This window comes from Aphelocoma coerulescens, chromosome 9 (genome assembly GCF_041296385.1).
Source record: "Aphelocoma coerulescens isolate FSJ_1873_10779 chromosome 9, UR_Acoe_1.0, whole genome shotgun sequence".
NCBI lineage: Eukaryota > Metazoa > Chordata > Aves > Passeriformes > Corvidae > Aphelocoma > Aphelocoma coerulescens.
Genome location: NC_091023.1, coordinates 19561993 through 19633819, shown reverse-complemented (window position 1 = coordinate 19633819; position 71827 = coordinate 19561993). Strand labels below are relative to the sequence as shown.

The 71827-nt window shown below is 39.9% G+C and overlaps 2 protein-coding genes across 3 annotated transcripts; one reads left to right on the top strand and one right to left on the bottom strand.

The window, feature by feature from the left end:
• The first annotated feature begins 32116 nt into the window (after positions 1 to 32116).
• On the top strand, positions 32117 to 65633 carry FXR1 (FMR1 autosomal homolog 1). Of its 2 annotated transcripts, XM_069024162.1 has the most exons (17): positions 32117 to 32248; positions 41574 to 41626; positions 45674 to 45767; positions 46364 to 46435; positions 48660 to 48808; positions 49257 to 49350; positions 50194 to 50310; positions 50412 to 50582; positions 53749 to 53827; positions 56016 to 56125; positions 56776 to 56862; positions 57592 to 57799; positions 59349 to 59552; positions 60233 to 60433; positions 61177 to 61257; positions 63648 to 63739; positions 64615 to 65633. In XM_069024162.1, the coding sequence occupies exons 1-17, from the start codon at positions 32198 to 32200 to the stop codon at positions 64783 to 64785; spliced, it is 2034 nt and encodes a 677-aa protein (XP_068880263.1). In that variant the 5' UTR covers positions 32117 to 32197; the 3' UTR covers positions 64786 to 65633. The 2 variants fall into 2 exon arrangements, with proteins under 2 accessions (XP_068880263.1, XP_068880264.1); XM_069024163.1 differs by lacking the exon at positions 61177 to 61257 and having other exon boundaries at positions 32120 to 32248.
• A 1790-nt stretch (positions 65634 to 67423) lies between these two features.
• Positions 67424 to 71128, bottom strand: DNAJC19 (DnaJ heat shock protein family (Hsp40) member C19). The gene is made up of 6 exons (XM_069024164.1): positions 71041 to 71128; positions 70610 to 70661; positions 70265 to 70338; positions 69841 to 69917; positions 68893 to 68963; positions 67424 to 67637 (listed from the first exon to the last, which is right to left on the bottom strand). Exons 1-6 carry the CDS (start codon positions 71041 to 71043, stop codon positions 67567 to 67569), a joined length of 348 nt encoding a protein of 115 aa, XP_068880265.1. The 5' UTR covers positions 71044 to 71128; the 3' UTR covers positions 67424 to 67566.
• Positions 71129 to 71827: the final 699 nt, after the last annotated feature.

Below are 71827 nucleotides of genomic sequence, written 5' to 3'. Positions count from 1 at the left end.
TTTTTCTAGCCCGTGCTCAGAATTACTTGAAAATTAATGAAGTTAGATTATTGACTGGTGCAAATTGAACCTCCTTTTGCTGGTGTGCACAGAGATCTATTGATTTATCTTAGTGAGGATATAGTTCATTGTCTCTCAGGACCGTTTATGCAGCAGGGCCATTGTATTCCTCAGTAGGAATTCTGATAAAAACATCTGCTCTCCTGCAGTCAGTTGTATTTATATATGTAAGTAGGAAAACACTAGCTAATCCAAATTTTTATCTTTTTTTAAGTGGAGATGACAGCAATTGGAATAGGGAAGAAATGGGATCCTGCACCTAGCACAGGCAGTGCTGGTTTTTTTAAATTTTGGATCATGCTTGCTTAGGATCAGAACATTTCTTTGTGTAATGTGGCAACCTTGATTTTTGTACTGGCTATCAAAACTGTTGAGTTTGTAATTTTAGTCTCTGCAAATCGTCATCATTATTTACTCTTAGATGAATAATTTAGATATGTTACTTTTACGAAGACAGGAAGGAAAATTGAGTCTGTATCTCCAACACCAGCAGAGAGTTTGTAAATTGTATTAGGATGGAGTTTCTGAAATCCGGTCAGTGCTGTAGATTATTTTATATATGAGTGGGAAAAGGTGAAGTATATATATTGCAAGGTGCATTTAAATTTTCAAACCTGTAGGTAAACTAACTTCTTAATATTAATAATATTGCATTGGTAGGAAAACAAACTTGCTCACCTTGTGTTTTTATATTTTCTTTAATTTTGGATATTACAAACAACATAGGCATGTAAAGCTGTAATAGCCCATGATTTCTAATATTGGGTAAAGCACAAATATAAAATATACTTGAAGCTCAGCTCTAAGTAGATTATAAACATTTAATATAGAATGTTATCATAATATTCAGAGCACCAAATTGCAGACTTCTGTCACCCACTTTCAGGCATGCTTCTGAAGATCATAGTTAATTCTGCTGATTTATGGTAATGCTGTAGCACTATCATATGCAGCATCAGAAACCACTAACAAGCTTAGTATAAGCTTGGACTGAAATGGTTTGAGGTTTAAATTTCTGTAACGATTATAAACTAGAGGGAGTGAAATCCCACTTCAGCAAAAAAATAAAAGTGTCTTGTTACAATTCAATATTGCATCCTCTCTCTCTCCCTCTCTCATTCCTACCCCCCTTACTTTCTCTTCTCTCTTTAGCTTCTCTGAGGAGCCATATTTGAGAAAAGTAATTTTAAATTGTGACTGGCATTTTTAAATTTAAAAATAATCCTTTTTGTATGGTAATGCGCTTTATAATTAGGAGACACAATGCTAGCATTTATTAGAAGTAGAAAAAAAGCTCAGCTGAAAAGTATTAAAATCAACTAGATTTTTTTTGCCCATTTCATTTGAAATGATAGCTATTTATAAAACAAATCTGATGAGTTTGCCAACCCTTTCCATAAACATTTTAATAACGTGTCATATTTGACTGTCTCAGGGATACTGTGGAGTGTAATTATCATAAATCTGTTTCAAAACTCACTCTGAACATAGGGTTAATAGGAAGGTGTGCAAAGAGAAAACATTATGAACCAGAACTTTAAAGAATGTAAATCACAGTGCTGTTGCTCCAAAATCCAACCAAGGGAACTGCATTAACTTGGAGTTGTTGGGAATCTCCCTTTGGTTGTTCTCTGCACACACACTGGGCTCCTTTCTTGTGTGCCTTTGTGAGATCTGTGCTCATGAGCCATTTCTGGCAAAGAGCTGATGCTCTACTGCAAATACAGAACTTCAGGAACCTTGTCACTGGTTTAGACAACATACTGCCATTTTCAAATTCCAGATTCCCCACTCCCATCACCCAAAATTGATTTTTCTCTCTCTAGCTGTATGACAATGTAAAAATTGCCCAAGGTTTTGAAAGAATTTGAAATATTTATGTTGTAATTTGATAGCAACAATCAAATCATGATTTCTGAGTATCAAATCTTAAAGAAAGATGGGTTTAGGTTATCTCAGTTTGGGCAGGTAAAAATATTACAAACCACCACCGCCCTCCCTCCCACCCCCCCAGTGCTGTCATTCATCAAATTTAAGGTCAAGTAAAAACATGGCAAGGAAAACCAGCTACATTTCTCCCTTTTTTTGTGAAACTTGTATAGAACTGATTGTGCTACCTTGGTGCAACCTATTTGATTTTGTAGAATTCTGTTAATTGTTTCCTATCTATTGGAAAACAAATCATTAGGAAACATCAGTGATAACTTTACTATATCGGGTCAAATTCAGGTATAACTCTTGATGTCAATGGGAAATTTGTGAAGGCAATGAAAAAATCAGTATCAGTTCTTTGTAATTTATGGGAGCTGAGCCATATCTTGTTTATAGCAATCCTAATTGTATTTCCATATTGCCTTTCTCATGCCAAATGCTGAAAAAGAGGTATCATAATTTAAACAAAACTCCTAATCATTTTCACTAGCACCTTTTCCAAGTAAATTCTGTAGAATTTTTCATCTGAATCCAACAGCAGCTGACTGTGTGGCAATGAGTTTTGCCTTCATCATGGGGAAATTAGTGCAGCCACCAAACATGTCGTATGTTCAGAGTCCACAAGAATCATGGGCTCACACACTTCAGCACATCTCCTGTTTAAAGAGGCACGTGGAGTCCACCGTCTGTCTGTTGTACAGGTGAGAAAGGGAATCAGCTCTTCTGGGATCTGAACCTGTGTCTCCAAGTTGTTCAGTTGCTTTGCACTTCCTGCCACGGCTACTAATGCATCCAATGGTCAAAGATTTTGCTGTAAGATCTGATCTAACTGCTCCTGTTTCTTCTTCTCCACCAGCCTAGCAGACATGTGAGAAGGAAGCCACCAGGTTCTGTAAGATTTGGGAGGGTTCATCATCCGGTGCTGAAATACTGACTCCACACGCTACAGCTTTCTTTTCAGGATGTCACTCTCCCGCCTCCACACTCACCACCAAACAAACATAGAAATCTACTACTGTTCTCCCCATGCACTCCATTTTCTTCCAATCTGAGAGCCATTTGTGTGTATAATTGAAAATTAGCAGTGCAGCTGTTTGAAGAGAGTAATTTATCACAGCACATTGTTCGCTCCTGACACTTTAGACCTGGCTCTAACAAGGCAGTGGTTGCTGGGGGTTGAGCTGCAGAAAGTGATTCGGCTGTAATGCCGCGTTTCCCCTGCTTTGTTGCTAATTGTAGCCTCTTTTTCTCCATTGAATTGGGAGTTGAGTAAAAGAGCTTGTTTGCTCTGTGCGACGAGGCTGCCAGGGCCGCTTGGGCTATTATCACAAGATACTCTTGATCTTTTGAAAAGCAGGAAATAGAATTTTTCTCCAACAGGGAAAGTAATTTGCGATGCGTCCATTAGTTCTTCATTAAAGCAAGATTAAATTGCACGGCAAATCACATCTGTGTTTGGATGATTAAAGGGTGGCATTTTAGAGGCCAAAACTAATTACTAGCCAAAATGAATGGGAGTGAAAAAACAGTCATGTTTTTACATTAGATAGTGTGGCTTGTAATTAGATTCAAGCTAATTCCACTATTTCTTCTCATTTAATGAGATGAGCCTGTCCTCATCTTTTTCTAGGCCATGCTAACAGCCCCAAATGTATAATTTTGATAATACTGAGAGTTTACTTTATTGAAATTTCTTAGCTACCTGCCACAAGTGACTGTTCTGTCTAGTGGTGCTTCATTATACACCAACACAAGCTACTGTGCATGGCCCAGGCAGTATCTCAAGCAATCTCGGTACATTTATATGCATGTACATTTACGTAGCTATGAGTTTGTGTGTCTGTATATGCACACACATATAAATATAATTCCCATGGTATGTGCATGTATTTTTGTTAGATGAATACAGAAATGTTTGAATGAGTATGGAAGGAAGGAAGGTAGGCATTTCTGTATCTGGAAAGTACAAACCTCCACATAAAATTCCTTTAATTATGGAGGTTTGTGGAGGTAGTCTTCCTTTAGGCATGGGAAGAAGGAGGTAAATAGGGGCATCAAGTGGTGAGTGATTGAAATAACACAGTTATTTCCTAAATTTAGGACAAAATAAGGTTTTGCTCATTATTACAGCAATAACTCTCAGTAGACCATTGGAACAGGTAGCTAATTCTAAATGGCCAAGTAATTCATTGACTTGGGGATATATTGTGTTCCTAAGATCAACATTTCTTGTTTCTCATAAAGAGAGGCTGCCAGTGAAATGTGGTGGTATTTCTCCTCTTCTTGGGTTCCTGTATTGAGAAGGAAGGAGGTGTAAAGGGCCAAAGATTGGATGAATATGAAGCCCAGAGTACAGATATTGTCCCTTGATTCTTCTCCTTGGGGATTCTCTAGAAAACAATAGGTTTTTAACAACAGGTTTTTTAACAATAGTTACCTGTTCCATACAAGGTCATTGCAGTTACTTCCTGAGAAAAACCAACACATGGCCAAGTGTCTGTTCATAGACCCCAGGTAAACACACTGCTGGGGGTGTCGAGAGGTATCTGGAGCAGGGCAGAGAGGGAGGAGAAGTTCAGAGACTACTCAATAGTTAGGCCTGTTCTGCAAAGTCTTCTGGCTGTTGGTTTATTTTTGTGAGCTAATTATGGGTATGTTAATACCTTTAGTGCAAGTGTATAATCAGTCAATTGCAGGGACTTAAGCACCCTCTTTTGAGCATACTTTTGATGAATAAGTGGAGTGCGTATTTCCTTTTTCTTCCAGTTCCCAAATTCGTTTTTTTTAGAGATCACCAATGTCATCCTAAAGGGAATTTGCCTTTGTCTATCCTTACTATTCCCTGAACCTTTGCTGCTGGCCACAGTCAAGAGACAGAACTACAAAAGGACCTTTACTTGAGTCCGGGAAGTCAATTCTGATGTTCTTGGCACTCTCTGGTGGATTAGTCACTGCAGGATGTTCCAAATATACCATCATGGCAGACTTGTGTAAAGGCTATAAACTAATTCGTAATGTAGAGCTGTACTTTGATAAGCTACTCACTTGAGAAATATCAAAGGGTTCCCACTACCTTCAAAATTCTCTTCATTCTCAGTAATTTATTAAGGCATTTTTTCCTAATTTTCCTTTCCCTGCTTTATTGTCTCCTGTGAAACTTAGAAGAGCCAATTGTGGTCCACTTTTTTGCTGCATTATTTTCACTGGATCATTGATTTATATTCACTATATCGGATTTCCATTAAAGAAGATATTTGTAAGTAAGAGCCATGAAACTTCCTCCTGGCAGAATACCACAGAGGCCATTAAGCTCACTTCTGATTAGTTTTTAGAGATCTGGGGTTTCTTATAGAGAAGCAAAAATGAATTCCAAGATTGCCAGTTTCATCTGAATTTACTATGGACATTATGCAAAACAAATTGTGAAAGTAATGCAGAAGTTCCAGCAAAGGAGAAGGTGAGCTTCTTGACTGCAGATTGAAAATACAGTTACAGAGAAGTCAAGTTCCCCTCGACCATTGTGTCCTTTCCCTCTTCTCACTTAGGAATTTTCCAACAGCTTATCCACAGGGACTGGCATCGTGTTTTGCCCCATGACAGTTCTTTTCAGAGATTACTTGTAGTTGCTTCCCTAGTCTGCTAGTTGTTCCTTTTGTCTCATGAGATTTCCAACATGAATTTGGGTTATTTTCTTAATTTTTTTTTTTTCTTTTTTTTTTTGTTTGATTTTAGTCTGATAAGAATGAGATTTCAGTGACTCAGGTCTCCACTATGTATTATTTCTGTTTCCCTAGAGATTGGTTTCGTGTTCTTGACTAATGAACATGAAATTCATAGCTTAGTTTTAAAGATTATTTCATATCAATGCAATAATCAGGAGTTGTACTTGGCACAATTTTAAACAGCATTTTGAAGTTATAGTACTATTTTATTACATGTGTAACATAATATCCACATTACATCTTTTTGCTGCAATCCACATAGATCAATAACAGAGATGGAAAGCTTTGTATTTTGAGTGTTTCATCTAAAATACTTTTCTCTATTCTTTATAAGTTTTAGGGACCAATGCCATAGCACCTGCATTTGAATTCTCCTAATTATAGGGAACCTTGCTTGCTAAAACAATGAGAGAAATGTATCCATTTATCATTGCTTGTACCCAGAAGAACTATGGCTGACATTTCTGCAGGTATTCTGGCAAGCTAAAAGGCTTCTTACAGCTAATAGGAGTGACTAAGATTCATTTGAAGACAGAAGGGTTCAATTTTGCTCTAAAGACAACTTATATTTTCTAAATTGGGGATTCCAGATTTCAAAACTTTTCTGAGCCCTCTGCTGACCTGGAACACTTCCTGCAATAATGGAACCGAAGTCTGCAATAACAAGCCTTACATGCTGCTTCAAAATCACTTACATCTCCTGTACTTTTGGCTTCCCAACATATTCCTTTAAAACAATACATGCAGCTGTTGTGGTTTAACCCCAGCCAGAAACTCAGCCCCACACAGGTGCTCATTCACTCCCCCACTGTGTGATGGAGGAGAGCATCAGAGGGTAAAGGTGACATAAACCCATGGGTTGAGATAAAGACAATTTAAAAGATAAAGCAAAAGCTGCATTCTAAAGCAAAGCAGAACAAGGAATTCATTCCTCATTTCCCATGGCCACGTGTTCAGCCATGCCCAGGAGAGCAGGGCTCCATCATTCCTAACAGTGCCTCGGGAAGACAAACACCACCACTCTGAACATCCCCTGTTCCTCCTTCTTCCCCCAGTTTTATGTGATGAGCATGATGCCACATGGGCTGGGATTTCCCTTGGGTCAGTTGGGATCAGCTGGCCCAGCTTTGTGCCCTCCCAACCTCTTGTGCCCCCCCAAACCCTGGCTGCCGGGATGGGGTGAGGAGCAGGAAGAGCCTTGGCTCTGTGCAAGCCCTGCCCAGCCAGAGCTGAAACATCCCTGCATTACCAACACTCATTCCAGCACAAAGCCCAAACACAGCCCCATACTAACTGTAAGTTTTGCTTATCAATCATCTAACTCTATGCATGGAAATAATTGTCCAAATAACTTCACTACAGAGGCTGAAAAGAGGATAAAATGCAAGTAAAATTTCTTTATCTGTAAACAGAAGGTCCATAAAAAGTTACCATTAAAGTAATAGTAAAAGGCCAGATTATCTTCCATCTCCTTGCATATAAAGGTCAATCATTCAAAGTCTCCAGTTGTTTCTGATTGTTTTCCAGAGAAAGAAGCATAACTGTTGAGATGCTAACACCACTACATATCACTGTATGTATACACATATAATTACAGAAATCTAAGGGAGGGTAAATATATGCAAGCTTAGTAAACCACTAGATTTATTCAAAGGATTATCAATTCACACAAAGTTACCACATTTCTGATGGGAGGAATAATAGAATCATAGAATATACTGAGTTGGAAGGGTGAGAGCCAACAGAGGAATTGGTAACAGTGACTTCTTCATTATCTCATTCATTAAGTATTTGTATGATTGTGTCTGTAGGATGGTGAGAAGTTTGGTGAGAAGAAATAGTGTAAGGTGAGAAGAGGAATCTGTAAGAAAAGCAGTTTTATGGCCTGCAGCAGAAGGAAAGGCTCTCTGGGCAAAGACACCAGGAGAGGTAAGAAGAGTAGAATAGATCATGAGGACAGCAGCTTTAGCAAGACAGAGACAAGATTTAGCTGGAAGCAAGGAGGGGGAGCCAGCACCACATGACTCTCCAGTCAGTGTCTGCTGCCACTGGTATTGCAAAAGAAACCTCAAGAATAAAATTTTATTTGAGGCAGAATCATTTATCTAAGTCATGATCTTGGCATTTGGTGGAGATACTGTAATTATAAAAACTTGATCAGATCTTCCAGTAACAAACCCTGTACGATGACAAGTAATATTCAGGTCACACTTCTCCTTTGAAGTTTTAATGGCCACTACAATTTTATGTTAGTCACCTCTCTCATGTTTGAAGTAGGCGTGCAAAGCCTTGGCTGTCTCCATTTGTCTATAACTACTTTAGAAGCTTCTGAAGGCACTGAACTCATAAAACTGCAGGCTTCAAAGAGCTTATTCAAAGATTCCATTCTGCTGCTGCCATTTATCAAAGGGGCACTTTTAAAATATATAGCTCTTTAAAATAAAATGTTTTTTTAAAATATAAACCTGACAGTGGGGATGATTAAAACAAAATCTCCATTGGCTTCAATGGCAGCAGAACTGAGTTCCATAGCTTTAAATATAATATTCATATTTCTATAAATAATGTTATAGTCAAGCAAGTTGCTAATATAATGAAGCACAATTCATTTTCCCCTCTTTTTATTCCCCCCCCCCCCCCCTTATAATTTTTTGGAACTTCACTGTGAGTTTAACCTTGAACTTTAAATCAAATTTGAAATTTAATCCCATAATACAGAAAAGGATTGTCTCTCCTAAAGAAAATAGAAACTCACTTTTTCTAAGTAGAATTAATTCCGTTGTCGGATGCAAACCTGAAGGGTCGGTAGAATGTTAATGTTAGATTGTCATTTATTAAAAAAATAAATCCTAATATATTTTATTTTATCCTGTCATTTATCAATTCCATGATAGATCTTTCTGAGTTCTAGTACATGATTCCAGATCAATCACATGACCTTGAGTTAATTTTTATCCCATTTAAACAAGAATAGCAATACTTACCTACATGACATTCATAGGACGTGGTCTCCTGTCCAATCCTGTTCCCCAAAACACAGCAGGAGACTTTCCATTGACTTTATTAGATCAGCTCTTTAACTCCTCATCTTCTGTAAAGAATCATGGCCTATGGGGAAAGTGGTAGTGGATGTCTATGAAGTGGGTATGATATCAGCCAGCAATGATTTTAGAAGTGCATCTTTAGGGTTATAAAGTGCTCCTACTCCTTCCTTGATCCAGCTCTGTTGCTTGTTTTGTTTGCTCCAGGAAAGGACATCATAACATCTCATCTGTTGCCATGGGAATGGCTGTGATTTTGCAAATTCAGCTTTGTGTCTTCATGAAATCAGGCAGAACAAAAGAAATGGGCAATATGGGAAAAGCCCTTGTTTAAGGACAAGGCCAATTTGGTTCTAAATTCAGGCCTGAACCTTTTGTCTGCAGTGGGGCAACTCCACATCAAGCACCTTTTGAAGTTACTTCTTTTCTGTTGTTACTTACAAGGTTTCCCTTGGGTTGCTTTGGGAAGGGAATTCCACATCCAGTCTGCTTGAGTGGCCTGATTCGAGTCTCTGGACTCACAGTGCAAGTAAACAAAGACAAAGTTATGATAATGATATTGTAAACACAGGTAATAGCACTTCACTTTTCCTAGTCTGGAGTAACTCCCCCATCTTTCCAAATACAAATTACTTTATTCTGAAATTATTTCTCTGATTTGGATAACAATCATGTTTCAAAAATAAAATTATTACTATTTTAGACTAAAATTCCCTATGACAGAAAATCTACGGGAATACCTAAATGATAAATATCTGGTAAATGCCCTGTTTACCCAAAATTCAGAATCTGGACTTTTTAAACCAGTGTGTCAAGCTTTTTTTTTTTTTTTTTTTTTTTGCCTTTTTTTTTTTTTTTTTTTTTTTTTTTTTTGCAGTAGCATTGTTGCTTTATTTAATTTAACAGAGGAAGAAATTTGGGGATTGTACTACATCTACCAATCATTTTTTCCAAAGTGTGATTTTGAATTCCTAGTTATTCCTGGAATGCACAGCCTTGCTTGGAAAACCATGACCCTGTTAATGGCCTGCTTTAGAAGTAACACAATTACCAATGAATAAAAATTGACATAGATGATATTTGAGAAATACAGACAATCCATGGTCTCCATAGTTCAATTCTGAAATATCAGGGTAAATTATGGACTTTCTGGGAGTGTTGTACACATTTCTGTTTCATCTTTGCAGAACCATTTAGGAAGGTCAAAATGATGACATAGTCCTGCACCTAATGTTTTCATTGGGACTTGTGCATCAGTTAAAGAGTTTACCTCTGTCTGGAGATGGATTTGAGTGATTTTTTTTTTTTCCTGGATAGACAAAACTTAATTCCCTGAGTCTTGCAGTCTTGCTTTTGAAATAATTTTGACAAACTACTGGAACTCTAGGCTTTTTTCCTACACACACACAATGAGACCCTTTATAGTAAATTTGAGGTATTTATTTGAAAATCCAAAGTTTTGAACTCTGCAATAAGCCATGAAAGGCCCTCTCTGGGAGACTAGCAGTACTGAGAATGCTGAATGCCCTCCCCTACTTCCCCCTCCCCACATGTGGTTAAACCAAAGATGTGCAAGTTTGGCAAACTCTGGGCTACAAGCTCTGACTTGTTACTTTGATGAAAAATCTGAGGTGGAATTTATAATCTATTTATTACAGAATTTGATGTACAAGGGGGCTTGTTTTTAAAGTGGGACTTACCCAAATTTCCTCAGATGTCCTCAGATGTTTTGTGCAGTTGCAATGTAATGTTGGAGATGTGGATGTGCCATAGCTGTGCACACTTTCAAGTTCTCCAAGTTCCTGAAGTCCTGCCTGAAAATCAACTTATGCATTGTGCTGCCTCACAGGTTAAGACCAGGAGAGCACATGGGCTGATTCCTTCTCTGCAGGCTGTTGCAGTTTAGACCTCTGTGGAGTCAGAGAAAGAACAGGATTGTGATTTCTTGTTCAGTGGTTTCATTTCCACTCTTTGCAGCCAACAATGCCTTCAACCATCAGTCATAAGATAAAGTACTAAAATAATACTGGGGTGGGAGTGGCACCCTTTCTGTTTGCTGTACAGTGGTTTTTAAGGGAAATGTATTTCAAGGCACCTTTGATCAGCATTATTGCTTGGCAAAAATACTTTTTGTCTATAATAAACTGTTGAATAAGAGCATTGATTCTTATGGCTCAAACCTGGCTAATGAATCTGTGTAATGTGAGGTTGATCAGACCAAATATTTATGGTAGAAAGAATAAAGAGGCCAAAGCAATTATTGCAGTAAATTGACTGAATGTTTTGAGAGCTACTGAAAAAGTCTTCTTTCCAAAAGATGGTGTTAGCAAACAGGTACACACCTGAACTGCAGTCATTAGAAATGTACACCTTGGCACAACTGCAGAAAACAAAATTGTAAAAAGAGCAACAAATAGGTTTTCAAAAATATGGAACAACTCTAAAATATTTCAAAACTTCTTCATGAAAAGGGGTGCAATAGTGTGTCTAGCTAAATTGGCATTATTGTATTAAAACTCAGCTTCAATTTTGCTGTGTGTATTTCAAGCTCAAAACCACTGTAAATCTGGTCTTTCCCATTTATAGCATTTTCTTCTATTAAATTGTACCACCTTTCTTCACTGTATATGATTTATACATATATACTTATACAATGCTAACATGCATCACTCAGGAAAAATTGTTGAGGTATAAGAGCAAAGCCACATCTGAACAAACAGCTTGAGGGCAAAGCTATGATCACATGGGAGCAGTTCTCACTGAGGCTCTAAATACATTTTCAAAGCAGGATTTTGTACCTGATTAGTTGCTGTATTTAAATTTCCAAATAAATACTGGTATTCAGTGAAAGATAATTACTAGAGGCATTATGAGTCTGAAAACAGTGTCAAAAGCAAAGGCTATGCTTGTTTAATAATGTAAACAGAATGGGAACCCTTATGTTTGAAACACTTTGAATCACATCACAAGAAGATGAAAATAGCACTTGAAATGATGCAACAGGGACCCAGTGTGAATCTGGGTGGAATCTTTGATGCAGAATCAGACTATCAACTCTGTGCATTGGGTAGACTTTCTCTGCTGATCAAGATTTGAATGCTTTTCTTAAATCTCTTCCACACTTCGTAAAGTTCTTTGTGTGTTTTAGCAAAAGATAACACATTGACATAAATTCCATTGTGCTGAACTGTTAAAAACAAGAGAAATTTAAGTTGTCAAAATCATACTTACTGAATAAGTTCAGACATCTCCTAAGGTAAAAATAACTCACTGTTGATGAAACAGGATGAAAACACAAAGATAGGGGCAGATAACCTGAGTGCATTTTGAAATGAAGAAATGTTGTTATTTAACTAATTTAAAAATGCATTACTCTGAGTAGAACCAACTTAGTAAATGAGGTCCAGAAGCATTGCATCCATTCTTAGTAGATTTTTTCCCCATTTTTCTCTTTGGCCTTAACTGAGCCCTGCTGTTAAAAGCCATCAAAATGCCCTGGTCTGAATATTTTGAAGAAGTGATTATCTCTGGAGTGCTTCCATGAAGTAAAACTTATTAGTCTCATAGTCTGAGAGACAGCCTGTACTACACATAGCAGGTACCAAATGTCAGGAAAGGATTAACAAACTACATAAAAGTTGTATTCACTGGAAAATTTATCAGAGCACCAAAAGGAAGTTGCACAAAAGGTGAGCCTTTAAAAAGAAATATTCCATGCTGAGGTGCCTGGGCAGCTGCTGGTTTCACATTCCTGTCAGGCTGAAGCTTAAGGACAGTACAACTGGCATGGGAAAAAACCTTCTGGCAGTTACCAAAACAAATTATTGATTATTTTTAAATCTAAAAAAGAAAGAAAAAAAAAACACCTCAAGGAGCTTGTATAGGATGAATCTTTCTACCAGTGGTGCAATCTTCTAATCAATTCTCATCTTAAATACTGAGTTAGAATAAAATCTGCTGAGTAACAAAGGCTCATCATAATTTGGCCAAGATGGGATTCCATACAAGTTCATAGATAATGGATTACAAGTTGCAACTGCCTCAGTTTTGTAATTTTGTAATTCTGTATTATATCAATGAAAGTATAACAAACCCTGGCTTTTATGGTCACAAGTACTAGAAGAAAATACACCACAAATACCAGAGAAATTGGTTTAAAAAAGAAGCATCAACACCATAACACCTTTTTCTTAAAGAGAGTATCACTTACTAGATTTACCAGACCTGAGACCTGTGGATGAAGGAAATGAAGTTGCCAATGCCTAACAAAAACAAGAGGTCCCCAAATGTTGTCACCACAGACCAAAAAAAAAGTGATAAAAATGACCCCTATTTCTAACCAGAAAAGAAAACCCCCAAGATAAGCTTCAGACAGTGTTTGCTAGCCCAAGGCAGATAACAGTCTGTTCTTATAAAAGCCAGGTATCATCATTCACTCCTGGGTCCATTTTACAGGAAGGATCGAAGTTCCTCAGACAAAACTCGTGACAATCTACAAGGACATAGACAGGATGAGCAAGAGGTTATAGCAACTACTGGATGCACTGATTATGTCATTTGCACACCTTTTTTATATGGTTTTTCAGATGTAGCTAAGGTTGGAAGATAACAACCCGTTGCCAATGCTTTTTTTATACCTTTAACATGAAGGCCATTTCTAAGCTTGCATGGGAATGTTTTTCTTGCATAATGTCCCATGGAAATCACAAAGTGATGAAGACTTCAGGAAACTGCTTTTGAGGCCTTTTCTTACACGAGGCAATTTTTACATTTCCCTATACAGCTTGCAAAGCTCCCATCCACCACTTTCCCATTCTGTTAAATTTTTGGGATTGTCCCGAGGCTCCCCTTTCCTTTATTGTGCCAGATGCTATGGATGTCCTCCCAATGCCTGCACATGGCCACATCTGAGTCCTTCCTTCCAGCCCCACGGGGACTCTTTCCATGCCCACACAACTCACTCTTCATACTTTATACATGTTGAACCTTTATGGCTCTTCCCTCCAGACTCCTTTCACACTGTTATTAATTCTCCTATTTCTACAATGGGAAGACAGGCAGAGATGAGATATTTTGTTGTCACACTGCATGCTGTTAATAGCTTTGATCTGTGGACAATTACAGATCCTATTGTAGCCTCTGGGTCTGCCAGTTCAATCTCTGAGCTTCATATATTCCCTGTTTAGCTTTTTTTTCTCATTTGATTCTGCTTAAATCTGTAAATACCTATGAATTTGTGCCTAGGACATTCTTTGAGAAATGGTGGAGCTGATTGGATGTATTATTCAAAAGTTTCCATGTTACAGCCTAAAAGACAAATGACACCAACCTGAGAATAAAACCCTGCTCCGTTTGGCTCCCTGTTATCTGCAGTAGCTTTCCTGGGGTGAGCTATTTGGAGGATGTACAGAAGCATGTATGACTTTCATGTTGCTATTAAGGTGAGGCCATTATGCCACGAGCTGTGACGAGTTTTCAGAAAGATAGTTTGAAAAGACAAAACCAGGACACTGGCTCTGCTTCACAGGTGGGTGAAAGAAGGCAAGGGGCACAGCCAGAGGAACTAGGAACCAAGAACAGCCAGCCAGAGGAAGTTCTGTGATCAAAGTCCAAGAAAAGGTTTTTTTTTTTTTCATGAAATTTGCCATTAGAGATATTGAGGAGGCCTATGTATTAAATTCCTGAGTTTTGAGGTACTGTAATAGAGCTGTCAAACAAAGATATAGAAAGTGCTACTGTTTCCACGAGACAGGACAAGCTAAGGATTCCCAACAAAGTAAGGCCACCTGAAGAGGGATAATGAAAGTGATTACATCAGCAAAGAGGAAGGAACAATCCAGGTAAAGAGTTGGTGGATGTTTGATCTTGGAGGGTTGCTGTTACCTCCAGTGCAGTCATCCAAAGCCATCTAAAAATTAAATAGGCTAAAAGAACAAGAATGCCCAGGATTTCTTCCAGGAATTTCTGTAGTTACCTACTAGGCATCAAAGGAGACTTCTTTTGAACCTTCAAATATACAAGGAGGTCGCATGCATTAGTGACTGCAGATTTGGTAACCTATTATTCATTATTTTCTTTTATTGATTGTTTTACAGGCCCCAAGGCTTGTGTCTTGCTTTTTGTGGCACAAAAAAAAAAAAAAAAAAAAAAAAAAAAAAATCTGTAAAATCTTGAGATTTTTTATGGGAGTATGAGCAGCTGTCTCTCCTTGTTAATGACAATAGCAGCCTATTTTTTTCCCTATTAATTCTAATTAGGGGGTCTCACATGAATGTTAAGTCAAATTTTTATAATGAATGATGTCTTGTGACCAGAAAAGAAAAAGACAGGTTGCCCTAAGATAATTTCTTATTTAAAGATGACCTTTAAAAACATAAAGTTGCAACAAATTAATTATTTGGCTTAACCACTCTGTTAATTTTTTTTAAAAAGAAAACATGATGACATGCCATACTCGGGTTCTGTTGGCATTCAGGATAAAAAGACAAACCAAAGCAATGAGAAAATTGTGGAAAAGTAAGATATCACCCACAGATATAAATAGCCACTAATTAAACAGATACAATTAGAAAAATAATCTACTGTTTTATAACTCTAGGTGGCAGCAGTGGAACAAAATAGAGAAAAATGTATGACTATGATTATACTTTCCCCCTGTTAATACAAATTCCGTTAATTAAATACTGCTGATGCTGTTTCATGACACAGTGTTACTTTTACACTCTAGATGGCAGCAGCATCACAAAATACAGAAAAATAAGACTAATTGTATTCATGCTGTGTCTGAGAATGCAGCCCCTTCAAGTTTTTGGAGATTAAAGTTGGAGAGGTCGAAATGCAGATTTCCTGTAGGCATTTCCCACCACAAAAGAAGAAAAAAGCCTTAACAGGGATTGTTAAATATCATATACAATTAGAGGTAAATCACTCCCGAAGCAAGGCAAGGTTTTGCCATTCTGGGTTTTTCTAGTGGAGAAGTGATGTGCAGAAAACATAAATGACAGCACCTCTGCAGGTGAGTGTAGTATAGTGATCCCAAAAATCTGCATGTGCATACCTGTCATGCTTTTGTGTGTTAGGAGAATTACAGCTTTTGCCAGAGAAAGCAGTAACAGCAACCATATCGTGTATTCAGGCTTTCAAGTGTGAGTTTTTGCACACACCAGTTGGCAGGGGCTTCATCTGCATAAGGCTGGGTCAAAGGACTTTGAGGTGAAAAGAAGACATTTGCTTTAGAAGATGCAAAGTTTTGGTAAAACCCATTTTGAATATTGTTTGACTAGAAAGCATCAGAGGTGCCAGCTCAGCAGCAGGCTGATCTGGGGCCAGCAGCAGGAGGGACTGGAGATGGAACCACATAACCTCAGCTCTCCTGCTTTTTCCTCTCCTGATCAAACAAGGTCCCAACTGGATGAAAAGCTCCAGCAGTCCAGTAATACCTTCATATTCAAACCACTACCTGCCAGGGGAGGTTACACAGAATTCTACAGAGCATTATTCAAGTATCCAAGTCTGTTGTTCAGACTGTGGTGGGTACTTCCCCTGTGTAATTATGCTGAGCTATGGCCAAAAGAGCAGGTACCCCCAGAGACTGTGATCAGCAATGTAATGCACCACCAAGTCTAAACATGGGATATTAAGGGAAATCCAATGTATGAAGAGATTCTTTTGGGGAACTCGCTTTGTCCAGCTGGCTGGTGCATTATCCTCGGACTCAGAGGCTTCTGGAGGGTGGAGAAGGTTATCTCCTGGTCCAGATTCCTGGTGTTAGGAGCACATTTTGTCAGGAACAGATTGTTGCCCAGTGCCATGGCAGGGTTGCACTATGGTGGTGGCTCCTTTGCCATATTTGGGGAATGTGCCTTGTTAAAAGGTACAAATCAGTGCTGAGATGTCTCACAGGGATCTGTTACTGTGATCCAAGAGTAGGATTATGTGAGGGGACCCAGACACTAATTGGGGGCCCATTGGGTTTTTCCTTTGTTCTTTGATCATTTTACATTCACTCAATATGGAAAGGTTTTTGTTCTGTGATGCTTAATTTAAAAATTGATTTTTAATTAAATGATTATTTTGTTTTAAAAATTGTTATGTCTGTCTAGGAAAAAAAAGATGAAAGTGGGAAACTAAAATTGAGGTGGTATCACCAGTACTAAGCTAAAGCAAAAGTTAAGGCTGTCCACTTAGAGTGAATAAAAACTGAAGAATTTTTTTATATAAATATGTTTGTAAGCTATTAGTAAATCAGGTCTGAATTAAATTATCAGATCATCAGTTCCAAAGACTGACTATAAACTTTAAATAATTTATTATGAATTCTTTGATTATAAATCCTAAAGAATTCAATCCTGTGAATCTGTAACCCAGAAGTTACATTAATATTTTGAAAGGGAAATGAAAAAACCTTTAGCACCTGAACCAAACTCTGTGAAAGATACGAAGTTCTCTTTTCAGTTCCTCTGCAGTGGCTAATACTTTTCTTTTCTCAAAAGTAAGCCTATCCAACTATTGTTTCAGGCTGCTTAAGACTATTGCAAAGTTTTCTGGCACTTTTCCCAGTCACTCCAGTTGCTTTTAATAAACATGCCTGACTGCATTTTCAAATCCTAAAATTAAATTTAAAATAATATGGATGTCTCTCACCAAGGAAAGCAAGGATAAAAGCAAGTACAGGTAAAATCAGATACTGAAGATTGCAAAAAAATTTTCAACTCTTCTATTCTCTGTTCTTTTAGTCTCTTGGAAGAAGAGGTGAGGCAATCCCAGAGCCAAGTGGTGGTGCTGGTACTGTGCCTCTCACTTGAGGCTTTCTCCACAGCCCAAGAAGGAGCCCATGCAATGGGGTGCTCAGGCTGCTCTGGAGCTCTGCCAATGGATCTGCTGAGGTTTCTATTTTCTGGTGAATACCAGGTGCCACCTGCACTCTGAGGTGTGCTACAAGCTTGCTGTCCTTGGCAGCCCTGTAGAACTTCATGGTCGCAAGCCAGTGATGTGTTTGAGATCCATTTGCTTAGGCTTAGGCACAGCTTAGCCCCTGTCCTGTAGGTACAAGTACCACTGGGGGCCTGTTCCAGGAAGACAGGGATTCCACGGAAATAGTAGCTTTTTCCTGCTAAAGTGAGAGTCCTGTTGAACTGTGGCATTTATTTTGCCAGATGCATATTTGCACATTTGCTGTAGCCAGATTCCCAGACAAAGATGTTCCACTGGTGGGATGAGAAGGCACAGTGAAAGTAAGGGCTGTAACCTTCACCTGGGCAACAACTCTCTGTTCCTTCTCTGCTTTGAACAGATTCCTTCAAGGCTTGGACAACTCTTGATAGCAGAGGTCCCATTAGATGGTGCCAGCTAATTTGTTGGTGGGATGAGGGCAAAGACATCTGCTGCCTTCTCCTTAGTATTATTAATACATGTAGTAACAGTAGTAGTGTTATTTTCTGCCCACCATTAATTTGTCAGGTGAATAGCAGCTAGGTACTGCAAGAGCCCAATCTGTAGCATCCATTCTTTTATTTCTTCATGATTGCAATGACTTTGAATATTTCTTTAGAGGGAAGTTCCTGTGTCTGAGGCTATAATGTACTTCCCTGCTGTCTGACCCACAGTTCAGTTGCACAGAGAAAGGACTGAAGACATATTCTAGAAACAATACCTTGAAGTGGAGTAATGCAGGAGGAGGAACGATACAAGAAGGCTATAGAATGTATGTTTTCTCTGGAGAGGAAAATGCATGAAGACACAAACATTTGCTGCATGTGCACGAGTGCCCATCTTGCTGACACAAAGCCACTTCACTGAAGTGCTCTCTCAGCCTGGGAGGTACCAGTGTTAGCCACAGACCTAAATTACTTCTTGCTTTGTGAACTCCTGCAATGATCAAGTGTAGAGGTGTCTTAATTTTCTGAAATGAGACAATGGCTGAAGATGCTGAAAAGCACTGGCTGAGATTGTCACAGGACCCTTGCAGCAGAACCTGGGTTCTTTGAAATATTCTCCATCACTTAAGTCATATTTTTCCTGTTCTTTGTAGATAATTCCTGTGGTTTCTAGCACACAGCCCCCCCATTAACTCATAGTCTCACGCTGTAGGCTACACCATAAATCCTAAAGAAAGTATTCACCATCTCCTCGGACTGCCTCTGGAAGACTTTATCTAAAATTAGTGCCTTGGAAATATCACTAACAGCAGGGAAATTCTCCAGCTAATATTTGAATTTAAAAAGAAATCTTTGCTTAATAGCATGTGAAGGTTATGTAGTGAGGAGCACTTTTCTGCAGGTAGTATAAACTGATCCTTAGTATAAATGATCATGGCAAGATCTTTCATTAGAAGTGCATGAAACAAAAATAACTCAGATAAAATTATATAAGGAAGATAAAGCACCATTTGGGTGAAAGCATTATGCTGAAACAAATAATCTGTCATATTGATCAGCATAATGTTTCTGACAGAACTGTTCTGCTCATCTGAAATCATCTTCACCTGCTTTTTGCTGTTCTGGGATAATGCAGAGCCGAGCTGTGCAGCCTCAGGCGCTGTGAGCTGGATCTGCTTTACAAAGCCCTGTAACACATCCCCCTCCTCCTGTCCAGCTGCAAGCTGTCCCCTCTCCCAGCAAGAAGCTCCATCCTCTTTCACACAGTGCTCAAACTTCACCTGGCACAGCTCTTCTGCCCTGTCTACCCTGCCCAGGCAACCTTCAGCTTCTGCAGCAGCTCCTTGCTCATCTCCTGAACAGCTTTCCATCACCTCCATGTGTGAGGAGCCAGACTCTCCTCATGGCTGACCAGGCAGCTCCATTTTCCCTGAAAGGCCGTGCTACAGACCTCATTTTCTGCAAATAGCTGCTGCAGAAGAGAGGAAGAAGTAGGCAAACGGTCTGGGCAGGGAAGGTGCATGGCAGATGCTACAGTGGGAATAAGTTACGGACTGATATCAGGGTAAGAGCTGTGTGCTAGACCACAATGGACTGTAGGGTTTTCATCTATGGAGAATGAGGTTGGCCTTCTCCAGCTACAGGTCAGATGTAACCTGGCTGAGATGATGATCTTCTTCAGTCCATGTAAACATCAAAAATTTCATGCTTTGAACTGAAGAGCTCAAACGCAGGAGAAGGAAAAAAATCGCTCAGCATTTCAGACTGAAAGCAACTGTTATCTTTGAAGCATGAACAAGCTGCACCAATAACACTCTCAGCTGAACACGCAGATTCTTAGTTTGGTTCTGCTGATAACTAAAAATTAACAATTCAACATAAGTCTTAATATAGGCATGTGTCTGTCTGGCACGTGCAAGACTTTCCTCCAGTACGTTCTCTCTGTTCATGCTGCAAAAATCACTAATACCAGTGACTGATTCAGCAGCAAATACCTTGAACTTTGGAAGAGGGACTTGGCACCTGAGCCCAATGCAGCTTCCAAAGGACAGTACTCCCTTGAACTTACCAAGGCTTCTCTCAAAGGTTACATGTCAAAATGTCACCAGACTGTATGACCAGAGTCTTCAAAAAATGGCCAGCACCAAAGCAAGATTTGGTTTTGGGTTTATGACATTTCTACTCTGATAAGGGGGTAGGCAGATAGGGTTTTTTCATTAAAAAGTTAACCCTTTATATTCAGTCTTATCTGCTGCCTTCTAATTGGATTTTACTTCAGCTAATTTTTCCAGACTCAAATAGGTGAGAGACCATTTTTTTCACTTTTTTTTGTCTTGTGAACAGAATTATTTACTACATTTCATGCAATTACATGTATGCAAATGTATTGAATGAAGCTGGGTAGATGCTACAAGCTGAAATTTGAAGGAGAAAAGTCTTGACTAACTGGAAGTAAATGCATAAAATATGCATGCACATGATGGAACACTAGAAACACAAGCTCTAACTACAGTTTCAGCTCCAAGTTTATGAAGTCAAGTCTTAGGCTGAAGATTTTCCAAGCCCAGTGGCACAAAATATATGCCCTTTGATTTTAAACAGATGGAATTTTGTGCAGAATCATTGACTGAGTGGCAATACATCTACTCTGTAGAGAAGAATATGTAGAAAATCAAGTATGCAGTGTAATCTCATTATCAAAGAGAAGACAAAGCTTTGACGTCAACAGGAGTCCTTCTGTGGAGTTTGACATAGAATTAATTTCTGTAATCTTAATTATTTTGCCCCTGTCTTAATATCTTTATTGCACCATGAAATGGTGTTTTCCTAAGAGACAGCAAACAGTTTGGGGATTTTCTTTTCTTTCTTATTCAATTTTGTTTTGGTTTCAGTGGGAGTATTTGTTCTTGGTTGAGTTGCTGACAAGTCCTGAGGGACAGGAGAGGATGTGTGTGTCTTGGAATGTAGATGTAGTTGGCATATGGGCCTTATGATGGATGCACAGAATTGAAGAGTGATAATTCATCCAAAATCCCCTCTTGTAATATTTTGATGCATTATGACAATATAATCTTTTGTATTAATAACAGATTATAATATGTATATTTATGGAGTAGTGTTTAGCCAGATGAGATTTGCTTATGTAAATTCTACTACCTGTGTTTGAAACTGATAGTGGCTGTTACTTAATGGTGCTCCAAAAAGCACATTGTCGTTTCAGACTTAGGTGGGATTTTGTGTTTGGAGAACTCTCTCAGTGTTTATTTGTTTCCTCTGCATTTTCTCCTGAGGATTTTTAGAAAAATATATTTAATCCAAGAACTCTAGTCTTCTAATTTGGTGATAATAATTTCATTTAGTTGTGTGCCCCTTTATGCAGTCTCAATTTAATGTGTCATTTTCTTCTGCCATACAGAACAGGGATGAGTGAACAAGAACCAAAATTTTTCTAAAAACAGAAAGAAAGGCTTTATTCTATAAAGCTTAAACAGAAAAGCAAGAGTGACAGGATTTCCGTACAACTACAAGATTATCTTCTTTAAATGTGTAACTCATGTTTGCTCTTTATGGGCAGATTGTTAGACTGTATGTTCAGCTCTCTCAAGAGGCATTTAGGACTTCAAATGCAGTAATAAATTAATTTGCAAGATAGAGACAATAATGAGAGATTCTATTTCAAACCAGAGACGTGAAACTTTTGTGGAATTCTCAAACATTAAAAAGCATAAATGACAGCCTTATTTACTTGTGTAAATGAACCCACCAAGGAGGTAAAACACAAGATTGACAGCATTAGGAAGAAAAGCTCCTTTTTTCATCTCCAAAGAGATGTGACTTACATCAGCGTTATTGCCAGCTTTCCTCCACGTCACTTGGCTACCCCAGTCCCCTGAGAGGCCAATGACAACAGAGTGAGGGCAGATGAGAGACCTGGTATGTGCAGGCCTCGCTCTTCCTGAGATAACTGAGGTTACTCCTGGCAACGAGGAGGTGACAGGTTGACACCCATCATCTCAGAAAGGAAACCATTCGTTTACTCAGAGGCCAACACAAAGCTACCAGATGGGAACAGTTTTCTGTCACTGCCTATCAAGGCTGAAGCACAGCTCTCCAGCCTTCTGTGACATCAATTTTATGCTGAGAGCACAGCAGTCTCAAAAAACACTGAAGAGCCATTTACTTGTGAAGTATAAGAAACATCTGTCAGGGGCTAAAAGTGTTAAAGAAATGCTTAACTGTACATTGAGTTGGCAGAATCTTAGGCTCAGACTACAGGAAAAAACATTAGCAGTGAAAGTCCACAAGATTTATCCTAATTTATCAGATTACTTCCTCAGAAAGTCTCCTTTTGAACTGCTCTTCAACAGAAGAACAAATGTGTAGACTTCAATGCTTAATAAAGCTAAAAGCTTCTCCCTGGGGTAATTGAAATTTTTCTATCAAAGGGTAGATAGACCTGGTTGCAGCTGCAACAAAGAAGAAACATATAAAGCCAAGTGGAAAGCAGTTAGACAGCATTGGTGGTGTAGGACCATTGAACATGGTCTTGCTAATTGGAATCTATAGCACAGGACATTCAACTACATGCTGGGCAAATGACCCTGAAAGTTTCAAGTCTATCTAGTATAAAAAAAAAAGTTCAGATGTAAAAATAATCATAGGAATGATGGATTCTGTATCCTTGAATGGGCATAACCAACCAGAGATCTGGGTAACTGGCAAATTTCTTTTTTAAATAAGGCCCTTTGAGTCCCATATATGCATCTACTTTCACAAGCATTTCAAAACCCGTCTTCTAATAATTTCACACAGAGCTTTCAGAGCAGCAATGTTCAAAAGAATGAAAGTAATGAAACACAGCAAAGTTTTACATTTTTATTTCTGTACTTTGGGAAAATTCCTATTGAAGACAGAAGGCAGTTCAAATTGGAATTGCTTTACTGCCAACAAAAATGTGTGACTCTTGATCTAATGAAAAATTAGAGAGATTGAAAAGCAGAAGTAGACTTAGGAAAGATTTCAGTTACAGCAGGATGCAGCCCTTATTGCATTTGTAGTTCAAACTGTGATCTCTAAGGAGATCTAAATTGCTCCGGAGTATGGAATTTAGGGTATTTGAGACTTTATTTTCTCAGAGGAACAAGTATGGGTAGCTAAGACATCAGGTTTTATTGTCACGTGCTTAGAAAACATACGTTATTTTAATTTAAGATAAAATGTCATTTAATGATGAAAATGTTAAATTCTTAAAAACCTTGTCACATGAATTAGAAGTTGCTCAAAATGGTTCCATAAAGTAGAAATTGTGAATTTTTTTGAAGCCGCCAGTCCTGTAAACTGATTTGGATAACCATACTTTTATACAGAAAAAAGCTGTTGTATTTGTGATTGTTATCAGTATGTAACAACTTCTAAATAGTTGTTGTCACATGCTCTGTACCTTTGTGAGCACTAAAGTATTTCTGGGAAGTGAAACAGCTTCAACAGCAAAAGCTGGAATTACACTTCACACTAGCACACAAGGATGTCAGAAGAGGCTAAACACAAACCCTGTGTATGTGCTTTGGAGTCCCTCAGAGGTGAAAGACCCATCTGAGACGTGGAGAATCCTACCTTGGGTGCAAGGCCACATTACAGGGCTGGGCTGCTTCCTGTGCAAATACTACTTCATTCCAGCTTATTCCAGTGTCTTGATGTGATGTGGCATTGACTGGCTGCTACAGACACGGGCACACAGTTCAGAGAGTAAAAGAACTGCAACTGAACTCCTGCCCCAGGGCAGCAAAAAGTAGATTTTAACTTGGATGTTCAAAATACCAGTTAACATTATGTTAGATATGAATTAATCTCATGGGTCTATATTGTTCATGTTTGCAACCATCTCTTCTTCCATTCTTTTTTAGTGAGAAAAAGCATGTGAATATCACAGGTGACCATCATGTATTTTCATGTATTCCCCAGAACTGTTCTTTCTCTCTTGGTTTCCCTCATCTATCATTCATTTTATCTTTCTTACCTCATCTTTTTCATTCATCAAACCTTTTTTCATGGAAGAGTTTTGAATTTTTCTTCCACTGTCATTGGAACTTTTGTTCCTTCTGTTGTTTTTTTCTCACTATTCTTGATTTTCTCTTTCTATCATTTGTCTCCTTGTTTCTTTTTGAGCATATTTCATCTGTTTGCACTAATCCTCCTCAGCCCCTTCTTTTGACAGCTCTAATGTAGTTGCAGTCAGCCACTTCTTTTCCACTGTCTAAAGCAGCACTTTAAACATTGAACAGAGGAACTCCCTTCCAAAATCCAGCAGGAAAAGTCCAGGGCTAGACATATGACTCCACTGAGACAGAACAAAACAAGCAGGTGCATACAGCTGTGGTAAGAGCAGGTCAAAGCAACCTCAGCTCTTCAGGCTCAGCTGATGAGCCTTATGGCAACAAATCACTGGTGAAATCACGTGCTGCAGTGTCGAACATGGCCAGACAGCCAACAGCATTTGGCATCAGGGGATCAAATAACTGAAAAAAAGGAAGTGGAAGCATGCCAAAGGCATGACATCCTGAGCACTCATGCAATAATTTTACTGATTAGATCATAAGAATGGTCAGTTTTGTTGTATTTATCAGAACGGTCTATTTCATCAACGAAGTAGCTTAATGGGTTCCCTTTTTCATCTCAACAGACAGGCAGTCTGGGAAAACACTATGCTATTAATAGAATGGTATTTTTAGAAAGATGGAAAAAAGAAAAAGGCACGAGTCCAGATTTTATCCCACCCTCTTCAATGGCATCTGTGATACAACTGGAACACACGTACCAGAGGAAGGTCATCTCAGTTGAAAGAGCAATTACAGAAGCCACAGGAAACATCTGAACTTCTTGATAACTCCCTTCACTGAAATATTCTCTGTTCCATACTGCCTCACCCTATCTACCAGCACAGATGGGTTTGAGGGAATGTAGAGTTGCATGAGTTACTAGCTACTTCAGTCTTGCAATAATTACTTGCAATCTTTACTTACAGTCTTGCAATAATTACTTGCAATCATCAAAATGTGCATGTTTTATCTCTTAATCTGAGTATTAGTATTTAATTTCTTAAATCAGTGCCTATGACTAAAGTAATAGAAAAAGTTCCCCTGATTTTTTGTGGGAGTTGAATGCAATCCATTTGGGGAGAACAACTGATGCTGAGATGCTGATACTGACAGATCAGCATTCTAGTACTTTCTTTGCTCCTAGGGCACTCAGGCTCTGTATTTATCTGCAGTTTCTTTACATATACACAAAATGACAAACGTACAACAAACACATATATATGTAATTTATATATACATATAATATATATATATCTGTTGCTCTACAGGTGGGACTTTTCAGACACCAGAAAATACATCTACACAGAATACTGTACATTATTGTTATGCCAACAGATTTGAAGAAAACTTTCTTCTCAACTTCTTCCTTTCCTGAAGAGCACAGATTAAGCCAACTATTAAGTCATTCTTATATCCTTTCCATTCAGATGCTACATAAAACACCTGTCTATGTACCTTGCTGTATCAGAGCCTTCAAAAAGTAGAATGTGGTGAGACAGAAACCTGCTTTCAGAACTCTCAACAGCAGAGTGCCTCGAGCTGACAACTGATCTCCTTTTGAAATGAATTGTGTTGTGCTTTAGATTATATCAGGTAATCCTCTAGAAACATATATAAGCTTTTCAGTTTGTTTGCTGGGTTTCACACAGATGCATTGCTAACTTCTTCCTACCTGTTAAGTTCCCTCCTCTCTCTTCCATACTGCATTTCTTCATTGGGATTGATGTGCATCCCTCTGCTACTCCAGGTACACCTTTGTTTAAGTGCTAATGTTTCGTGTTGTCATGTCCTGTGGCTCTAAATTTCTATACCTCAGATCATGTATTTATGGTAGCAACGTGCCCACGGTCCACCCTCTCTCACAAATTTTGCTCAGGGCTTTATTGCCTCTTTTTTAGAGCAGGCCCTAACTTTAAGAAATTAATACTAATACCCAGAATCAGGGATTAAACCTGCACATTTTGATGATTGCAGGAGGTATCCAGTAATTCATATCACGTAAATCTACATTACCTGAAACCCTGCTCTGGTCCAGTCCCACGTTAGAAATGCAGATATCTCTTTATATGACACTGACACTAAAATTTGGCCCAGGTGCCAAGTCAAAACAAAGGTAGTCTGGACTTGCCTGAGAACCAAACAAGGACCGAAATTTGATCAATTATAAAGAAAAACACTACTTTCCTCTCCTGGTTTCCACTGAAAGTATTCAGAAGACAGAAATTATTTGGATTTATGTGGCTGGCAACAGTGATAGGAAGGATATAACTCCCAACACTTGTAGTTGAGAACTTCTGTGCTGGGACACCTGAAGTTAATTCAATGGCACGTTTTCCCACACCATTACATCACCATGACTGCAGATGAGCAGGAAGGTCCCTCTGGAGCTTACTGCATTTGCTTCCTGGCTTGGAACAAAGTCAAGAGCAAGGTTAGTTTGGACCAGCTGCATCCCCACCAGCATTCAAAAGAGGCAGATACAAAGTGATAATGAAAATTAGCAAACCAAGCCAACCCCACGAAAAGTTGGATTATGAGTGGATGAGTTTCCACCCATTGCATAAAGTCCATTAAGCAGCAATGTTCTCATTGGAGTTCATTAAAATTTCAGTGAAATGATTCTGCAGTTTCTTTGCACGGTGCCAGGATGAACACTGAGTTTACAGAAGGCATTTTCTAGTGCTTCTCGTTGCTTTTAGAATGACATCAAGCTTTTCATTTTATTTTCCTTACTTTCCTGTGCTGCTACTGACAGAAAGGGGAAGACCAGTCAAGCAATGGTAAGGCAGAAATTCATCCAGTGTGAAAAAACAAGGTTCATATGTTGTCATTCAGCATGAAATTACTTTCACATAGTAGTCTGTTGCCTGGATGCATATTTTTTCTTTTGCTGAATATGCACATTATCTTGTGGACTCTGAACAAATGAAACCTGAAAGATATTGCTCATGATTACTTCAGCACAGACTGTAATCAAAACCATTTTTAATATTGGTTCTTGATGTCTTCCTTATATAATTTGATTAGCTCAGTGACTTTTTTCTTTTTTAGATTGTGGTAACAGGAAGTAGAATACAATAGTGAATACCTACTGCATTCTGTGGATTCTTAATACTTTTTGTCCTTCTAAACATAGGAGATTTTTAACCCAATACCTGCAAATCACTTTAAGTTCATTTTGTCTAGAAAGATAAATATGAGTGCTATCAGCTGTAATACACAAAATTTAAATCCAATCCATAGGTTTTTCCCTTTAAAGGTAGGTGTAAATGACTGCAAAAGTTCATTTACAATAATAGGAACACTTATGATTTATTCTTTCTCTGACTTCCATACCAGACAGAGGGTTTAAAACTGCACCTCACAAAAACGTTTTTACATACACTCACTTAGCAACACCTTTTGTGGGTCCTATCTTCAGAAGCAGGGTCTGCTTACAGTACTTGAAGATGTGGCTGGGCACGGATGTGGGGTTCAGCAAACCTCCAGACAAATATTCATTTATTGGAAAAGGTCAAGGATTCAGTTGTGAAAGGCTGATGAAAAATGGTAGAGATCCTTCTTCAGCTCAATATTCAAATAATGCAAAAATCATGGTGAAGTAGAAAACAAAACAAATCAAAACACAAGTTTTTCTAAAGGAGTTTTCTAAAACTACAGGCCCTTTATACAGCCCAAAAGGATGATCTGTATTGAGGCCATATGTCTTTATACCAGTGTGGTACTACAAGACATCAGATCCTCTGCTCTACTTGCACAGGTTTACTAGAAGTAAGTTTACAAGTTTCATAGACTTCTTTCTGCTACCCAAGTACAATTTGTAGAACAAAGAAAACATACATGTAAACAAGCAAACTTGGAAGCAGGTAATTTTTCGAAAAAAACTTCTCCAAGACTTTTGCTGAGTTGTAATGTGGTTTTGTCATTTGGTAAGACATGAGACCAATATAATCTTATCTCATAATATCTTTCAAATATCCATCTGTGTTGTTTGTCTCCACTAAGAATTAAGGTTGCGTAGTAATTTACAGAGCATCTCAGTGCTCCCTGTTTCCTCAGGTTCTGCTAAGGTTGGAAGTCTGTGGATGGATGTCTCTCATAAGCCTTCTGCCAAAATTTCAGAATGAGCAATGGAACCAAAAAGGTTTTTACCCACTTAAATGTGAAGCTAGATTAATTTTTTATCATTATTTTGGTTTTTATGGCATGAGTTGCTAAGTGTCAGCACTTCCTTTCACTGAATGGAATACAAGGCCCAGGTTGTTACATTGTAAGAGCATGAGTTCAAACTTAGTCGACCTTGGGTTTTGCCTACTTTTTAAACAAAATTTGCTAAGAAAGGATGCTTCTGGGTTTTTATGTTACAGAAAGGTAGCAAATATGCTCAGAAAAACAGATAAATGACCCTAGTTCTGGTACCAGAAAAGGCAATCAAAATTAATTGGCAGTAAAATAACTGACAGTTTAAAATGACAACATTTTTTTCAAACAAATTTTCAGCCTACTAGTAGCATAAGAGGGATATCAATGTGTGGATCTTTTCATAGCTAAATATAATCTTACTTTATGAGATCACTAGTCTGAACAGTTATGTTGATGATTTTATTGTTGTCTCAGTCTTGCCCAAGTCTGGAAACAGTTAAATTGTTCTGCTTTTGGGTAAGATAAACATTTAACAAAGTCTGATGTCAGAAGGTCCCAGAATGACAATTCCATTGTCACCTTCAGTTACACAGATGATTCCATTAATTCATGTATGAGCTAGAGCATACTCGATATTGATTTAAAAATTGATAGTGATAGGAATCAAAAAAATGCCTGTATATTTTTCCTACCTGTATACTTGCAGATTGTGGACAAAAATCACTTTTTCAAAATATTAAAACTCTGCAATTGTACTATTTCGCTATGAGTTACATCTTCAATGGTTTTATGGCTTTTTCCTGAACCCTCTCTAGTATGTTCACATACTTCCTGAATTTTAGAAAATGGCATTTGGAAGGATGGGGTGTGGGTTGGTTGTTTATTTGTTGGAATCAATGCTTGCAAAGTTTTCTCTCCTGAAAATGTGGTTTACATTGCTCATGCTATATCACCATCATAAATGCTTTTTCCATCCTAAATAAAGTAAGCAGGCTTTATTAACTTTCATTAATTCATTTTGAAAGGCTGTTCCAGAAACCTCCCACTGTAAACTTATTTCCAGACTAAGTTGACTAATGGTCAGTCTATATTTTTGGGGAGTCTTTTTGCTAGTCATGTTTTCTGTCTTTTATACTTCAGTCTCTCATGGATCATTATCCCCTCTCTGTGCCTTGAAGACAACATCCTAATCCTTCAGTGTTTAATGCTTCACCCTTCATTTTGCTCACTCAAATAAGGGAACTCTTTTTCTGCTCTTTCCAACCAAGGGTCCCAAGGATACAGAATCCTGCAGCTTCTGACTTCAGGCATGATGCAGCTTGCTCTGCCTCCTGAGTGGAATTTTCAGAGAGGACAGAGAATGGTTCAAGGAGGCTTACCCAAAGCATCTCCTGGACCACATAAGCTCTAGGAAATGAAAGCAGCACTTTCACTGTGGGTGTTGCAAAACGAAACAAAAAAAAAAGAAATGGAAATGAAAATGAAACCTTACGAAGTCTCATTTAAAAAGTTATAAATAGCTACTATCAGAGGAATTCTTGAGTTCTTGAATCTGAGTAAAGATCCCCCCTTTTCTTATTTTACTAAATGTTTAAAGCATTTAATTTTGTAGTTACTCATAATTTACATTTAAGTGGAAATTAAGTTTACTACAGATTCATCATCTACATTCTGGCTGATGTGCTGCAAACTATATGACCCACAACCTGATAGAGCCCTCTTCTACCCCATTTAACCCAGATACAGCAATCTCTCTCAATACTAACATGTAAACAACCCTGTCCCTTTAACCACTATCATCCTCACACTTCCAGAAAAACAAACTTTATCAGGCAAATTCAGATGCAGACTGCATTGGCTCAAGCCAGTTCTTGTTATCATTGATGCCCAGAACTGTCCCCCACTTTTGCAAATGTGAACACCCAGGCACTTCACATAGTTCTGGGGTAATTTTTCTTTTGTCAGTGTCCTGTTTTTACTCCTAAGGACAGAAGCTCATGCATAGTTTATTTCTGGGTGGGTTTTTTGTTTTTTTTTTTAACCCCAGACACCATTTTTTATCAGTTGACATTAAGACTCTGTCTTGGTAGCCGAATAAACAGACCTGTCTATTCAATCTTGGAGTAATGAAAACTTTTGGCATAGAATTTTTGTAGCACAGCTGTTTGCTTCACATTACCTGGTTCCTTACTTTATCCTGGAAAATCCTGAGTGGCCTCTGCCAACAGGAAAAGAGGCACCTTATTTCAAGAAGGTCTCTCTTGCCCATGTGTGGCCTAGGCACCATGGACAGAATAAACTGTGGGTAGTTTATAAAGATTAAAACAAAATTTAGAATAAAAGGTACCCTTCAAAATTTATGTGGAATACATATTATGCAAGAATAAAAAATATTCATGCTTGCAGCATGGAAAAAAATGTTCATGTTGTTGAACCCGTATCTTTCCTTTAGTTATGGCACATCAGAATCACAGAGTCATAGAAATGCTGAGGTTGAAAAAGACCTCCAAGATCATCAGGTCCAACCAACAACTCAGCACTGCCCTGTTCACCACTAAACCACGTCCCCAAGTGCCAGTGCCACACATTATTTGACCATTTGCACCTCCTTACCCAGTAGCCAGATTTCTCAACACTTTTTGGCCTTTATTATCCAAAATCTTCACCCCTCTGTCAGACATGGTTACAACTGGCACAAAAGCAAGATCAACATGAAGAAACTAAAAATAAAAACATCTGATGGATAAAATATCATCATGTCCTCCTGGTCATTTGGGGCTGATGCCCAACGGGAAAGGGCATTTGAAAGCATTGCTATTGTACTGGCCTTAGGCTGAGATGGCAGATTCAGATTACATATCGGGAAAAAAATGTTAGGGTGGTCAGACATTGGAACAGGTGGCCCAAGGAGGTGGTGGTCACCATCCCTGGAGGTGTTTAAGAGGCATTTGTATCTGGCACTGGGTGATGTGGTTTAGGGGTTACAGTGGTAGTGCTGGGTTAATGGTTGAACTTCATTATCTTAAAGGTCTCTTCCAACCCCGATGATTCTACGGTTCTATATTTAAAACCATTGCAAGAACACACGCATTTGGCACAGGTACAGGCCGTTCATCAGGCTCTGCATGACTAAGCTTATGTGAGCATCCAGCTCACAGCACAATTCGCGTCCCAGGGCGTCGTGAGGCCCAGCACAGCACAGGCATTTTAAATTTTTTATTGTTTCTCTCACACGGCAGCAGCACACGGGGAAGGCAGGCAGGCACGCCGGGCAGCCCCGCCGGGGTGTGAGCAGGGCGGGGCAGGGCGGCCGCCCCGGGGCCAGCGCTGCGTGAGGGACAAAGCCGAGCCGGCCGCTGGATGTCGAGCACCATCTTGGCCGCCCGGGGCGGCGGCTCAGGAGCCGAAGGTGCCCCCTCAGGCGCGGCCTTTTGAGCGGCGTTCACTGCAAAGCACGGCCGGCCCCGCACCGTGCCCGCACCGCATTGTCCCCGCACGCAGCGCCCGCACCCCCCTCACGCGGCCGCACCCGCGCCCGGCGCTCCCCCCTCAGCCCCGCGCCGGCGGGCGGAGAGGTAACGGTGGGGAGCCCTTTCCGGGGGCCTTTCCTGCAGGAAACGCCCCGCTCCGCCGGCGGCGGGCAGCCCTCCCCGCAGCGCCCGCCCCGCCCCGCCCCGCCCCGCTCCGCTCCGGCGGCTGCGGACCCGCCCGGAGGAGCAGGAGGGGCCGGAGGCGCGGCCCCGGCGGGCGGAGGGGGCGGGCGCCGCGCGCTCCCCCCGCGGTGACAGTTTCTAGAAGCTCGTCCCGGCGTCCTTTGCGGCCCCAACATGGAGGAGCTGACGGTGGAAGTGCGCGGCTCCAACGGGGCCTTCTACAAGGTACCGGCGGCGGGGGCGGCGCGGGCGGCTCCGCGCCCGGCGGGGCCGGGGCCGAAGGGCGGCGGGGGAGGGGACGGTGAGCGGGGAAGGTGCCGGGGTGCGGGGGGTTTGGGGCCGGGGGCGGCGGGGATGGAGCGGGGCGGCGGCGGCGGCGGGGGGGCGGCGGTGACGAGGCTGGTGAGGGCTGCGCGCAGGGGAGGTTCGTGTGTGGGGAAGGCAGAGCCCCGGCGGGGCCGGGGGGAGCAGATGCGCTGCGCGGGGATTCCCTGAGCCTTGTTGTTGGGAAGGGTGGGTGGGCGTGTGGGGGGGTTGGTGTTGGAAGATGCACGGGTTTTTGGGTGGTATGGGGTGAACCGGAGCGATAATAATGATTTTTAAATATTTTAAATTTTTTTTTTTTTTTTTTAAGATTTCGGGTTTATTTATGCCTTCAGAAATCTTGTTTCACCATCACCCTCCCTGGAATGCCAGGATGGTACAGGATCAATGCAGAATACTCTCAGCTGTTGCCTGTCAGTCATTTTCCCCTAAGCCTGGCTTCAGATGTTTAAGAATCCCAGCTCTTTTTATGGCAGTAGGCTCCTGTCTTCCTCTCCAGAAGGGCTGATTGCAGCCAGTATTGTGAGCACGCAGCGTGGCTGTGTTCTGGGAGGATTTAATCTCGGGACTCTCTTTAGCTATTGTGCCTAACCACATGCACAGTGTGGTATTGTACAGGCAATACTGCACTTGGTGTGAGGGTGTCCCTTTTAATTCCCTCTCCCCCCCCCCTTCTGAAGTTCCTGTGTGCAGCTGTGGATTTGGCTTGGGAATCATGTGGTGATTGTACAGTATGTAGAGGCAGTTGGGTGTAAGGGATTGTAACCAGCTGACTTCAGGAGTTAGTTCTTTCGACTGGCCAAGACAAATGGGAGATATTCTTAGGAGGAAAGAATGCAGTGGGGGAAGCTGCATCCCCTTGGTAAGAAACCCTCTGAAATGTTTACCAAAATCGGTAGATAATAAATTTTATACATTGGATAAATTTTTGGTTGAACTTGGAAGTATCACACAGAAACCCACATCAGAATCATTTGCATCTAGAGCAGGATGCTCCTAAATAGAATTGATTTTCCCCCCCGACCGTGAAGAAGCCCAGAATTTGGAAACACTTTTCTTAGCTTTCCATTTTATACCTTGTGGTCTTGGACAACTTTCCAAATGATGGATCAGCTGTTCTTGTGCTTAAGAGGAATTTCACACACATGGGAGTATGAGGTGTGCTGAATTTTTGGACTGAAGGGACCCATGTACACAGAATTTGCTACAATAAACCTGATTTAAAATCTGCAAGGATGACATCTCCTAAGTCAGTGAGAATTATCAGACTTGGATTAGCACCATTATGTGTTTTAGCTCTGTGAACAGTGACTTTAAAAAGCAGAAGTTTTAATTAAAAATGACATAATAGCTTTGAGATTAATGAAGTGGGGATTAAGTCCAGTGATGGCATCTTCATGGTGGATGAAGGCAGGTTAGAATGATTGGATGCACAGTAATCAAAGCCCCAACTCAGAGTAATCCACTCTTAATGTGGAGGGGGAAAAAACACACAACTCCCATAAAAAAAACCTTCCCAAACCAAATCATTTAAACAAACACAATTTTAAAAGATTATTCTTGTGAGTTAAATGCAGTGAAGTGTGTGTGTCAGTGACTCCATTTTGTGAGTCTTACTCTTGAGGAAGGCAGAGGTTTTGCATTTGTTTTGGAACTAGGTAACACTCCTAGGTCACTTGCTGTTTAAAGTGACCTAAAGCAAAGAGGTGTGTCAGTCTCTTTTAGGAAGTGTCCTATTTTAGGCACCAGTAGCATTGATCATTGCAAGATAATGTCAAGAGGCCCATCTTTTCTGAGCTGTTCTATGGAAGGTGGCAAAAGTTTTCTGAAAAGAAAAAGCAGAATTTGTGAGATGGGATGAGATTTGATGTTTTCCCTTAGACCAGTCTGATTAGTTAGCACAACATAACCCCATGAAATTGAGATCAGAAAGAACCTGCTCTGCCAACAGAGATAAAAACCAAAATAACTGTGTAAACAATTACATGAGAGATTTTCTTTTAATGAGTTGTTACTGTGATCTGCAACTTACCTGCAGTAGAACAAATGTAGTGGTTAAATCTATTGGAGCATTGCAGTGGGTTTTCACTATTTACTAGAGGTATGACCATGGTGGATCGTACTCTTTATAATTTCTTTAGTTCCTCTAATAATTGCTCTTCAGTTTTTACAGGGAATTCTTCATAAGTGTAGGAAGAACATACATGATATGTATACGCTATGGTTGCAATAAATTAGTATGGAAAATTAATGTTCTTTATTAAAATTCATGCATCATGAAAAGCATTTTGAGTTTTCATGTATCAGTGGACAGTTATGGTAGATCCTAAGGTAATTTAAAAAAAATTATAAGAGAAAGCGTGTTATGATCTTTTTAAATTTTATGATCTCTTTAATTTTAAACTTGTATTTCTAAATCACCAAACTAATTTGTGATTTCTTGTTTTTTTTTCATTTGCTTTAAAGATGTAGTATAATCTGGAGAACAGGACAGCATTTACCGTATATTTTATTCCATATTCTCAACCATTACACAGCAGAGCCAGTGTTCAGCCACTTCCTGCAGCTCAGAAGACTTTGTATATATCACAATATTGAGTACCCATTCTCTTTGGAGAGCAGATGGCACTGGGGAGGGGCTCGAAATGGTTGTGGGCTGCTGAAAAATGGGGAGGTTTGTGCTGTGGAACAGGGGAGAACAGACAGGGTTGCTGAAAACCACTGGTTAAGGGTTTGCATTTATTAAAGGTGCTGTGAGAGCTTCCTGAGAGTAGAAAAGTTGATGCTTCTTAGGTGAGGACTAGATGGCAGAAAAGTTTTTGTCTTTGGGACATTAGAGTAGACTTTTTTAATGTATGGAATGGTCAAAAATACCTGGATTTCTTTGGCTTCCGAATGTGTTGAAGAGAATGAAAGCTGACTACTCCCAGCCTTGTCTTGGCCTGCTTGCAGTGTTTTCAGGATGATGCTTCACTGTGTCCTTAAGATGAAGAAGTAATTCACAGAATCACAGATGGCTGAGGCTGGCAGCGACTGTGGGAGTTCACCTGGTCCACACCTTTGCTCAGGTGGGGCCACCTAAAGCCCATTGCCCATGTCCAGATGGCTTTTGAATATCTCTGTAGATGCAGACTCTACAACCTCCCAAACAACCTGTGCTTCTGCTCAGTCACTCTCACAGTGGAAAAAAAAAAGAATTTCCTGACATTCATCTAGAAATTCCCATGTTCCCATTTGTGCCATTGCCTCTGGACCTGCCAGCTGTGGAGGGTCTTGGAAGAACAAGACAAAAACTTCTGTTTTACTCAGTGTCTCCATCAGCCTTTATGTGCACACTTGTATGCAAATTAAGAGCCTGGTGATTCACTTTATTTATGATTTCCCATGTCAGCTTCCCTGAAATAAGTTGGACCTTACAGTAAGACCAAGGTACATAAACTGAACATCAGATCAGTTCCTCTGACTTGAGTCTTTCAGTGCCATCTGAACAACTCTGGAAGATCCATTGTGTTCTTCCTTGTAGGGACTTTGTGCTGGAAGATGGGCTCTGGTGTGCTGCAGGCTCTTGTGTTCTTTAAGTTCTACAGTAGTAGCTGTTCAGATTATGCAAGAGGAAAAAAACCCCATGAATTAAAATAGAACTCAACCTTAATTTACAGGTTCTGAAGTGCTTCCTTGTTGGCCTGTTCCTCTTTCAAGAGGTGCAGTTGTTCTGGTAACAGGACTAAGCAAAGTGCTGGTAGCAGGAGTTGGCATCAGCCTCAAGGCAGACACAAGCCAAAATATTACTAAGGGGAGAAAATTATGAGTGAATAGCACACACCGTTTCTGCACATATAGAGCCAAAGCTTGATGAGCAACTCTGGGAGAGAAAGTTTATGCATCAATAAAAATATAATTATTTTTTTAAATTTTTCTTACAATTTTTAATTAGTGGCTTTGCAAACAACTTGAGTTGCTCTGAGTGGTTTTTAGCTTGATGGCTATTAAAATAGGAAATTGTCATTAGTAGTGTAGCTTACCCACTTTTCATACCCAATTACTACACCAGGAAACTGTAACTGGAATGACCTTTGTTTTTTCTTTAAAGATCTCGACTGTGTTATAATTCTCAGCATTTTTTTATTACATCTAGCCTTACATCTATATGGGTGGGAAATTTTAGACATTTTAGAGTTGTTCCTGATCAGTTAGTTGAAAGTTGGTGTGGAGTCTTGCAAGAAGTAGCTGCAGTCATTGTTGCTGTTGATGAGCTGTTTCTTGAGCCTTTTAGGCTGATAGAAAGGAGATGCCAGAGGGAATGGTTATTGATTGCTGAGGTTGGTGATCAGTGGAGGGTGTCTTCCAGAAGTTTAGCCCTTTTGGAGGATGCATATGAAGCAGTGTAAGTAATGAGTCATGGAGACTTCCATGAGTAAGCCCAAACCAGGGGATTCAGTGCTGAAGCTCTTGCACAACTGTCAGAAGTACCCTTGAATATACGTGTGGTCATTGTGATTGTGGATGGAAATAAGCAGTGATGTCATAAATAAAACTGTGGTTGCTAAAACTGATGTGATAGTTCAGGATATTTTTCTTTCCTGATACCTGCTTGTAATGTTTGTGTTTTGCAGTAAGCCACAGCTGCTTGCTTTTATTAGTGCAACTAATCACTTGCAATGAAAATAATATCAAGTTCAGTCTTTCTTGTCCAGTGGTTTGATTATTTACAAGTTTCCTTTGTTTGCTTTAATTTCTTTTTTATTCCTTTGGGGGCTCAGCATGATCATCACTTAGTAATAATTATTTCATGTGTTTGTTACATGAAACAGTTGTGTTTCAGTGTTAGAAACACTAAGGGTTCTTGGATCTGAAAAGGAGTGAAAGGCTTGGTAATTGGATATAGGCTGCTTGACCTTTATGTCACTGGTTCAGAAACAGTCCGTGGTACCAGATGCTGAAGTGTTTGCTGTTTGAAATTGGCCCAGTAGTGGGTAAGGTGATTTTAATACAGTTTTAGTGTGCAGGTATGCATGACTCAAAAGCCAACACAGTGGCTGTCCCTGGAAAGAAAGTTTGCAGCTAAACTAACAGCACCTCATTTTTAGATTAGATCCACCCTACTTGGGGGTCAGATAAACTTAAAGAAAGTAGGATACAGAGGGAGCTTGGATTGTGTCTGCCTGTTTTACAGATTTTGTGACTTTGCCTAGAACTGGATTTAAAAATAATAAAAAAAAAATTGTGTGTGCATATGCACACACAGCCATACAGTTCACTCTAAGGGCACTTCAGTAAGTCTTGATCCGTTTATGTTATCAGCAGATCCTAATCCTAAATCCATGGGCAAAACCCAGGTAAAAGGGAAAGAGTGTGTGTGGGTGTCTGTTATGAAATGAGGAAGTCTCAGCTGCAGTGATTTTGGTGCAAATGATTGGTTGAGAGTTTCCTGCCCTGTTGTTCACCCCGCACACCCTGTCCAGCCCTGGGCGAGATTCGCTGGGTCTCCCATCCCCTCCCTCTGCAGGTGCTGGTGTTGGGAGCCCGGCTCCTGCCAAGTGAGTGGCAGAGACAGGTCTGAACCCAAGAGCCTGTGGAGCCAGCAGGACATTAATAGCCTGTAGTACAGTACAGTCCCCTGTCCTCCTGAGCTGGGCTGCTCCAGCCAGGGCATACGTGGACTGCCAGAGATCCAGCTCACAGCACAAACGGAGTGACTGACACTAATATCTGGACAGGCCAAATCAGAGGTCTGGCAAGATGAAGTCATGTCAGTTTTTCTTCCCCTCTTGCCCTCCACAGATTTGTGTGTCGTATAAAAGATGCACAAAGGTTATGTCTAAGCTTACTTGCTGATACTACAAATCCTCACTCTTTTTGTTGCCACTGTGTTTATTGATGATGCATTTGGTGGTCTCCTGTTAGCTCTGCCTCGTCACTGGAGGTACATGGAGTGATACGTAGGAACATAGTACTCTTCAAACTCAGATACTGGCATTACCTGTCTTAGGCAGCACTACTAAATTAAATTTCAGTAATGGAGGACCTTGTTCATTAGAGCAAAAGTTAAGGTTATGCATCATTACTTAATTTAGTAGAGAATGTTTTTGATACAGTATCAGGTATGACTAGTGCAAATCTATTTATATAGGTTACCTCACGAATAAAGAACTTCAAAACTCCCTAATTGAAACCCAGGTTATTTACTTTTCTGTTTTATGTTCATCACACCTCTTCTGGAGAAATTCTTCTGAATTTATAGGATTTATTATAACTTTTCATGTAGAAAATCTGTTTTGTGTTAGTAAATACTTTAATATCACACTTTTTTTGTAAAACCTTTTTTTTTTTTTTTTTTTAAATTTAGTAATCATAGACTCTATGATGACTTCTTTAAAAACTACACTAAATCTCATCCTGACATGCATGAAATCTCTTTCTGGTTTTATCTGGAAGTTGTGTATACAGCTGATCATGTGTATAGTCAGGGTTGAAGGTAGGAAAGTCGTACGCAGGAAGTTTTGCTTTCAGAAAATGTTCTAATGATACTTTTGACATCCTTCTTGACAATAATGAAATAATTTCTTAGAAAACTATTTGAAAGTCACATTGAATAATCATTATTTCTAGTTCTATTACAAATGGACCATACAGTCCATAATACCTCATAGACTGCTGTGCTTCAGTTGCTGTAAATGTGATTTCATCCCCACAGCTGTAGAGAAATTTATAATAGTAGGAAGTAATTGTACAGTTAGACTTTGATCAGACTTTTCAGACCTCACAACAATAAAATTAAGTAATAATTATATAATTTTATTTAATACTTTACATATGTGCAATTGTGACCTGAAGTGCATACTTGATAGATGAACCTTGATTATACTAGGGAGTGAAAGAGTTTGGGAATACCAAGTGAAAAAGCTGTGCAGGTAATTCCAAGGCAGTTGCTGCCTACGTGTCTGCCAGCAGTGAGTCTGCATTGCATTCTCCTGTGGGAGGGAAGAGCAGTGTGCACACTTTGAACTGAAAGACTTCCTTCCGTGAAGGAGTTCCTGAAACCCACATGGTGGTGTAAAATGTACAGACTCTTTATTGGAATTTGTACTCTAGATTTTATTTAAAATTGTCCCATGTTTCTGTTTATGCAGCTGATGTTTGTGCAGTGTCAGCTGTTGGGCTGCTGAGAGCCACATCTCTGCATTACTGTTCCACTTCAGCTTTGGCATTCTTCAGTGGGACCCTAGCTTGAAAATTGGTTGTAACTATTAAACCTGTGTGTAACTTACACAGAAACCCACACTTCACCTGGTAATGGGCTAATTGTCTTAAATCCTCACAAGTCAATGCAGTTAAATTCCTTTTTTTCACTTCTTTTGTTTTATTAATGAAATCTGCAGTCAGTGGATTAATGACTTTCTAAACTAGAAGACCAGATTCAGCTATGAAGTAAAGTAAAGCAGCATAATGAGGCAGAGACTAGTATTGAATCACAGACTCTTGGAATGCAGATAAATGGCTGTCTCTGGGAGGGAGTTAATCTCTCCCTGTAAATGCTGCTGTCTGTTGATAAGTTGTCATGTAGCAGAGTGCTGGACTGCATGAAGTTGATTCTCAGTGCTGTGACTTCAGTGTTTTGTCCTTGTATAGAGTTTGGATGAATTGTAGCAGAGTAATTCTTGGTTTTGTGCACTGTATGCCATGTTAATTTGTCCCCATGCTGGGGCATGTTTGAAGGGAACTCTTGGTAGCATAAATTTGGGAGAAGTTCTGCTTTATCTCTGTTGCTGGCTTACACATGCTTTAGGCAGTAAAATTTTTTATGCTCTTTACATATTTAAACAGACATAACTTTATACTCCCATCCAGTTTCCTTGAAACTGAAAGTCCCTGATTCTGGGTGTATTTTACTGCCAACTTTTTCATTTGCTTACCTTTCAAAGAAGGAGATTTGCCTGCCTTCCCTTGCAGTGGCAGGATGGCCTTTGAGAGGGCTTATTTTATTAGGAGCACACTAGGTGGTTCAACAAGATGATTTCTGGTGACCTGCTTTGTTGAGGGTTACCAGTGTGCTTTCTGCTAGAACCAGTCTTTTGTGTTGCTGACAGATGGGTTTGAGGGAAGCTCAGGGAGCAGAAAAGCAGGTTTTGAGCAAATGCTTTCAGAGCACTGGCTGAGTATGAGCTCAGGTAAAAGGAGATTTGTTTTTATAGGCCCTTTGCAGCCAGCTGTCAGTGTGGGCTCCTTTACTGTCTGTCATTACATGGAGGGATCTACTGTGTCAAAATTTATCTTTCCCTGAGCTGACACATAATACCTCAGTGGGCTAGCTGCTCCTTGCACAGCTGAAATATTCTTCGTCCTCCTCAGCTGGCAGTTTCTTAAGGGGATACAATCCATTCAGCAGATTCCTGGAACTTGTCTTAACATAGCTATGCAGCTTTCTTACTCCTTTAAAACTGCAGGGTCCTCCTTGACCACCTCTACTTGGGAAATACCAGGCAGGAGTAATGTTCCTTTTATCTTTTTTTTTGATTATTTTTTTCAGCATGCCTACCTTTCATAATAGAGAAATGTAGCAGCTTAATTTCTGCATGGATACGTGGGTATAACTCTGTGAGGTTGATCTTTGTCTTTAGGTTTTTGGCACAGTCAATGCCCCCTACATATAAGCACAAAAAATCCATGAAATACTGTATTCTCTTTGTTTTCCTGGGAGGTCCTACAGGCATTTGGCCTCATCCAGTCCCAATTTAGTACCTGAAAGATGATACCATAACTGTGTGGCAGCCTCTACTGCCAAATGTGATTCAAACTGGTTGCTTGTACTGCTCAGAGGGACAGTTGTTTAGGATTCAGTTTGTGTTGGGAAGAACACCAATGAAGCAAATAGTGCTGTGCACAGCTATTTGAATAATTGCTCTTGCCTGGACCTCTCTCATTTTGTTCCTGTAAAACACCTGTGCACACCTGGGGGTAAAGTAAGAAACTCTGGATAGGGAGTTCAGTTGTAAATGTGCTGGTCAGATTGAGCAGTCATTGGGAGCAATCCCTGTGCTCTGCACGTCTTGGAATAGGCAGCTAAGAATATCAGCAACCTCGTGCAAGGAGTGGGAGTGTGTCTTGGAGCTTTCCTAAATTGGAACCTCAGTGTTAGTGGTGGTTTTGGCTCAGTTTCAGGCTGTATTGAAATTGCTGCCTTTTTGATTTCACATGCATTCTTGTAACAAAAATGTTTTTGTTTTAGGGATTTATCAAAGATGTTCATGAGGACTCCCTCACAGTTGTATTTGAAAACAAGTAAGTGTTTTATTTTTAAAATAATCATTTGAATATTAGGTTATTTCAGTTTTGTACTTCTGCTGATGTTTTTTGTTTAATTGTTTTGCCTTTAAGAGGAAGCCAATTTCATTAGATACAGTTCTAGAAGTACAGGCTCACTATTCTGTTCAGCTTCCATGAACTGCCTTCTTGAATCTATATCAGGATTCAGCTCATCAGTTACACAGTCCTATACATCAGTCTGTACATTCTTTGATATCTTTAGTGATGCCCATAGATGTGATAGCCAAATTTAATTATCGTAGGAATCAGTGGCACAGGCTTGATACTCTTACACAAAAGCAGAAAAAGGTGGAAAATACCAAAGTACTTAAATCAGCCATTCTTTGTCTACTCTCTGGAATGCTGACCACTATTCTCAACCAGAGAAAAGTAAAAATATCCTGATGGTGATATTTTTCTTTTAACTATTAGAAAGATAAATATACATATATATCCAGTCAAAAGACCTGTTGAGTGAAAAAGAGTGCAGATCTGTTAGCAAATCCTGAAGAAGATTTATCCATGAGGCCCATTTCATTTAATATATAAACACAGCAGTGCTGCTAGGAACTTGTGGCAAGCCAAGGATAATCCATGGGATAGTAAAGTACAAATGAGTACCTGTTGTTCAGCATTCTGACTGATAGCTCTGTGGATTACCTGGGAGATTCCAGTGCTAATTCCAAATACTCTGTGAGCTACATACTCTTTCCTGTTTCCCTTCCAGTTACTAGGTGGAGATCCTATAAAATGTGTCTGCTTTTGATGTGAAAATTGTTAGTAACCTTTGCCAGGTCTAGCCTGTAGATCAGTTTTGAGCCTTTCTTCAAGAAAGATTGCTGGGTAATAAAGGTAATACTAGGGAGCGTGCAAGTGTGTCTTTATAAACAGTGTTTATAATCCCAGGTGTGTATGTGTGTGTACATATATACATGTGTGGAAAAATAAATCCTTGGGGGGGGACATAAGTAATCCTGGGGTTTACCCTGCAAAACCCAGTGTTTGTTTCTTTCTAGCCTGTGTTTTCTAGTCCTTATTTTATGAAAACGGTTAGAAGATGAGGTGGCAACCGTGATTTATACTAACACTGAGGTGGTTATGGAAGCTGTATCTGTCTCCTAGGTTTTCATACCCTCACCCCAAAACCCAACAAACAGAAAAAAAATTAAACCCTTCATCTTATCCATGGTCTGAGAAGATGTGACAAATCTTCAGTTTCATCTTCAACATCCATATTACTTTATAAAGAAAAGTAATTACTTCTCTTAGCATTCAAAGTATATACTTTCATATCAGAAACCAAGTAAGCTCAAGGAAGTGCCAGGGGTTTGCAGCAGGAGCGGAAATTGTTGGCAAACGCATTTCTAGTGTTTAGTATCCATGTCATCCATGTGTTTTACAGAAAGTCTGGCAGCAGCAGCCATGTTTCAAAAAGGATGGGCTGCAGCATATGTGGAGTGTTCTGTTGACTAAAAATAGATCTGATCAGGATGGGTGTACACAGCCATTTATTCTGTGACGTAAATCTGATCAATTTTTATGCTTTTTACAGAGTTAAATTTGTAAGGGCTTTAGGGGAGCTGAAGTTGGCAAGAGTGACCTGCACTGAGAGCATCAGTGTTGTGATAGTGATTATCACTAGCAAATACACTTGTCTACCCCACAATAGGCAGTCTAAACTGTCACTCTGCACTTTCTGCTGTTAGCCGATTGTCAGGACCAAACCACTACACTAATCTTTATCTACAGCTGTTGTAAGGTTCCCAAAGTTAAGTGTACCAGCACAGACTGTTAATGATGATTTTGTGGCCATAGCAACACGCAGTCTCTGGGCAGGTAGCCTTAATTCTTTTAAGAGACATTTTCTGAGGGTAAGGAGGCAAAGGAATGAATGCAGAAGCTTCAGGAACTGGAAACTTATTACTGTTAGATAGAAAATTGGATCTTGAGGTGTAGTTTCATAGAGGCTTATTGGAGTTTGAAGCAGCTGTATTGAAGGAGAGGCTTCTGTGTTGTAAGAAGGAAGAACCTCCCTTTTTTGTGATTTGTACCCTGTAGTTCAAGCATCAGTTCTGTCAGATTATCTTTGTCGGTAGTTTGTAGCCCATCACAAGTAATTTCTTAAAACATCTTGTTTTGCATTTCACCAGTGAGATGCTCCAATTCTGGACTTAAAAAGTTTTGCTACCAGAACTTGGACTCGTATTCTGAGAACTGAGCCTTCTGTGCCCTTTTCCACTGTGCACTTCCTCCACTGGCAGGGAGAGGAAGGAAAAACCCAAACCATGAGATTTGTAACCGTTACATTTGCAACAAGAGCAGTTTAATTGCAACTGAATTTTTTTGCCAGCCTCCTTCACCATTTCTCAGAAATAGAATGTGATTTGATTAACATTTTGTGGCCAAAATACCTTCCAGCCTCAACAAAAAGCTATCGTTGTCAGAGAATCCTTAAGGATGGAAAGGCTTATGCTTGATCCTCTGAGATGAAGTCCAGCTATTAGTCCTGCACCATGATGTTCACCACTAAACCATGTGGCCAAGTGCCACATCCATGTGCCTTTGAACACCTCTGGGAATGGAGATTGCACCACCTCCTTGGGTAGCCCATTCCAGTGTCTGACCACCTTTTTAGTGAAGAAATTTCTCCTAGTATCAACCAAAATCTCCCTGGCACAACTTGACACCATTTCTTTTCAGGTCCCTCTGAGCCTCCTTTTCTCCAGGCTGAGCCCCCCCAGCTCCCTCAGCTGCTCCTCATCAGATCTATGCCCCAGACCATTCACCAGCATCCTAGCCCTTCTCTGAATGTATTCCAGCACCTCAGTAATAATCTTCATGCATTTTTGTTGTTTTTCAAACTATAATTGAAAGAAAAAAATTATTATAATGTCTAGATTAAAACTATATGATATGTAACATCTTTATTAAGTGAGGTACTTGAATGTAAGCTGTCTTTTCAGACCGAACATGTAAATGTATCCATCTTCTTATCTAGAAAGTTGCAGAAGTGCCCTTTGCTCCTTATGCTTAGACTCATTCCACTACTTTAGGCTGCTCTGTCTGCAGGTTGTTAAAAGTAAGCAAATGACTTGCAGTAATCCTTACTGTTCCAAGTGGTTGGTTCTGATTCTGTTGGTGTCTAATGTGAATCAGATGGGCAGAAATGCAGTGCTTTGACAGATACCGTTAAAAGTCCCTCCGATACTCTAAATTAATAGGGGTTTTTTGAAGGGTCTTTTTTCCCCTGATTTTATGCCAACCTGTGTAGAGTCTTTAGTTGGATTTCTGACTAAGAGCGAGGAACAGCTGATGGCATTCTGTGACATTCACAGAGTAGAAGGAAAAGGAATTTCAGGGGAGCACAGTGGATTTAATTGCTCCAGTAGTCTTCATAAAATGTGCTGAAAACATACAGTTCTACAAATAAAATACTTTTGTAGAGCCAACTAAAGTAAAATAAGTAGTCTTGCTGTATAAGAAAGTAAACCTTTATTTTGTATGGCTAGAAATAATTGGTATTGATAGGCAGATATAAAGATATGTTACTGGGGAACATCAGCAAGTTTGCAGGTGGAAAGTTTTGTTAAAGATTGGAGTCACATTTTCCTGGAATACATAAAACTTTGGTGGTAAGCAATTGAAATTTAAATAGGAGGAGAAGTGGGTGAACCCCATAGTGGACTGCAAAGCTGAGCTCATATCTATATATGGGCTCTATGACTTGAGCAGTAGGAGCGTTAAGTACATCATATAATATCTTTCACTGGGGTTTTATGAAAGCCATTAGTTAAATTTTTCAGTTAATTTCAAAATTTTGTCATTAAATATCTTCCCAGAGAATTTTGTCTTGACATGATTATTTTGTTCCTTTGGTTATAAGATTTGCTTTCTAGCAATAAGGAAACAGGCCTGATTATATGGAAAGAATGAATTTTAGTGAAACTCAGAATTCCAAAATTAAAATGCAGAAAACGATAGGAAAGTTTGAGAATTAATGTGTAATCCTTTTTCAACTTCCAGTTGGCAACCAGAGCGCCAGGTGCCCTTCAATGAAGTCAGGTTACCACCACCCCCTGATATCAAGAAAGAAATCGGTGAAGGAGATGAGGTGGAGGTGAGTGAATGCTGATGACCTGTCCTCATCTGTGATTGTCCACTCAAGGCAGTGGTGAGGGTTGTAAGAGCATTACCAAGCTGAAGGTTTAAAATGGAGCATGTGTGTCTACACATGGGTTTATTAGAATTTCAGTGAAGCTGTGACATTTCAGTTTTCCCACAAAACTACCAGTGGAAATTTTTCAAAATTTAAAACTTAAAATAGCAGAGAAGGTTTTAATTCTGACACAAAATCTAGGCAGTTTTCTTTTTTGACCTGGAATGTAAAGTGTTGGAAATCTTTGATACGAAGATGTAAATAAAGCTTCTCTGATAACAAGTTTTAACCCAGATGAAATGTCTAGTACAGTCTGGAAGGAAATTGTGTGAATTACAGTGCTCTACAGAGAGAGAGTGTTAATAGGAGTGATGTACTAAATCTAGAAATCAAAATATGCATGTTCTGCTCCCTGCTCATTGTAGTATCATTAGTGATTTAGTTTAACTTCTGGGTTTTTTTCTGTACATGTCCCTAAAATCAGAGTAATGAGTTTCCTTTCCTGAGGATACTTCATAGTTTTGGGCAACTATTCTAAGAAATTCTTTCATTTTCAGGTTTATTCTAGGGCAAATGACCAAGAACCTTGTGGCTGGTGGCTGGCAAAAGTTCGAATGATGAAAGGAGAGGTAAATTATTTTAAAACTTAATGATTTCATGCTTTCATGTTGAATACAGTCAATAGAAGTTCTTTGTCATGAAAAAACTCTGAATAAAGTACTACAAATACAAAAACATGAGAAAAGAGAATTTTAAGTTGAGACCACTTTGGAATGACCTTTGCTGCCTTGCACAGCAGAGGGTCTTGCCCTTAGAGCTGAGCAAGTGACTTCCATTATCAGCAGTTTAATTGCTTGAAGGACTGAAGGCATGCACAAGGACAGGACTTCTAACAAACCTGCTTTGTGGATTGAATTTGGTGCTAAATATGAAGTAAAGCACCTGCAGTTAAAACCTGCTTATAGTCTGCAAATTAAGCCTGCTGTAGCTATTGCTCTGTGTGGCTGTGGGTTGGTTTTTTTGTGTGTGTTCTTACTGAGTGTAGTGGAAGGGCACTGCTTGTTTTGCTTTCACATATGTCAAGTTTTTATTTTACCATAAATAAATGGTTTGCAGCTGCCAAGTAAATTGCAGATTCAGACACTTGAGTGTATAGAGCTGTGGCAGCGTTTGACCCGGTCTCATTAAAGCTTTATTTTGTGAAAGGACAGCAAGAGATTTGAACCTCATTGTGGGAGGAGTCCTGTGTTTTGATGCTTCTGCTGTAGCAGATTCCTAAAACTAAAGGAAGCAGTACTGAGAAAAAATAATTATCCAGTTTCTAATATTGTGTAAAAACTCAACAAATACCAACTTCTGTTGAGCTCTGTAAGGACAAGGTGGTAGTAAACACCTACCAAAGGAAGATTTTGTGTTTTGACCCTTGCGAATAAGCAGCTTGTTAAGAGTAGAAGATAAAAGGAGACAGACTGATTTAAATGGTAGTTTGTCATTTGTGGCTCATATGCTTTTCTTAAATGTCACAGAAATTTGAAATTTTGCTATCCATTACCTTGCTGTGCTACTAATTTTTGGAAAAAGTCATAAAAGTAAAATTTTTAATTCTGATTTTAATTTCAGTTTTATCCAATTCCTAATTTTCTAGTTTTTACAGGAAAAAATGGTTTTTCACCCTCAATGGCCAGTGTAAGCTTGTCAAATCAGTTATTTTAAGGAATTGTCCCTGCGAAGAACCTCACAGTTTGTATTGGCTTCTTTGTACTGTCTTTAACATGATTCCATATTTAGATGTTTTCCTCAGAGTTAATATGAAATTCACAAACAACTCATTTGTCTAATGATTTGTTGCTTTGGGATTGTTCTGATATCCAGAATTATCTTTAACTATAGAAGTTAAGTTTTTAGAGGACGTAGTGGTAGATCTCTTAAATTTAGTTGTAGTTTAGTGATTATTGTTCATTATTATTAGTTGGGATAATAATGATACATTGATACATTTCAAAGCAGCTTTATATAATTAGGATGATACTTAAACTAAACTTAAAACTTGAAATTAGAAAACAGTGTGTCATGACCAGAGTGATTTGTGTTTTCTGGATACTTAAGCAAATTGTGTTAAGACAAACAGATAACAATTTTGAGGAAGAGGTGAATGTATTGTGGCACCCCTAAATTGCATATAGGTGGAAGGGAGGGGAGGAGAAGGTTGCCTCCCTAACACAGAGCCAGGCTTCAGGGATACTGTGCACACAAGCTTCTTTAAACTTGTATGTGTTGGGTAGAAGTGTAGGAGTAGATTATTGGTAATTTAAGTAGTCTTAGTTCTCTTGCCTTCCTCAGTTTGGCAGTGTGTGTCGAAAAGATTGAGTTTTTATATTGATTTTGATCTTACATGATTCCCAGGTAGTTTGTCCATTGAATCAGTGGATTTGCCTTTGTTTGTTTGTTTTAAAGTGGTGCAGAGTAGAGATTTCTGTGAATAATTATTCTTTGTTCATTATTTTCTAGAATTAGAGCTCCAGTAAACACTTTGGGTTTTGGAACTTGAACTGAACTAAACTAATGAAAGTATTTGAAAGAGAGATGGGCATCAGAAAAATCAATCCAATTGATTGATTGCTGTTGTGGGGGACTGAGACTGTGCTGATAACAGTGCTTTGGCTTCAGTGAGGCAGCACAAGGGTGCTGAAATACGTCCAGGCTCATTTGTGTAGAAATGTATCATTATATCAACTTTTAGGGTTTTGTTTATATATTCATATTTTGTGCTTCCTTGCTGATGCCAGTAATGTTACTATGTATGTCTTTGTTGTTCCTTGCTGAAGTTACCATTCTTTAAAAAAACTTTTGCAGTTTTATGTTATTGAATACGCTGCTTGTGATGCCACTTACAATGAAATTGTCACTTACGAACGACTCCGGCCTGTGAATCAGAACAAAACTGTCAAAAAGAACACCTTCTTCAAATGCACAGTGGATGTTCCTGAAGACCTGAGAGATGCGTGAGTAGCTCTGCACACTTCAAGAAGGCTTTTACTTACTGGAAGTGGGAGAAAAACCCACTTGGCTTCTATTTTAGAGGCTGATTTACAGGTCCATGAAGAACCTTAAGGGTGGTTATGGCTGCAGTAGCTCATTTAGAAACTGCTGCCTGGGACCCCTGCTGAGCTTTCAGGGTAAGGACAGAAGGCAAGTTCTCAGGTGGGAACTTCATGCCTGTACAGTTGATTCACTTCACAGTGGGCCTGTTACTGAGACTTGCCAGATAGCCATGGTGCTGTAGAATCCACAGGGAAACAAGCTCTGGAACCATGTTAGAGAGAATGGGAACTTCCCTCTTTCTGAACAGTCCTTGCCATAAACTACTGAAATGTTCTTGGGTCTGATTATGTTATTACATGTTCAGTTTTGATGCAGCTTGTTGAAATAACAGTCATTTTGTCTCCTTAGATGTGCTAATGAAAATGCACATAAAGATTTCAAGAAAGCTGTGGGAGCATGTCGAATTTTTTATCATGCTGAAACTGCTCAACTAATAATACTGGTAAGTAATTGCTTCTATGTAAATGTTGCATGAATTCCCAGTATATTTTTTATAGGAAGTATATAGCAAGCTCTGTGTGTCTAAGGAAAATGGTTTAACTTGTCAAGCTATGTAAATTGTGAGAGATTCAATATAAGCAGATCTGTTTAATCTTTGGGGGTAAGGCCTCCAATGCATACAACCTAAATTTAGGAGCAGCTTTGGGCTTCATTGTTTGTATGACTTTTGGCATTCTCAGCGGAGTTCCATTTCACTGATTTTAGCAGGTGGCTCAGAGTAAATCATCTTGCTCCACTCTGGAGCAATGGCTTTCCCTTTGTGCTGTGTTACGCTGTGCAGTTTGACCCACAGCTGGGTTTCCACGTGGAGAGCTGCACCAGTTCAGTGGAGGCATTAAGGAATTGTTCACTTAGATGCTTTTGCAGTGCTGTTCTTACTGCATTGGCACGTCTCAGTTTTAGTTTTTCTTCATAACTCCATTTACTTAATATTGTCCACTTGAACCTCACTCTGCAGGATTGTGTTGCCTGATTATTTCCTTAGCTCTCTTACTCACGCAATGACAAGCATGTATATGGTAGAAAGATTTATTGGGGCAACATGAAGGGGAAAGGGTTACTGTGTAATTCAGCAGCAATGTCTTTAATATAAAATGTGTTGTGAGTGAGAACAAGTAGTTGGTGCTGCTGAATTTCTTGTGCTTTGTTTTGAGGAAGAACAAGGTTCATGTAATCTCTAGAAATTGAGATCATGTTTATGACTTAGTTTCAGTAGGTTCCTGATTTATCCTTTAAATGTGTATTTGCTTACAAAGCCAAAACTTAGGTTCCCTCTCTCCTGTAGTCTGCCAGTGAAGCAACAGTGAAGAGAGTGAACATCCTCAGTGACATGCACCTGCGCAGCATTCGTACCAAACTCATGCTGATGTCAAGAAACGAGGAAGCTACAAAACACTTGGAGGTAAAGCCACAGCTTGTGGCTCTTGTTGCTTGAAACTGAGCTCAGAGCAGTGCATTACAGTGAGTGCACGTGGATGAGTCTTCCTTTGTTTTCCCCTTCAGTGCACAAAGCAGCTTGCTGCAGCATTTCATGAGGAGTTTGTAGTCAGAGAAGATTTAATGGGACTTGCAATAGGAACTCATGGCAGTAATATACAACAAGCCAGAAAGGTTCCAGGAGTTACAACCATAGAACTTGAAGAGGATACCGGTACTTTCAGAATCTATGGAGAGGTAAGGGGGGAACTCTGTATGAATCCTTGGAGCATTTCTCTCTGTACCTGCTTTTAGAGTAGTGAGAGCTGTACCCAGAATTAAGAACACAAAACACCTGAGTTTTGTGTGAGTGTATTTGTGCATGTTGACATTGTGGCAGCTTCTACTGCATATATTTGAAATACAAGCCTTTGTTGCAGTGGTGACTTCCATAAGGTGTATTCTGTCCTAATCATTCCGTTTTGCTGATGCACAAATGATGTAACTGCACTGTATATCCTGGGTCAACCTGAGAGAAGTATCATTTCCTGCTATTTGACTTGATCATGGGTTTGTTTGGGTTTCTTCTCTCCCTCGGAACCTTATTGGTTCTCCTCTTCCCTTCTCTTTTTCATGTGTGTTTTGCTGTGTGGTGTCTGCTCCTTTGACCTAGCCAGGTGTGTTAAAGTATCTATTGCTTCTAACACTAATATTTTGGCAATTTAATGCTGGCTTTGGCAAAATAATGATTTGCTCCAAGTTAATTCCATTTGTGTGACTCTTCTGAATCTCACAACTACCTTGAAATGTAGCTGGTCCTTGGGCAAAACAAGGATCCATTGAAGAAGCAGAAGGCTAGTGACAAAAATGCACTGTCACTAGGGCCCTGTCAGAACATATTTTGAGGGTTTTTATCCCATGTTACCAACTCTACAGGTGCCACTGAGTATCTGATGTTAAAACTTCTGGAAATATGTGGTTGTCTCCTGTTTCAGGGATCTGAGGTCTTGAATTCTGTTCCATCTGTGTCAGGAGTAGAACCTGGTTGTGATCAAATATTCAGATGAAGTCGATCCTGTGGAGAGGAGGTCAAACTTCTGTACTTTAGAGTATTCCTGAAATTCTGTGTCCTTTTTTTTGGGAAATGCTTCTAGGGTATCAGGGTGACAACAGATCCTTCTTTGATCTCCTACTGCCAGTAAATTGCATCTCAGTTCCTGAGGAAGAATCAGACAAGTTGAAATGCAGTGTATTCCAGTTTTGATCTCTTTCGTGTGAATGGTGTGATGCTGGAACTCGTGGAAAGGTTATGACTGTCACCAGCCTCTTACAGAGGTGCACAGCAATGATTACAAGTACCAGATGCCCCCTAAATAAAAATGCCTTTAGACACATCCGGCCTTGTCCTTCCTAGAAGCGATAAGTGCTTCTAAAAATGCCAAGCAGCTTAACTATTCCACATGATAAGGGTTTCAGCATCTGGCTACACTTGCCTATTCTTTTTGCCTCTTTTCAGCTGCAGTGGGCAACCAGCCAGGCCCTAATGGCTGAATGCACAGGCAGACAATTTCAGGCTGAGATGTGTGGGAGTAGTGAACCGGTGTTGTTGACATAGCAGTCGCAGTGTGAGGGTTTCCCATAACTGATGTTTTGCATACAAATAAAGGTTCACTGTTGCTCAGGGCTAGACTCTTTGAGGGAAGACACATGAAGATAAATTTTAAAAAATATTGGAAATCTCTGTGGATAGAAGGAAGTTAAACTGTATGGCATGCTGCTTATGCTTTTATCCCCGTCTGGTCAAGACCATTTTGGTTTCAAGACCCTTCTCTGGTTGCTTGAACTTCTCATTGTGACGCCTGTACAGATCACAGGCCTGTGAACTTCAGACTGCTTATGGAAACGTTGTGCTTCCCAGAGAGGGAGAGTTGTGTCAGGAATAGAAGAGTTCCTCTTAGGCCTGCATTACTGTCATAGTGGAATTGCAGTCAATTCCTGTGCAGTTCTTAACACTGGTAGGTGCAATGCTGAGTTCAGGAAAACACTAATTTTTCTATTAAGGAATTGTTGGTAGCATGAAGGTGTCTTGATTGTTTGGGCTACTGTGTGAAGTAACAAGAGCATCAGTGGATGTGTAGGCTGTAATTCAGAGTTAACAAAGGTACTTGGTAGGAACTGGAATCCTTTGAGGTCTTTAATCCATGTTTCACTACAAGGAATTGAAAATACCTTGTCTGAGTCAGCTTTATGTGCTCACTCATGTTGGGGTGTGAAGGAGTTACCCAGGTTGTACTCACATAAAAATCCTGAGTACTCATGACATGTGTAGAGACGCTTAAGGGTGCACTGGAGAGCTGCAGCTCTGGCAGTTGTATATTTTCTTGTCCTGACTGCTTCTGTAAATGCATTCACTGTTCCTTCACCTTTATTTGGGAAAGAACTGCTAAACATACCTGAGGCAGGAACTCTTTGCTTAATTGTGTCTATTTGTAGAATTCATTGAGGATGAAAAATTGCTAACCTGTTAAGTTCATATCATTTGAACAGTTGCCCTCAGAATGCAGCATAACCTCTGCTCCTCACAGTGGCTTCCTGTTCATCTGTTTCTTATGCTTGATCACTGCTTTCATTATCTTGAAATCCAATTTGTCCATGTTTCTTTTGCTATCATTTTGACCTCTGCCAGAAGTAGAGGTTTATACATTTTCTTCTTCTTGTAGGATTTGCCTGATTTGATTAAAAGGTGCAGGAGCTGGTGGTACTCTTATTTCATGTGTTACCTAAAAATGACAGATGAAAGGGCTGAGGCATTAGTGTAAAATGGAAATTGTGCTCTTAAGCTGTTTTTACTGACTAGATGCTGATACTCCTTTAATTCTACGCTTATGCTGTTGCTAATTTGTAGCCTTGTTTCTTGTTTCAGCATCCCAATTCATTCAGTTGATTTCCATCATTTAATAATAAAGCTGTAAGAGAGCATTCACAGGAGTTCTCCCCCGTAACCAGAACCACTGTCCTATCTTGGAGAGCACTGTAGATGAACTGTGGCCAGAAACCAGCATTCTGGAAAGAGAGTGCCCTGGCTGTAATATCAGTTGCAGTGTTTGCTCAAAGCCCCATCCAACCTGGCCTTCGAACACTTCCAGGGATGGGGCATCCATTCTGATGTCTCAAAATGTCTTGAAATAACATTAAAAAAATAGTTTATTCATTACTGATGCTTTGCTTTACTACTGAATTTTGTCTCTGGGCATTTCACTCAATTATTCCTTTATGATTTAGTTTAAAACTAGATTAATCTTGTCTCTATTCTTCTCTTTCTGAAAATAAGATTGTTTGGAAGACTTGCAGCTGTTGCTACAAGGTTTTGTTTTTAACATGCTATATTCACAAATAAATTCCATTTTTTTAAATTCATTTCCAGACTGCTGAGGCAGTAAAAAAGGCCAGAAGTTACTTGGAATTTGTGGAGGATTTTATTCAAGTTCCCAGAAATCTTGTTGGTATGTAATACTGCTAAAACATGAAAAGTTGGGGAAATGGAGCCTAATCAGCATAACTTTGCAAAGAGGATATAGATGCCAGTACAGCATTTGATTTCTCCATTTAAGTAGAAAGTGATTAATCTTTTAAAACTACATGTATCAGAGAATTATTATGAAATTGGATATATTGTTGCTGCATAATACTTTGTCAGGATTTTAACACTTAAATTGACTCGATTACAGACTTGTACCACCTAATTTAATGATAATATTTGAAGTTCAGATTGTAGTGAAAAAATACACCTTACTAAATTGACTGCTTAAAAGTGCAGAAACTTAAGTTCCAAAGTTTAATCTGGAAATACTCCAGCTGAGTTGCAAGAGTGACACAAGACAGTTCTCCTGTTACTGCTCCCTCCTGGGTTGAGGTTTGTCAGAGGTGGTGGTTGGATGCTGGTGAGCTCCTGGATAAATTAACAGTGCTCATAGGTCTCAGCCTCAGTCTCAAAACAGACATTTTTCCATGTTGCAGCTTTATGAAGGTGTAGCATAGTCTGCTAGGTTCTGTATTGAAAGCCACCTAAAGGTGTGAGGTTAATTTTGTTCCACTTCAAGACACAAATGTCTTCTAGTCTGGCTTTCCCAGGGGACATTTTTCCTCTTTCCTCATTCTACTTCCTTTATCCTGCTTTTACTCAAGTCTGGCAGCTCCCTGCTCCCCATGCCCAGCCTGTGGGCAGTGTGGGCATGGAGGCAGTAAGCTGCAGGTGTTGTACCTGATTGAACAGCTTGGATTATACAGAGGGGAAATTGAAACCTGAGCTTTAACCTCTGTGGTTTGGTGCTTGGAGCTTGCATATTGTAAATAACATAAATAATTAATGTGCAAACTCCTAAAACTTAGGCTTCCATGGTGTTAGAAGTTGACCAGATTAAGGTATGGGGAGGTTTCATTTGTTCATTTGGGGTTTGTTTTTTTTTTTTTAATAGGACTTGTGCAAATTGTGTATCTGATGCAACTTACTGGTTTTCTCATCTATGTAATGTTAAAGCTCATTTTAACATGCAACAAGTTAATCACTAGTTTATATGTGAACAATTTTTTTTCTGCAATCTTGTTCAGTAAATCTAATTATTCCAGGGAATTTTACTAAACCTTATGTTCTACAAGTTGAGTTTTGGGGAGCTTTTGGAGAGCATGCATTAATGCAAATATATCCCACGTAAGAATCAGGGCACAAGTCACAGCAGTGTGTTTAACTGAAAATGCTGCTGTTAAACAATTACAATGCCAGTTTCTGATGAAGGCAAATGTCCTGCCTACATCACCTGTGAGCACCCAGGTAAGCAGACAGATATTTAGCTACACTTAATGGAGACATCCAGCTTAAAGGAAGTTCAGTGCTCATCGGTGACTCCAATACAGAGAGATAAAAACCCAAAGCTGCTGAGCTGTTAGAGCTTTTGAGGAAGGAAAACAAATTTGTAATATATCTTGCATGTTACTTTGTGTCATGTTGATACTTGCTGAAAAGAACATTCCTTATGGAGTATTCTGTTACACAGTTCTGGCTTTTACCATTTTTTAAAGTTGTTCTGCCTTCCTTTGCTCCTAATTTAAGCATAAATGTTTTTAAGTGCCTTATATTTAGCTGGGATGAAGAAATGTTTTCACAGAACTTTAGCCTGAGAGCTAAAGTCTTGTAGTAAGGGACCCAAGGAGTCACCTCTTTTTCTTTTTTTGAGATTTAATCATACAAGTTCTGAAGGACCTTTTGGTTTAGATCCCATGCATGATCTCAAAATAGGTATTTTAAAGGTAATATGAAAATCACTGGTCGTACACAAGTCTGTTGTAAAGCCAAAATTTTTTAAGAGGCTTCAAAAAATGTATAAGCCTATTAAAATGTCAGGAAAGATTGAATGAGGGCACATGTGGAGTCAGGGGGTCCAAATAATTTTGATACATAAATTTAAAATAAGAATTTGCAAAACTCTTGTGCCTTTTTACTCTTGGTTTGGTTCTGTTAGAAGTTTGTGTGCAGTGGTGATCTTCGTCACTGCTTGTCATTCTGCATATAGAGAGAGAATTTAATTTTGGAAGTTTTCTCTGACATCGTCTGGGGGGTTTATATATAAAATATCAATAAACATGTTAAAATACTATGCACACTGGTGCAAAATTAACCATTCTTGCCCTCTGAAGGAAAAGTTATTGGAAAAAATGGAAAAGTGATTCAGGAGATTGTAGACAAGTCTGGAGTCGTCAGGGTGAGAATTGAAGGAGACAATGAAAATAAGCTGCCCCGTGAAGATGTAAGTACTTTATTCTTTCCTGCTGTGACTGGGTTTTTATTCTCAAACCCATTTTTATTTCACAATCTGTGGATATAGAGAGCATTAGTTTTAAGTGGGTATCTTGCAGTAGATTTTATATGAGGTCATTAAAGGAAGGTTTTTGCTGCTGATGTAAGAGGGTTTTTTTTTTCCTACTCTTTCTCCTATATGTACTTTGGGTACATAACTAATTTGGGATTTATAGTGTTAAAAGTATCCACATATTTTAAATAGATAAGAACAAATGGTAAAATCTTGTAAAGGTGCTGAGTCTTGTAAAGTTGGTTTAATGAACCAGTGGGCACTTCCTGGTAAACTGTGGATACTTCTACACACCTGCTGTGATAAACACACAGAGCACGTGTTGCATGGGGGAATGTGAACATGGGATGTCAGGTTACCTCATCTCCAGAATAGATTGTTGGGAAAGCTGGACAGTCTGAAGCCCCCACTGTCACACCAGCCTGACCTATTTCTAGTGTGTCTTTGCAGTCCAAGGCTTAGTTACTGCCTTTGTTCAGCTCACTTTTGTAATTTAAAACAGATCTCTTTATATAATTTGAAAAGAAAGCATTGTTTTGATGATAATGTTCTTCCTGATAAAAAGCTTTGATGCTTTGTTTCCGTAGGGAATGGTACCGTTTGTATTTGTTGGTACTAAAGAAAGCATTGGGAATGTCCAAGTTCTGTTGGAATATCACATTGCATATCTAAAGGTGAGTGTATTTAGAGAGGGACAATCTGTAGAGGAAACTTGGGTTGAAGTAAGGGAATTTTTGAGCAAATGCTTTGGTGGGATTTGCAGTTGTTAAACTGTTCCTCAGTATATCACGATTTAAAGCTTGGTGCCTTGAGCCCACTCCTTGCCCATGGGTATCGTGAGCCTGTAAATACCTTGTCATGGTTACTTAGTGCTGTTGGGGTAGAAAGAACCAAGACTGCAAAGAACAGTGGTTCAAGGGGCATTTGGGAACTAACACAATTTTTTCTCTGTGTTCATGTTCTGCTGTTCTCAGGTTAATGCTCTGTTGGGGTAGGATGGAATTTCTAATAGTAACACAACACAGTGTAGTATTAGAACAATTATCTGTTTAGGTTGGTTTTGCATTGTGATGTTAACGAAGATAATGAGTTTGAATTGTGTTCCCTTGTCAGTTTGGTTTTTTTTTTTTTTTTCCTAAATTTTACTGGAAAAAATTTTATGAATTGTAATTAAGTAGTCTTAAAGAAAAGTCATCTGTGTAATGGTGAAAGAGAAAGTTTTTAGATCTCTTCCAAAACTCAGAGATAGTTCATCTTGAATTTTGTTATTTGTAGTCACCTTTCAGGTGGTGGTAACTCTCCTACAGGAATGATTATTTTCAAGATGACTGGGTGGGTGATGGTGTTTTTTGAGGGACGTTTGTCAGCAGTTATTTCAATGTTTTTTGTTTCATTTTATGTAGGAGGTAGAACAACTAAGACTGGAAAGGCTCCAAATCGATGAACAACTGCGCCAGATTGGGATGGGCTTCAGGCCTTCCTCTACTCGAGTTCCTGAGAAGGAGAAGGGTTACACCACTGATGAGAGCACCCTCTCCTCAGTGCAAGGCTCCAGGTCCTACAGCGGGCGGGGCAGAGGCCGCAGGGGCCCCAATTACACGTCTGGTTACGGTGAGTGCCCTTGAGCGAGGCCTCGGGATACCTTTGACCCCAAAACCGTCTCTGGATTTCTTTGTGTTCATCAGACTTGAGTGAAGATAGGGTTGGAAATTCAGAATTGCCATTTGATTTTGTACATAACTCAAAACACCCCGTTAGATTTGCAGTCTTGAAGTTAAGTTTAAAACTGAAAAAATTAACAAACCAAACTTGGGAACATCTTGTCCTTGAGCGTTGTTAGATAACATCATAAAAGTTGGGAAGGGAAATAGAGTTGCTTTTCAGGAGACACAAAAAAAAAATCTGAAATTAGCATTATCTATTTTGTTTGAGAAGGAGAAAAAATGCTTGTCTGTGATCATGGCCATCTTAGCAGCATATTTCTGAAAAGTAAACCAAAATGATTTAACATGGAGACAGCACAAAATCCCATGAGTTTTTTAATTTGGTCAGGAATTCATTGGATTTGTTTTAAGGTGTAGTGAGGTATTGTGATGCATTTCTCAATTAAAAAGCACAGTTCATTTCCTAACAGGTGTGCACATCCCCAGCTTGTCCAAATGGTGACACTGCATTTCAATATAAACATGCTTCACAAAGAAGGACAATGGGTTTTTTTCAGTACAGTAAATTACTCTGGATATCTACCTGTAGCTCATTTCTGTTAAAAAATCAGACCCTTTTTGGGTTTTACAGTCTGTCCCTGGCTATAGCTTCCTGGATCATGCCATGTGTTAGTTGTGTTGATTCTGATGATGATGTTTATAACTTCACTTCTTATTATTTCCCAATGAACTGACTAACTGTAAGAAAACTTGTTCACTTGGCTTATATATACACACTCTGATTTGGAAAACTTAAATCTTTTTTTCCTCCCAAAATGGCAAGAATCACATTGGAGCCATATGTGTCTAAAACTTCAGACTGGTTTAGTAGGGGGAGTTCCTGGATACCTAAAATGAATAATAGGTGTTGGTTTTTCAGGTAGCAAAAAGCTGTGTGGGTTTGGCTACTCAGAGATGGCTGGGCATTACAGATGCTGTTTATATATAAACAGTGAAATTGTTCAAGCAGCATTACAGCATCCAGAAGGGGTTGCTTAGCAACAGCCATTGGCTATAAGGTGGCAAAGTTGTCCTTGGGAATTTTAGAGAAGTTGCCTAGAAACTGCACCAAATGCCTGCAGTGTGTAGACAAAGAGAGGAAACACTGCTTAATCCTTGGTTTATCTGTGTACAGAAATTACAGATTTGGTAATCTTTCAGCCTTTATTTTACATGTTAGTACAAACAAACTTAGATTGAGAATCTTAACTTCTGCTCTATATTTTATGTATGTATATATTCTTATATATGGGTGTATATATAAATATTAAAATACATCTATGATTATATACTTGTATGTGTATTAATATTTATATATATTTAATGCTTTTTTTTTTTTTAATAACATACATCTATAACCAGCAATGCTGGCTGGAATACTTTGGTGAGGATATGAAACCAGAATATAATCCCCAAATTGATACTAATTTCCAATTTTCTTTTCCTTCTCATACAAGGTACAAACTCTGAGCTCTCTAATCCCTCTGAAACAGAATCTGAGAGAAAAGATGAACTTAGTGACTGGTCCTTGGCAGGAGAAGATGACAGGGAGAGCAGGCACCAACGAGACAACAGACGACGTCCCGGGGGACGAGGACGTAGCGTGTCTGGAGGTCGTGGCCGTGGGGGACCTCGTGGTGGAAAGTCATCCATTAGCTCTGGTACTGTATTCCAAATGGATTTTGAATTGAGATTGTCTTCCTGGCAATTTTCTGTATAACCTCTTACTTTTTTAAAATACTCTGTTCTTACATTATGATCTTAATACCCTGGGATTTCAGTGCAGTTGTGTGATAGTTGTGTCATACAGCGTGTTTTAGATTTTTGTTTATTTCTGTTCACAGTGATCTTAATTTCCTTCCTCTATGGCTCACACACAATGTTATTAGCAAAGTTGGTAAATCTTAGGCATGTTGCCTATGGCTGCCTTCTGAGTAACGCTTACGTTTAGATCCAGGATGAAAGAAGAAATCATTGATTGGGAGTTGGGTTTTTTCAGAATCTGTGCTAACATTAACACTGTAACAGTGTCAGAAGTACCACACAACCACAGAGTGAAAGGTGTGTTTTATGTATTTAGCAGTTTTGAGTAAAAGGTCTCTTAAGTGTCATCTTGGAAGTGTTTGTGGTGAAACAGTGCAAGTGCCTGTGGTGGTGCCCCAGAATTGTTACTGTTAGGTTAGAGTCAGAGGATCCAGTCTGAGATGAAAGCTCTGTGTGTTACACCTTGGCTTAAGGTTGATTTGTAGTTGGAAACTTTGGGACACATCTGTAAGTCAGCCTTGGAAATGAAGTTACACATCGCTACAGTATCTTAGATGGACACTTTCTGTTTGTTTAGTGCTTAAAGACCCGGACAGCAACCCTTACAGCTTGCTGGATAACACGGAGTCAGACCAGACCGTGGACACCGACGCCAGCGAGTCCCACCACAGCAGCAACCGCCGCAGGAGGTCACGCCGGCGAAGGACTGATGAAGATGCTGTTCTTATGGATGGAATGACAGAGTCTGATACAGCTTCTGTTAATGAGAATGGTTTAGGTATGTAAATGGTTGGATGGTAGTCCCAGACAAGCTAAGAAAAAAATGTGTTGTCCCTGTAAGTGTAGTGAAGCCCTTGTTTGTTTTTGTAAGTGATGAATCGTTGTTCTGTTCAAGGTTGCTGTCTGATTAAAGAAAGACTCCCTCCATGGCTGTGCCATGGAATCTTCTGTTTACTGAGCTCCACTAGCTTTTTCATGTGCCTTTTTTGTAAAAACTGTCTGATGGAGACACCAAAGACTTGACTTGTTGTTTCCCATTGGTACTGCTGCTTTGATAGAAACAGTACTGTCAGATACACATTCTGTTTTGTCCTTGGTAACCTCAGTCTCGGTATGGGAAAGCTCCTTAAGTAGCTGTTAATTTGTCTCTACCGAGCTTCTACTTAAGAACTTTCCCTCAGTAAATTCTCTCGATACTCACAGGGACAAGAATACAATCTGTTGCTTAATGTAGAAAAACAAAATCTGGGTTATGTTGCTAAAATTTGACATATGGTTACTTAATAAATGAAATCTGAGGTCATTAAGCACGTGCCTAAATGTTTTAATGAACCAAGAACAAAAAGTAAAATCTAGCTTTTGTGTTACTGTGTATGCTTTCAGTATAAAATTTTCTTTTAGCTTTTCTGTCTTAGTCTCTGTCTTTAACAGAAGCAATTTTAAATGCCCCATGCTGAAACTGCTGAAGAATTTATTTATTTTATGATCAGAAATAGTTCATTATAAACTTTGCAATTGCAGATGATAGTGACAAAAAACCCCAGCGACGCAATCGTAGCCGCAGGCGTCGCTTCAGGGGTCAGGCAGAAGATAGACAGCCAGGTAATTCGAGTGGAGCTGTGGGTAATCTCAGGTCAAAAGCATGAGAGAATGTTGTGTCTGCTGTTTTACATAGAGCTGCATAATATCAAAAGGTTACTCAATAACTAATAAGACTACTAGACAAAGATGAAAGATATTTCTTCTACTAGGAAAACTTCTAAAATCTGTCTAATGAAACTAATTGATGTCTAACTTTTTGCTTGGACATACGAGTTACGCTTCTGATCCAGTTCTCACTGAAGTCAATGGCCAAAGTGCTGTTGAGTTCTGTGGTCCAGGATCACGACAAACATGAAGGTTCATGGTCTGCACTCACTGCATCTGTGCGCTTGCACTGACTGGGACACAACCTTTTCAGCACTGGCTGAGCAGCAGTGTTGGAGCGGCAGGGTGTGGGTCCTGGCAGAACTCAGTGAGGGAACTCACGTGGGGTTTGCCAGCCCCACACCTGCATCACACTGCTGCTCTCAGTCCTTGGCTGTTGGGAATAGTTTAAGTCATCTGCAAATTGAGGGTGGGAAGGAGGAGGAATTTAAGTGAAATTGCATGTTTCCAATTTTTTGTTGTTGTGGCTTGTTGCATTTCTTTTGTGTGTACTAACACTTGAAATGTTAAAGGTGAACTGGCTAATTATCAATACAATGCCCTGTTTAGAAAATGCTTGTACATACACAGCACAGGGCAGTAACAGAAGGTCTTCTGGATTGACAGGTTCAAAATTTCACCCATATTTGTCTTCCTTGTATCTGTGGTGCTCATACAACATTTGGTTAAGAAGAAAAAAGTTGTTTTATTATGCTAACTAAAACTTGGGGGAAGGAAAAAAATCAAACACCCCACCCTCCTAAAAAACCTCAAACACACGTTTCTTCTCAACATTCCAGTTTTGTAGCAGTGATACAGATTTGTAAAGGGTCAGAATTTCAGCTTCTAAGAAACTAATTTCAGTCAGCAGCATAAAGAAATGTTAGTCATTCCTAGAAAATCATGCGAATTCTTTTAAATCTGAAGTATTCTAAGAACATAACAAGATTTCCCAAACAAGATTTCTCTGGCATCTTTGTTAAAATGCTGTAATAATTTAAAGTCTTCATCAATACCTATTAAGTGTGAGTGAAATTAAGACAGAAGGAACTCTCCCCTTCTTTCTCCCCAGTGCCAACCACTGTACTTCAGTCATTTAGTTGTATCATTTGATTTACGTTGCTGTATATTAGGGTTCCTTATACACAGAGGAATATTAAGAATGCACTGTGTGCATGAAACGTGCTTCCTGTTTGCCAGTATTAGAGGAGTTGGGTACAGAACCTCACTTTAAAGATAACGTACTTGCACAGAAACTCCCTTGCCCTTCTGGAAGGGCCCAGTTGTAAGAAATCCAATTACTGTAACAGAACAATTCATCTCTTGTAGTTGCCAGTCTGATTTGGATTTCATGCACGGTCATTCCTAAATCCAGACAAAGAGCTCACCTAAATACCTGATACACTAAATATAAATGACTGTACAGCTCAATAGGTAATGCTTGCCAACCCTAATGTGCTGTTGCTTGTCAGAGATACAAGTGTATATTTAAAGTTGCAGTACTCCATATTCTAAAGATAGAACTGAGTCTTGGTGTGGTTACAGGAGGGCAGGATCACACAACACCAGGCTACAGAAATGTGCTGAGGTGGCAAGGAGAGGTCAGAGAAGCCCTGGCCAGCCCCTGTGAGATCAGCTGTACTGGCACAGACACGGCCATGCTGCCCCTGAGCTGGGCTGGCTCCGGCAGCCCTGCTGTGTCCACACACCCCACAACAGCCACACCCGAGGCAGGGCACAGTGCTGGTGGCACAGTGCTGGTGGCACAGGGCTGGTGGCACTCACAGTACCTCAAGGAGGACAAGTTCCCTTGCCAGTCACTTCATGGCGTAACAAAGATTTGATGCTACATCATCCTAAGTGATACTGGGCTCCGACCTGCCCCAGTTCTGGGCACTGTTTAACTGCCTTCATTTCACTTCATTTCATTTCATTAGTATCAAATTCTGCACTACTCAAGCTAATAAAACCCCCAGTGACACACACAGCCTATAGTTCAAAGAGCCTGCAGCCAAAGCTCTTCAAACCTAGTACAGAAAGCTCTTCTCCAATAAAATTTGCAATTGGACCAAAATTTGTTTAATTAAGAGTCCACTTTCAGATCATTGTTACCACCGATTTTAGTGCAAATTATTTTTAACAACAGTAACAAATTGATCCTTGCTGTGTGGTTGATAACCTGTAAGTGTGAAGGCCTTTTGTGAGATGTCTCCCAGTTAGAGCATAACTTGTGCAGAAAAGACATGAAGGTTCATGCTGAATTGACTGCTGATGTGAGCATCACTGTGATTTTTTTCCTTGAACAGTAACAGTAGCTGATTATATATCACGAGCTGAATCTCAAAGTAGACAGAGAAACCCTCCAAAGGAGACAGTAGCCAAAACCAAGAAAGAAACGGTAAGATTTTTTTAATGTGCATTTCCTTTTTTCCTCCTCCCTTGCAGCAGAACAGTAAAGGAATGAAGGGAAGGCTTCAATTAGCTTGCCTCATTTGACTACAAGTGCATTTGAGTTTAAGAATAAATCATTAAAAGCAAAAAGGGCCCAGAGTAAACAGAACTGACAATGACTGTTGTTGCAGATTTTAGGAATCAAATTTAAGTCTGTACACATTTTAAAATACTAAACTTAGTAACGTTGCACTATGTAATAAAATGGGAAAATTGCCCATGGTAGGTCTTGAGAATTAACCCTTAAAACATGTTACAGATAGAGGATACTATGTGGTATTTTTAGTGACTTGTACAAACTATTTTAGAAGGAATTAATTGTACAAAGATTGTATGTTTTTGATCCTTTCTTCTTAAAGGATCAGAGTGGCATTACATTATCCTGAAAAATAATCAGAACTGAATAAAGCAGAATTTCTTCTATAGAGGCAGTATATTGCCACAAGTTGTCTCCAAGTTCAGCAAAGCAAGAAAGATCCATTAACAAAATGTCATCTTGCTATAGACTTCAGAAAGGGTGTAAAGCTGTTTTTCAGTGAACTCCTTCATGGGCTTAGACAAATAGAAATAAATAAGCATCTGGGTGTGCTGGGGGTGTGCACTCCTGGGGGTTATGCTGGCATGATTTCCTTAAAGTGGCTGATAAAGAAGTACCCCATAAACGACAAGGTAAGTGATCAGATGCTCTAAATGACAGGATACAAGCACAGACAGACAAGAGGTTTCCTCTTGAAAAGCTGCTGTGTGATCCAGAGGGAAATTGAGATGACACTCTGTCTTGTTTTGGAATTTTTAATATTCTCCTGTTGTTGTTTTTGCAAGGCAAAAGATGCGATTGATGAAAACAGCCCTTCTGAAAAGGCAGTGAATGGTCCTGCCACCACCTCTGGGGATGAGCCTTCTAAACTACAGCACAGCCCTGATGAAAAGAAAGTCACTGTTCAGGAGGATGGAAATAATCAGGAAGAAGCAGTGCTGAATGGTGTTTCATAAACTGAAGTTCCTAGTTTACAGTTCTTTTACATTACATTTAAAATAGTGCTTGTATAAGCTTGCCAAAGATAGAATATGGATCGCCAGTCTTGACACCGCACTTTCAGTTCCTCCATTTTGGAATACAGAAAGGGGAGGGATCCTGGAGAAATCATATGTTAAACATACTTTGACACCTACTGTGTTATAAATATATCATCAGATGTGCCTTGAGATAGTATATGTAACATTTAAATAAACAAAATTGCTGGCTATAGGAAATGTTATTTTGTTTTCAAAATACGGCAAAGATGTGAGGGGGATCCCTAACATAATACTCTTTATGAAAGCATTAGCTGCTTTTGTTACATTTTTAATAATATGCAACCACTTCTTCACCTGAGGAATACTAGAAAGAAATGCAGTCTAAAATATTTTGCACTGAAATGTAATTTCTCCATTAGTTTAGTCTGGAAACTGGTCTGTTTTAATACATGTTTTTTAAATGCTGTATGTAGAGGAAAAATCTGCAGACCACTGGAATACATTTGTTAAATTCTCATAATCTGCAGGGATACTGGGTGACATTGGCAGTGACTGTTCTACATTGAGGCTTTGTTTGGTTTATTTATTAAACTGTACAGTATTTAAAAATCAAACATAGCTTTAGTTAACACTAAGCTGAATTAGTCATGTCCATTAAGACATAACCTGAACTACTGAAAAGATCAATTTCCAGAAAGTTTATTCTGTATAAACTACATATGTTAGTCCTTAGTAGAGTATTTTTATTTTTGTTTTGGTTGTTTGATGTGCAATATGTTTTTTTTGTATGCTGGTAGTAAAAGAAAATAAACTTTGATCTTCCATCTGTTGACTGTTTCTATCAGAAATTTAAATTACTATTGACTGCAAGGTTTTCAAGCTGTTAACTAACAATGGAAACTTACCTGTTAGGCAGCTTGAACCTCTTAACTCTTTTTCATAAGAGTTTCTAATGTGCTGATCTTCCTTTTATTAAGGTGATGATGTCAAACATCAGTTAACGAGTCTAAAACCAGACTCCTTATCTTGGAGAATTGCATAACATGACTAACATATATAGGAATTAATGCAGATGTAGTTTTTGATAAGTACAACACACACACCCATCCCATGCCACGAGCCAGAGCAAGGAAGCACAAAACAGGTGTGGAGAAACATCTGGGTAGCAAGAAGGTGTAAGAAATCACAGCAAAAGGTAGCATTGATGTTGTACTGACTTGAATTTGTCTTGCCTGATTTTGTCAGAAGGACGGACAAAACCAAGAGTTCTAAACCAGCTGCTCTACCTGCTAGAGCTGCAGCAGAGATGGCCCAGGCAGGGACCTGTGTGTGCACTTTGTTGTAGGACTTCAGTGCTGGACACTCAGCAACAACGTTCCCTCTGCAGAACACAGTTAAACGTTGTAGCTGAAGTGTGCACAAGTGTCTCAGCTGATGGGGCAGGCACAGGAGTGGAGAAAATTAAACAGGGAAGGGAAAAAAACAGAGCTATGTTTAATAAGTCAGTAGTATTTGGCTGGGAAATACTTAAGTACAGAAACACTGCATCTGGCTTGGCATGTGCAGACTAGAGAACTGTGCATGGTGGTATTCCAGCTGTCCTTCACCCTGCTTTACATTCTGTAGCTGAGCAAAATTACTGCCCTTCGGGGGAGGTTGTAAATGCTCCCTATTTGATCCTCCTGAAGGCACAGAACAAACTCATCCCTACTGTTGTAATGTTTCCTCAACAGCCCAGAACTCATCCACAGCACTGCTGGGGCACAGCAGGCATCACAAGATGAGATGCTTCCAGCAGCACTTCCAAGTCCAGATTCTGGGAGTGAAAGCTCTCAACCCCACTATGTTTATGACCAGGTGGACATTAACTCCCACAGGTGCTGTGCAGTGTTTTACCACAGTGGCAGAAACACTGGGAAGATTCTTGGAGTATGACACAGCTCCCTGGCCCCAGCTGGGATCCTTACAAGCTGCTGGGTGTGAGAGGCTTAACAGGGCACAAATCCAGCTCAGGTATCCTCTGATCAATGTAGAGTTCCTGTTTCCTAATCACTCTAAGTGCAAACCTCAGTCTGTGAGCTCTGGCTTTGTAGTGTACAATAATGTATAAAACTACAGGACTTCTATTACAAATATGGAATTTATTAAATGCTATTAAAATCTGTCAAAAACTAAAAGTTACTAAAAAAATCTGGAACATTCCAGATCCATCAGTAACACTTAACTAACCCTGTTTTTCACAAGGCAAGGACAAGGGAGTACATTGTTTCCTGTGGTTTATTTCTGCAGGCAGAGACAACCACACATCTCTCCCAGCTCCTCCTGTCCAATAAATCCTCTTGGTTTTTCCACCCCCTTCCCAAACAGGTTCACTGTGCTAATTTCAGCAGAGCAGCAGTGTGAACTTTAAACAGGGCCAGTCCGACAGAAATTAGGTAACAGCATGTGAATCTACCTGTGTCTGGTAACACACACTGGCCACACCAAGTTACCTGCTCCTCAAGCACTGAAAATATTTCTGAGTGGCAGATTTGGCTGTTTAATAAAGAACAGCTATGAAAAAATCTTTAAGCCTCACTCCCTCACACATTTCCAAAAAAAAGTGACTAAGTCGTGAGGGAAGTACCTCCCTGGGTTTGTATTTTCAGCTTCATTTATATTAAGTCAAAGACTTACATTAGAACTTCTCTTAAGCCATTTATCAAAAATAATCATTTGCAGGGACAAACCCTCTGAATGAGTGATTTTCTTTCTCGTTCATTTTTTAGCTTGGTCTTCCAGTAGATCCTTAGCTTCATTGATTTTGGCTGCTACATATGGAGACCCACCTAGAAGAAGGAGAACCTCAAATCAGGTGAAAAAACCCAACATTTCTCTTCTGTGCTGATAATAATGCCACAGGACATGGGGAAAAACGGGCATGGTCTGAGGTTCTGCCAGTTAAAGAACAAACTGGTTGTGACTGAAGGCATCTAAGTTCACTCACAGACACTGCAGGAGCTCAGTCTCAGACCACTCGTTCCTGTTAGGCTGATTTTAGTTTACTGGAGTGGTTTTTGCTCCAGTTTTATCAGTCATAAATGAATTGGTCACTCCTGACTTAGCAGTCTGTGGTGAATACAGAAGCACTGAAGTAACAGGTCTGCAGATAACCATGCCAAGCACAAAGTGCTGCTGTACCAAGGGACCAGTTCAGTTTTTAAACAGGGCAAAAAATTACTTAGGGAGACTGAGACAGAATCCACACTGCAAATACACCAAAATTGTAAAGCCATGAGGCACAACTGTGCTGGTGGCACATATACCATTAATTGCACTCTAATTATTTACCTGAAGCTTAATTTAACATGTTTAGGTCATATACAACACAAAATGCTATTTTTAGGTTCTGCATATATTCAGTAAGGTTAATTTTGAAGGTAACTTTCACTCAATATTATCTACGTATCTCCATGGATTATTTTAGATTCTGGTGCACAGAAGCAAGGAATTCAACAGTCACTTCAAAGGAAGCCATTTTACCTTTTAAGTAACGATTGAGAAGTCGAATGTCAGATACCAACACATGATTCTGACTCACTCAACAGAATTTAGAACAGGTATAGATGCCTTGAGTAACTAAGCATAACTAGATTCTGAGCCTTCAGAGTACCACAAACAGGAATATTTCATAGTTTTATGTCTTCAGCAGCTGTAGAAGGCTCAACACTTTCCATTTATGATGAACTCAAACTCACAAGTGGTACATAAAACACACAAGGGTACTCTGGGTTTTCATCTAAAATTAAGGAGGTTTTAAGTTGCATTTTAACAATTCATATTCTAATCTGATATTCACAGAAGATAAAGCAGGTAACAAAACTGATCTGCTGAATCTGTCTGGTTGCTTTTAAAACATTCACACACAAAAATATGCTCTACACCCACATGGATTGAGGCACTCTAAAATTTGTTTTCCCACAGTTTTCTGTGGGTTTTTTAGCAGCTGAGGTGGTTATGTATCACTCACTTCTTCCCTACACAATTCTATTCATCTGTGTTAAAAACATGTATTAACTAATCAACATGACTTAATTTCCTTACCTTTATCTGGATGATTCAGAAGCATGATCCGTCTATGAGCTTCTCTAATTTTATTTCTGTTGGCTGTCGGGCTTTGAAAGACAGAGAAAAACTGACTTTTGACTCAAGAAATTCCCCTGATTTTCAAAAGGTGTCTGAGAACAAGTGAGCACTGTCTTACCCATAAATTCTCTAGCTAATATGTATGTTTCTCTTTTCCTACTACTGATAGGTAGTGTGTAAGTCCTGGAGAGGCTTCCTAGGGTTTTTCCAAAACACTGTATGCTGAAAAAGACATGCTAAAGCATGTCTAATAGGGTGGGGGTCATCCACACAGTTAAAAACAAACAGAACTATGTTGTAACATTTTTACTGGGAAAACTTCCCAAAGGCTGTAAGTCAAAAAACATTTGCTTGGTTTATTAAGGTAAAAAACTACAAAAACCCAAAAAATGCCACAGTTGAAAGTTCTTATTTGATAGATTTATGTGTTTGGCCTTAAGTGCTTTGGCAGAGATTGCCACCATAGTCAGATCTACAATGTTCCAGAAGTGATGAGTTTATTCCAGACACAAGAAGTGGGTTTGCAGCACCTTCACACTGCATCCACCTGAAATTCCCCAGCACTGACAGGAACCATAAGAAAACAGCAGTCTCGTGTCCCCCCCACACAGTGAACCCCAAGGCTTCCTGAAATGGCTTACTTGGATCACACATGGCTTTGGAATGTGCGAGGGAAATGCAGATGCCTGGAAGTCCACACAGAATTAGCTTCAACCAAGCTAAAGTGCAGCAAAGAACCCCCAAAAAGCACAGAAAGTCCTGAAAGGTCACTTCTTATTTCCTGACTTGGCAGTGACACTCCCAATGGATGCTGGGCATTGAATGACAACCTTTCCAAACAAAGCCAGCAGTGAGGAGACACCACTGCCTCCTGTTCACATTTCATTCCTGATACATTTCCTTTACCTCACTCCTAGTATTAAAGCTGCTTCTCGTTTAGTCATTTTGGGTTCAAATCCACCTCTGTAATAACCATTGAAGGCCTGAAAGAGAAAATGTGTTAGTTTAAAAACCACTAATTTCCAAGTATCAGTTAAACCCACTCATTATTGCTTTAGTAACTGCTGAGCTTTTGTCTGTAAAAATAGCAAAACTTCTACACTTGAAATAGGAAATTCAGTTGAAGTAAAGTATAATTATTTAAATGATTACTTAAATTTGCCCATTCAAGTTCTCTATTAGCCAGTCACCACCAGAATTACTGCAATCAATTGTTGTTACAGACAATATACCAGAGAAGATACAGCAGTGCTATAAAGAGACAACAGTCCATAGTTATTTCACCAAGTAAAATTTTAAACAAAGACGCTACTAATAAATAAAAACTTACAGGTTTTGGTAGGTTTTGAAGGGCTTGTTTTACCTGTGGCTCCATTTGCTTCAAAGTTTTTACTGCATAGCGACCTTGAAGAGACCAGCATTGACTGAGGTTAAGCATAGTCCCATGAACATTTAGCAATCCAGTGCAACTGGTAACTTGTGGATTGGAACGTGGAAAAAACTCTTTTGGGACATAAAACAGTAACAGCGTTGATCTTTTGTTTAATTACAGCCATTAATACAGGCTCTCCCAAAGGAGTGTCCTGTATCAGCTATTGAACTACCTCGAAATCAGCCCTGAAGCACGGGCCGTGTGAGTACAGCTGGGTTCAGAGCCCGCCCGTCCCCTACACACCTGCGAATCCGGCTGCCGCTATGGCCAGGCCGACCGCCACCATCGTGCTGGCCTGCATGGGAACGAACACAGCGTTTGTTTACTGAAGGGAAAGGCAAGCAGCCCCGCCGGCAGCGCGCACAGCGGGTCGGACACACCGCCGCCAGCCCCACACGGCACAGCGCGCTTGGCACGCTGAACTGCGGGCACGGCGCTCCCGGGCACCGCGGGGACACGGCGAGGGCAGCGGGCCGGGGACCCCCGAGCTGTGCGGGACGAGGGGAACCCGGTCCGGCGGCGCCGCATTCACCGCGGGGGCTGCGGGGCCGAGAGCGGAGCCGGCGGCCTCTGCGGGCCCTCAGAAAGGGCTCGTCAAGGACGAGCCGAGCCCGCGGCGCCTCGGGAAGGGCGCGGGAGCCGCCGGGCCGGGCACAAGCGGCCCCCGCACTCACCATGTCCGCACCGCCGCAAACGCGCCGCGGCCGCTGCCGTAAAGCGCGGGGCGGGCACGGCGCGGGGAGCGCCCGGGAGCGGGCGGGCCATGAGGGGGCGGGGCGGGGCCAGGGCCCGGCGGAGACGGGACAGGGAGCGGGGACGGGCCCCGCACAGGGCGCAGAGTTACTGCGTTGTAAAACGTTGTACAGACCTTACTCTTATTGAATCAAGCGATTTCGCCCCGATCTAGAGCCTTCTCGCACGCCAGATTCGCTTTTTTAAAATAAAAGTAGTTTTCCAGTCCCTCCCGAGGTAAATGTGTCCAGTTGTGGGCTCCTCGGTACAAGAAAGACAAGGAGCTACCGGAGAAGGTCCAGTGGAGGCACAAACGGGATTTGGGGTCTGGAGCATCTCTTGTAAGGAGAGACTGCGGGAGCTGAGCCTGGTTAGTCTGGAGAAGACTGACAGGGGGTCTCATTAATTCATATAAATATCTCCAGCGTGGGGGCCAAGAGGATGGTGCCAGACTCTTTTCGGTGTTTCCCAGCAACAGGATGAGGAGCAATGGCCATAAACTGAAACAGAAAAAGTTTCACCTCAACAGGAGGGAAAGCTTATACACACTAGGGGTGGCAGAGCACTGGGACAGGCTGCCCTGGGAGGTCGCGGAGTCTCCCTCTCACCTGGACGCCTTCCTGTATCACCTGCTCCAGGTGACCCTGCCTTGTTAGGGGGTTGGACGGGATCATCTCCAGAGGTCCCTTCCAACCTTGACAATTCTGGGATTCTCCCATTTTCCCGTCT

What these genes read in the sequence shown, in the direction of transcription:
- FXR1 (XM_069024162.1), top strand. Translation starts at nt 32,198, where the DNA reads ATGGAGGAGCTGACGGTGGAAGTGCGCGGCTCCAACGGGGCCTTCTAC. An exon ending in CAATTACACGTCTGGTTACG is followed by an intron (nt 57,800 to 59,348) that starts GTGAGTGCCCTT and finishes TTCTCATACAAG; the next exon opens with GTACAAACTCTGAGCTCTCT. An exon ending in GGCAGAAGATAGACAGCCAG is followed by an intron (nt 61,258 to 63,647) that starts GTAATTCGAGTG and finishes TTCCTTGAACAG; the next exon opens with TAACAGTAGCTGATTATATA.
- DNAJC19 (XM_069024164.1), bottom strand. An exon ending in GCTTTAATACTAGGAGTGAG is followed by an intron (nt 68,964 to 69,840) that starts GTAAAGGAAATG and finishes TGTCTTTCAAAG; the next exon opens with CCCGACAGCCAACAGAAATA. An exon ending in TCTGAATCATCCAGATAAAG is followed by an intron (nt 67,638 to 68,892) that starts GTAAGGAAATTA and finishes TCCTTCTTCTAG; the next exon opens with GTGGGTCTCCATATGTAGCA.